We start from the raw sequence: 72,089 nt of genomic DNA on the forward strand, positions 1-72,089 counted from the left end.
TTTTATTTTCATCCCCCTTTAATGTAATTTGGAATGAAACGTATTCCATCTAGGTTGCAACATACAAGATATCATTGTATCACATCATGCTCATACGAGTTTTTTGGGGTTAATTTTAGGGCCTTATTGTGGCCATCATAAGGACAATCATTCATGTGGATAGGAAATTAGTCTTTGATATAAATTAATATGTGAAAAACTAACTCAATCATGTTAACTTTATGACTTAATGATAGGATCACATATTTTACTTGCTGGAACAGTTTCTGCACTCATGGAACAAGACTAGAAACATGTGCGAAATTGCAGTATCTGTATACCCTTTCAGAATAGATAGTTGAATTAGACAGTTTCCATGCAGTCAGCTAGAGAGATCTTGCAATACATGTCATGGTCTAAGGAATCAAATTGTTTGCTAATTTGTAGAATGTCTATCTTAGTAATCTTTCATTATGCTTACATTGAAGTGTTCTCTCTTTGTGTTTTCATATGAAAAAAATGAAGAAATCATGCGCAGAATGTCTATCTTAGTAATCTTTCATTATGCTTACATTGAAGTGTTCTCTCTTTGTGTTTTCATATGAAAAAAATGAAGAAATCATGCGCAGCTAGATAAGAAAATTTCTTTATCAACCCCCATGTCTTTTTGGTCACCTCTGGTGAAAAACCCAAACTACCTCTAACTTCGGAAATGCATTTCCGAAATGCAAGAAAAAGGTGTTTTCGGAGATGCATCTCTGAAAGCGCCTTTTTTTTTGAAAAAATTGTCTTATTTCGGAAGTTCATTTCCGAAAACAGTATTTCGGAAGTTCATTTCCAAAATACTGCGAGTTCTGCAGATTTATCAAAACACTCCCCCTCCCCCATTCATTTCAAATCAAACACAACCAAAGGCGAAATTTTTGTGCAAACACACTTCCAAGGCTGCATCAAAGCTCCAAACACATTGCTATACAACATTCAAAAGCCCTCAAATCACTCAATTTGTAAGTTTTGAATTTGTTAGATTCATTATTCAAATGCATGTTATTTAGGGTTTCAATTGCATAAATGATATATGGTTAGGTTGTTAGTAGTATTTAGGTTGTTTATAAGCATTTTGAATTGGTTTTATGTCTGGTTTTGGGGTCTGCCATGGAAGTTGCAGAAAACTTCATCGAAGGGGTGTTTCGGAAGTTCATTTCCGAAAACACCTCCATCCCAGTTTTCGGAAATGAACTTCCGAATTGTATCAGAAGTTCAAATTTTTTAGTTTTTTCTTTTGTCTCGCATATTAATCGATTTCAATTGTTTACAGGAACATGTCAGGCAACCAACCAGCACGCATCAGACAGGGTAGGGAGACCCAGACTGCGTCGGCTAGACGCGAGCGGGCGGCGGCGCAGCTGGCGTCGACACAGGGACGGGGGCGGGGTCGGGGACGACGTGTGCGAGTTCCCGAGGACGTGGGAGAGGGTACCTCTTCATTTGGATCTATGAGTTGGCTGGCTCGGGTATCTTCTTCCCGCCAGCGAGAGGAGGATGAGGAGGAGCAGGAGGAGGAGGTGCCAGTGCCATACCACGAGCCGGAGGGGGTACCGGATGTTGACCCTCCAGCCGGGGAGGCGGATGAGGAGGGGGACAACTATCCGGGAGGGCCCTTTGACACTTTCGTGCTGATTCACTACCACGATCACGTCGCTCGGCGGATCTGGGAGGGAGATGTATTTTTTATAATTTAACCGTTTATTTGTCACAATTTTTTTATAATTTAACCGTTTATTTGTCGCTTATTTAATATATGTCGCTTATTTAATATATGTCGCTTATTTGTTTTTTTTGTAACAGGAGAGAGAGTCGTTGAAAATGGTGAACCACGCCCGCAAGATTTTCAGTCTGTTTAAACCAGCAGCTGAGTGGTTTAACGACCATGTGCGAGGTTCAGGGCTTAGCGGGCTATGCATGACGGGGTACACCACCATCAGCACCGGCATGCAGGGGGAATTTGTGGAGCGCTGGCACAAGGAGACGTCTTCTTTCCACTTGCCGGTGGGGGAGATGACGATCACCTTGCATGATGTGCAGTGTCTTCTCCACCTGCCCATCAGGGGGCCGCTGTTGACACACTCCCGGATCCAGAGGGTCGAGGCCAGCCAGTGGATGGCGCTCTATTTGGGCATGGAGCCCGAAGTTGCTGACTTCGAGTGCATCACGACAAATGGGCCTCATGTCCGGTTCACCACACTGAGCTGCTATTTTGAGCACCACCTGGACGCGGCGGCCGATGCCGAGCAGGCGGGTGACGAGCTATTCACACAGTACCACCGCGGCTGCGCTCTCCGGTGCTGGTACATGCATGTGGTAGGCGCTGCATGCTTTGTGGACAAGAGTGCAAGGTACGCCGACGTGACCTACCTCCGCTACTTCATGGACCTGGATACCGTTCACCAGTGGAACTGGGGGGCAGCTACTCTGGAATATCTCTACCAGAAGCTGAATGAGGCCTCCAACTGGAGGACGAGGCAGTTGGTCGGATCCTGCACACTGCTTACGGTACGTGTCATTTTAATTGTTTCGTATTTATTTATGTTTCGTATTTATTTTTAATTTTAATACATTATCATGTTTCTGTTTCAGAGCTGGATCATCTCCTACTTCTCCCGCATCCACGGCTTTCACATCGATCCTGCGTACGTGGACGCCATGCCCAGGGCCGCCAGATACGTTCTCCAGAGGGGGAACGATGCGGTGGGACCATACCGTTTGTACTTGGACCGCACGATGCACGACGACGTCACCTGGAGGCCGTTCAGCGACTACGCTCAGATTGTCCCCTTTGACGATATTGCTCTATATTCAGGCTGGCTGGCATGCGGGACCGGCATCATGGTCCGGTATCTCCCTGAGCGGTGCATGCGTCAGTTCGGATTCGTGCAGCGGATACCCAGGTCACCGTTTGAGGCTGCTCCCAACACAGTGACCCGAGTGTAGCTCACTGCCATATGGGAGGCCTGGCAGCATCATGTGGTACCGGAGGAGTATCGTCTCACTCGGGTCACCCAGGACTGGCACAGTGAGGAGGGATATGTCACTTGGTTCTACCGGGTGTCACATCCTCTGCTGAGACCCGACGTTACCGGTGCTCCTAGGCCAGCACACGAGGAGATCCTGGAGAACCAGCAGGCCGAGGATGACCACGCCATTGATCTCATGCCGATCTGCCAGCGGATAGAGATGCTTGGGCGGGACGCGTTGGATCGAGGTGTCGTTCAGCAGGGCGGTCCTGAGGCAGTCGCCGTGATGTAGATGATCGTCACTGATGCGGGCCGTGCGGCGACATACAGGCGGCAGAGGAGGTCCCAGGGAGAGAGGGTTAGGCACACCCAGTAGTGGTCGGGTTTATTTATTTTTTGTTTTCGGATTGTATCTTCAGCACATTATTATTATTATTTGGATTTGGTTGAGCTTGTATATATTTCTTTTTTTTTATCATATTAGTATTTTCACCTTTATATGTCGTTTATTTTATTTTCCGGTTTCTTTTAATTAAAAATACGAGACTGTTTCCAAAAACATAAAAAAAACCAGTTTCTGCATAATTCGGAAGTGCATTTCCGAAACCCCTCAAAATCTGAACAAAGGCTTATTTCAGAAGTTCATCTCCGAACACACCCCCCATGAGGTGTTTTCGGAAGTTCATCTCCGAACACACCCCCCCCCCCCCCCATGAGGTGTTTTCGGAGATGCACTTCCGAATTGTGGAAATTTTTTTAAAAAAATCAACGGTTCGGAAGTTCATTTCCGAAGCAAGGGTATTTTGGATTTTTCGCTGGGGGTGACCCCCATAGGGAGGTTACTAAAGAAATTTTCCTAGATAAAGGTAGAAATCATGATAATGTTACTATGTTTTGTTTTATTTTGTATTTTGTTATGTTCTTTGCTTTTTATTTAATACTACTATACTATGCTAGATAAAATTTAAAGACTTGATTGTAAATGATGATAGTATTGAGTTTATAAAATAAAATTATTTTTAATTTAATTTAAAAAACCATTTCTTGCGACGGTTATAAAATGTTGTAATATGGAAAGTGTTTACGTAGCTTTCGTAGAAGAAATTAAAATATGCATCTATTATAACGGTTTAAAATCTACTACGGCTAAACTCTGTTGCTATATTCCATAAAATTACCATTCTTTAAAAAACGACAATGGCAACTGTTTTGAATTGAAAACGGAGTCTAATAGTTGTTATTGAGACAGTTCACTAAAGAAAACTACAACAACGACTCTGAACAAGGTGTTGCCATTGGGTAAAAAATCGTTTCTAAAGACTAGGGCAACGCCTCAATTTGGCAGGGCCTGCAAATTGTTCCTATAAGTTAAGGCAAAGGTTTTTTTTATTTATTTTGCAACGGTATTTTCGAATTGTCGTATAGTTAAAATGTTGTGGTGATTTATATCTTTCTATATTGTTTTCATCCCTTTTATCTTCAAATTAAAAAAAAAGAAAATCTATTTCTTCACTCACTTCAAATTTCACTATACCAAATTATCATTATTGTCCTTCTCCTTCAAATTAATTACGCTACAAAAAGGATATAAATGGATAATAATTAAATATATTCAAATTATTCACTCTATTCCAATGAGTTTGTTATATATGTCCTCCTTTTTATAAAATATGGTTTCTCCTTTGATTTCTCTCCAATTTTCTCCCTTTATTTTTCTCATTTTTTCCGAAAATGTTCTCCATTTCTATTTTCAAATCTCTTCTTAAAATATGTCTCCATTTTTATTTCCAAACATTTTCTTCTTCTTCTAATAAAATGTCTTCATCTACCTTCCTCTTCTTTGTACCTTTTTCTTCCTCGTCTATAATAATATGTTATTTTCAACACTGTTTATTTGATCTTCACCAAATATACTGTTTGTTTGATCAAATATGGATTGAATATGTAACATGTCTTTATAATTTTTTTTTACCTCTTTTCATTTTTTACAACTCCATCATCATCATCATATATCTAACATTCACTCTTTCCATTTTATCTCTTAATTTACACTTTCATTAAAGAGATAACAACAAACACAATATTGAAGTTAATTATAAAAGTCAATTGTCTAGTACCCATAAATATTAAACAACATTGTTGTTTTATTCGTAAACTCTCAGATGGTTGATGAATAATATAAACGATGAATTAATATATAAATAAGATAACAAAATGCTCTATGTCATAAGCCACTATCAGCACAATGTCTATTTATTTTAATAAAAAAAATCACCTTTATATGAAAGACAAAGTTCTTTTTTATATAGTTATTTAAGACGATTGAGTTTATGTCATCATTATTCATTTTACAATTAAATAATTCATTTCAAAATTACATGTGCATCTAAATATATTTATATTCTATCAAATAAATTTACTCGTAAAAATGCTCGGGTGTCTTATTAATCTACTTTTAAAAATTATTTTAATGAAATCAACTTTGTTACAAAAATTTCAAACACGTTTTGATAAAGAGTTTTAATGAACAGAAATAATATTTTGAGAAAATTTAAAATAATTTATCTAAATTTTATTGTTTTGATTAAAAAAAACTATAATTCGTTAAAATGATGAAAATTTAAAGAATATTTTGTTCAATTAAATGTGAGTAAATTTAAATGACACAATCAAAAACTTTAAAATCTTTTTTTTACTGTATTCTTTATAGATGTTAAATTGATTATTAATCTTTTAAATTTTTCTATTTGATCTTCATATTTAAAATAAAAAATCAAATTGATCCCCCATAATTTAAAAAATTTACAAATTAATAAATGTATTTTAATTTTTAATTTTTTTAATTTCAATTATTGCATTTAAACGTATCATAAAATATTTTATTTGATGTCTTCCCTCTTATTTTTTATTCCTCACATCTTATATACTAGTGATTTAATAAGAAATAAAATTATAATTAATTAATGTACATACCATATACTTTTATTTATTGTTGATAACAACGTACACTGCACGATGGATATGGATATGAAATTGCAGACATTTTTTTACAATAATGTCAAGCTAGTACTTGTATTGAATATATATTCTCAAATAATTCTGTCAAATATAGCTTTTCTTTATACACTTTTTATCTCTTGTAAAAGTTTATAAAAGTCCACAAACAACCATGCATTCACAATCAAAGAATATGAGTTTCAATTAAGGATAGATTTCTTAGGATGCAAATAAGAAGGAACGTCTATTCATATCATGTGACCTACTATAGTAGTTGAGGGGGTAAAGTTATTTTCAATTGTTGGTTTTATATTTTCATTTATCATATATATAATAAAAGCATGTGAAGTGGGGATTGAAGCTTTCAACTTTGGGGTACATCTATTCATTTCATGTGCTTTTCTAATTCGTACAAGTTTGGATTGTTTTGAAAAATTACACTGAATGTGGTCATCACTTGATCCCTGTGACTGTGACTCTTGACTGTGAGTGGCAATGGGTTTCATTGGACAAATTAAGGCTTAGTTCAAAGTTCAGAGCAAAGGTACTGTTATGGTGTGCTGGTCTCATACATTATTAGTAATTGACATGGGGTTCTAGTAGAGAAGGAAGGTTAAACCAAAAAAATTAAGATAGTAAAATTAGAAGGTAATAAAATAATAATCACATTTTTTAATATAACATTTAAGAAATGTGGTTGGGTCTAACTCATCCTTATAAAACCAGTTGATAGGATGAAAATTGCCCCCACTTATAAGCACGTGTTCATGCCATATATATTATTCGATGTGAGACTCATAACAATGTTTTGCAGGTACAACTCCTTTTTATCTCACCCAAAATTTAATACTTTTGTTGTACCTCTTTGTTCCTTCACTTTGGCATCGGAGTGTCTTGCAGGTACAATCCATTTTTTCTCTCAACCATTACCGAAGATCAAATCTACCGTTACTGCCCACCTGTTCAACCGGAAAGAACAAGAATATTTGTTTATAATAACGGCCAGGAAGAGTATTGATGAGATTTGTCAAGTTTTCTGTAAGGGGTGTTTGGATACCTTTGAGGAGCACACAATTCATTGTAAAGAGCTTTTAAACTTCAAATATCAGCATGATTTTGCGACATTATTTTTTATATATTTAGGTCAGAGTATTTTGAAAAAAAGACACTTGTGAACTTCTTAATCAACCCACAGTGAAAAAATTAATTCTTAGATAAACATGTGTTTTGTTGTAAGAGTAGATAGGAGGAAAACATCTATGGATGAAATTAATTTGTATTTTCTTACTTGTGAGATTGAGAAGTATGGATTTTATTGTGAAATAAGCAGTCTTTAAAGATACTTCGTTTAAAATGATTAAACATGAGATCTTACTATTAACCATTACGTCAAATCTAGCCTTTACGAGTGCTCTAAAGTGCTCTTAAAATTCTTAGCAAACGAGAGTGACAGAGAATAGAATTTAGTATTTAAGTTTATTTTGAATTTATATAAATAGTAGTTTTATTTGTATTGTTATTTATTTGGGCCTTTATTAATATTTGGGCTTTTTAGTTTGTTATCCACTAGTAACATTATATATTGTAGTCTCATTGAGACATTAGGGTATCAAGGAAATGAAAATGAAGTTTAATTTTTATAGTTTAGTTTTATCCTTCTCTTAGTTTTACAGCTTTTCTCTAGTTTTGTTAGGGTTTAGAATTAGCTTTCTAACATTGGTGCTTTCATTCTTGCACTCAACCTCTTCTATGGCATATTCTTGCTACATTCCATACCAACAACAACACAACACCTTCATTCCTCCATTTGAAAACCAATATCCTACATGTTATTACCCATCCATAAATCCTCCATTTTCAACCTTTATTCCATACCAACAACACCACATCATTTCTGATCCACATCAACAACCACCCTTCACCTTCTCTTATCCTTATGAGTCCATTGTCACACACACAACACCTTCATCACCTAACCATATTTCAACATCTTCGTCTCAAGATTTCTATTCACAAGTAGAAACTCTAAAACAATATATAACCGAAACTCATGAAATCTCTAATAGATCTAGAGAGGAGTTGAAAGAACAAATTCAGAATCTTTCAGATTCATTCAAAAAGACACAAGAAAAACTCAAAGAAAAATATATGTTCAAGAAATATGCAGAAAAACTCAAAGAAATAGAAGAAAAATCAAAGGTTGAAGAAAGAGTTTCAAAACAAAAATCTAATTTCTTAGTGTCACCAACAAAGATAAAATCGCCGGAAAAGACAACATTATTGTTGCTAAGCACAACATTTTCCCCACAAAAGACAGCATCACTGCCGGCAAAAACAACAGCGCTACCAGCACTTTCTAAGCAACTGAGTCCAATGTTGAATCCTTTGGACATGATCTTATATCAATATCATTCATTGCTAGTGAAATCACGGTATAATATTTTTTTCATTCTGTCAAAACCATTGTATAGTGTTTTCTGTGCAATTCCATTAAAACCACCTTGGGTTTCCATTCTAAAAGTTACTTTATCCTCACCATTAGATCAACATCTATCTCACAAGAATAAATCTCAACCGCCCAAAATTAACACAATCCATGTGACCCCTTACCATCCAACCATTGTGTGCCACGTATTTTACTTTAAATATCTCATTTCACCTCACATTCAATCTAATCAGTAAAATGTTTGGAATATATGGTCTCCTCACATGACAATCACGTTACACACCCTCAACGTGGGCCACACCCACTCATTAGTTCTTTTGTTTTATTCAAGCTCCCCACATGACCACAAGATATGTTCATTCCATTCAACACTTTTCTATACCATTTGCCTAGGGGAACCGATTCTCTTTCTTTCATTCAAGTCACTAATTCATCACCATCCTTTCACATATTTTGCAAGTTTTATTTATGAGTTTTTAGAACCTTGAGGACAAGGTTCAAGTGGACCCCGCGGCAATGATAGAGAATAGAATTTAGTATTTAAGTTTATTTTGAATTTATATAAATAGTAGTTTTATTTGTATTGTTATTTATTTGGGCCTTTATTAATATTTGGGCTTTTTAGTTTGTTATCCACTAGTAACATTATATATTATAGTCTCATTGAGACATTAGGGTATCAAGGAAATGAAAATGAAGTTTAATTTTTATAGTTTAGTTTTATCCTTCTCTTAGTTTTACAGCTTTTCTCTAGTTTTGTTAGGGTTTAGAATTAACTTCCTAACAGAGAGTGTTTTAAATAAAAAAATGCTCTCATTTTCTATTATATGATTATGTGTATCAAAATATTTTTTAGATGCATTATTATTTTTTGAGATTAAAAAAACTCTCATTTTCCTATGTATGACAATGCTCTTTTAATAAAGTGTTGTCCTTTTTAAACCAATAAAAAAACAATTACTACTTTATATAAATACACTATCATTCTCCTATTTATTAGAGTGTTTAAAAGATACTCTCCTATGTTGAGATCACTTTAAAGCACTCTTAAAGGATAGATCAAGTGTAATGTTAATTGTAAGAGTGTGTTTTTTTATATTTAATCATTTTATTTGAAACGGCTTGGAAGACCGTTTGTCCTACGATAAAACTCTCTGTCCTCAATCTTTCAAGTGAAGAGATATTAGACAACTTTATAAATACATATTTTTCTCCTATCTAGTCATATAATAAAACATTTACGTTGGCCTAAGTGTTACTGTTCCCTACTGTGAATTGATCAAAAAGTTCACAAACGCCTTTTTCTTCATAAATACTCTCACCTAAATATATCAAAAAGAATATGCCTAACAAATGCATGCTGATATTTGAAGGCTGGAAACTCCTTGCATTGAGTTGTGTGCTCCCCAGGGGTATCCAAGCACTCAAGAAATTTCTAATTGGAAAGCAACGTGTTTACCCGAATTCTGGGTCTTCTCTATTTGATCATTATGCACAACACCATATATTTATTGAGAAATTTTGAGTCTTTCAAATTATTGTCTTCAACTTCATTCAACATATTTAGTGATTCGTTTAGTTATTGAACTCAAATTCCATGTTTTGTTAAATACTCATGTTGCTTTTCAATTTCAATTCTTCCGTCTCAAATGACTTTAAGACTCCTTACTACTGTAAGTACTCGAACTAGGGAATGAGACAGATATTCTAGCTAGTGTTGGTTGAACACTTGAGTGTCCGACTATGAGGGTGCAATGATACCGCTTGAGAAAGGTTTAGATTAACTCCAAAACACCGGGTAATAAGATGTTATCTTTGAAATACACCCTTTAATAAAACAAAAACAAAAAGCATGTACATGTTTTCTTGAAACTTATGGAATAAAGCTTATCCTTCATTATATTTAAGGGTGTTCAAAACCGAACTAGCCCAGTAGAAAAGCGATAATCGAACCAAATCAAACTAAAATCGCAAAAAAAAAAAAACATTTGGTTCGAATGTGTTTGAGTCATTTTTTTAACAAAACAGTGCGGTTCAGTTTGGTTTGTGGTTTGTATTTTACAAAGCGAACCCGCATTACGTTACAACCCAAACTTCACTTAATTCACATTCAACTCAAACTCAAACCTATTATGTCTTAACTTTACAATTACGAATGATTTTCTCTTCCTCAAATTTATGGTTTAAGTTGAAGTCTTCTCAAGTCTCTCCTAACGGTATCGTGCATTCTTCTCATCTTCTTTTCCATATACATCTCGCTTCTTCTCTAGTATCCCATGTCTTATGTTTTTTCCTTTTCATCTTCTTATTTTTATTCTACTATTCTCTCTTCCAATTATATTTTTAATGCGACCGTTCTTCTATAATCTCTCCTTTCTTCTGCTCGTTCTTTTTCATTTTCTCAAATTTTTCATCTCCTCTGCTTTTTCGGTTTCATTATAATGTTTCTAATGTTATTTTATGCTACTATTTAATGTTTTTTATTACACTTTTCTCTAATTTTATTTTTGTATATTAAATGGAAGGTTGTTGTTATTTGATAACGTATAAATGACTAGTGGAAAGTTATCTTGTCATCTATATGTGTATGTATGACTCAATAATTTTTTGGTTTGTTTTATTTTGTTTTATTTTTAAAAATTTATCGAATCAAACCGAACCTGACACTTTTTTCTTTTTCAATTTGAATGATTTTTACGTCGAAACCGCTCAAACTGTATTGCAAAGACCGTTAATTATATTTGTTGTAGTACTACTTGAACCTTTATGAGTGTTGGGACTGACGATGAGATAGACAAAAAGATTGCCTCTTCCTCATAGTATTTTTTTAGGGGTGGAAAAACGAGTCCGACACGTAGGGCATGCTCATTTTGCCCGCACTTTTGTGCGGGGCAGGCCAAGATTTTAGGCCCTCACCCTTTAGTATGACTGTCCCGCTCCGCCCCATTTTTTATGCGGGCACGGAAAATTAACATAAATTTTGTATTTTTAGGCATAAAAAATACAGTGCCCGCGGACTTAGCCCGCCCCGCCCTCACTTTTTTGTGGAGCGGACCAATGTTTTAGACTTGCACCCTTAACATTGACCGCCCCGTCCCGCCCCGTTTTCTTACGGGTTTCTGCGGGACAGACCTAAATGGAACAAGCAAGCCCATTTGCCACCCCTGGTACTTTTTTCCATTTGCTTCAATTAAGGTTTGTAGAAATTTTCAAAACTAAAACCTTGTTATTTAGAGGTTTGTTTCTATGGTTTTGGAATTCAGATTGTTAGAACCAACAAAGCTTTTAAGCTTTTAAGATTGATGAAACAATTCAGAAAACTTAGTGAAACAACATAGATGGGTGAGTGGAGCAACGAGGAAGATGTAATGGAAAACAATTTGTTTATTAAAGTTGATGAGACCCAAAAATCTCCTTAGAATCGTGAGTGAATGTGGCGTGGCACCCACCAATCTATAACTTTTTTAATTAGAATCAATGGTAGCGCTATTAAATAAAATAACATTGCCTAAATAATCAACATCTACAAATACACATTTAGATCATTTGGCCACAAATTAATCTAAAATAAATAAATTTAAAATCAATTGTAAATGACGTAAGTGATCAATTAATCAACAATTCTAGATTAAGATATCATTAAAGAAAAGTAAAAACGAATTTCCGTGGGTTTAGTGTAGCAAGTCATTCATCATTAATAGAAAATTATTATAATTGAGAAAAGTATTATAATTGTTATAGTTAGGCCAAACTGCGTTATCAAAAATTCACAATGTTTGTCAAAATTTCTGAAAGTTGTTTTATTTCAAATAGTATTGTCAATCAAGTTGTTTTGACATTTATTGATCATTAATTAGTCTTGATTAATAAATTTATAGCCTTTTAGTTTAGCTTATTTATATCTTAGTTTAGTTTAGTTTATCAAATTATCATACAAGTAGAGCATATTTAATTTTTTTTTTGAGAAATAAGATATATATATATATATATATATATATATATATATATATATATTCAAAAAAATAATTCAATACAAAGCAATCCTAGGGTTTAGCTACAAACCACAAACTGTACAATTTAAAGTGGCTATCAATAACAACTAGACAAATCAATTTTATTGTTAGTAAAGTAACTATTATTTACAAATAGACAAATCAATTTCTATTGTAGTAAATTGACTGTCATTTAATCTAAAGGGACTTGAGTTCGAGATCCTATTGTGGTTTAAAGGGTTTGAGTTCAACTCCTTATAAGAAATAATTTTGGCTTTTTTATATTATCAATTCATAATTGCTTAAAAATTTTATATTATTAATTTATAATTGTTTAAAAATAAAATAAAAAATAAAAATCAATTTAGTATTTAAAAAAAGAAAAAGAGATAAAATCAAACGTGACAATCCAGTTAAATTTTATAAGGAATTAAATCGGATCTATTTTATTTTGAAGGGATAGTTTGGATTGTATAATTTTTGTGAAGAACCAAAATGGATCTTCATTTTAAATATTAAATAAAATTGATTACAATAATTTATTAAATAATTTTACATTTAAAAAAGCATGAAAGATAAATTTTAAATAATTATTTTTTTTAGTTTTTAAAAATTTTCATTTTATAGTTTCACTTTACGCCTCTAAAAATCTGAGAGGATTGCCCCAACAGAAGGGGGTTTGGGTCCTAAGGATTTGTTCCCCTTAGATTCTCGAGTTCAATGGTGCTCGAAATCAAAAAATCTCAAATCCTCAAGAACTATGCGGAGTGAAAGTCCTCAACATAGATTATCTCATGGTTGGATATCACATATATTAATTATAAAAAAAAAACTTTACACCTCTAAAAGTGTTGAGTCGGCATTAGGTGAGATATTACTTTTTGTTTTTTTTTTGTTTTTAATTCTGTTATTCTAGTTGATCACTTGTGTATTAATTATGAGGTGAAGAAGCAACTTACAATTGAGTTGAAAATGAAGGGTTTAATTTTAAGTCATTTCCACAAGACACTCATGTCATGCTTGATGTTTGAACGCGTTAGATTTGATATTTTGACTTTATAATTAGACTTATCTTTGTTATAGATTAAATGCATTTGTCATTAATGTATTTGTCATTGCTATTATGTAGTTTTTTATTATATATTATTTCAAAAAATCCTTATATTAAATTATAACAGAGACCCGTGATCTAGTCTTTACATATGTTTGATCAAATTTTTATAAAATAAAAAATATTTAAATTTTTTATAAATTTATTTAGTTAAAAAAGTTATGCCAAAAACTTTTAAAAATATTTTAAATTTATCTGATCAATTTTTTAAAATAAATATTAATAATTGTATTGTTATTATTATATTTATATTTTAATTAAAATATAAAAAATAAAGTTTAGTTATTTGAAAAACTTGTGAAATAAGCGGAAAAGAATTCATAAATAATGTCATAAATTCTCTAAAATAAATACAAATATACGCTATTAGGTAAACTCGAATAACTCAATTCATCGATATTAGAATTTCTCAGTTTATTTAAATATTAGTTGAATTTTTTATTTATAAATGTTTAAATGAAATAGAGTTTTAAATAGGTTAATAGGACAATCAGACTTTTAGAAAAGTCAGGTTTATGTATGACAACATAACCCGTATCCTCCAAACCCGTCTAAGATTTGACGGAGAAACCCCACTTTGACTGTGTTTAGACTTGGGATTGGGTTTTTTCGATTACAAAATATGGGAATGAGTCGGGGAATTAGAACACTAGTGCCCACCTCCGAATCCGCCTCGCTCATTATATTACATGTTTGGTTCTTTAGTTTTTGATAATTTAGAATATTAAATATATGGTTAACATTTTGATATTTTGATTTGTATTTGTTATTTAAAATATTTGAAATGTATGTATGAAATGTTTAGAGATTGCTTTATTTTATTATTTGTAATATAATTCTATTTTGGGAAAAATAAATATTTTAATTTTAAAAAAATGATTTTATTAAATGGATGATGGTAAGATGGGAATACTTGGACCCGTTTGGGACGAGTTTGAGTTTTAATTCTCCATCTCTATTGAGGAATCGGGCGGAGAACAAAGATTATTTGAGAATTCAGGCTTGAGTTTGAGAGAGGTAAAAATCGTCTTCGATCTGATCCGTTGACATGCCTAGTCTGGCATATGCCTAAAAATAAGTCTATGATAAACTAAATGACATACTTAAACTTTAATTTTTTTTAACAAATTAGACTCAGACTTGAAAAAGATTAATTCGACAAAACTTATTTCCATCCATAGTCCCAAGTCGCATAACCCGACACAAATACCAACTAATACTAACTTGTTATGATTTTAATAGTTATGAATTCAATAAACTCCCTAGGAAACCTAAATAATTTAGCACTACATATTGATATTTTTTGATTGAATTGTTATTGTTTAAAAAAGTACAAGTGTGAGTAGTGTGGGAAAGTTCACATTGGTAGAAATATGGAGACTTGAGCATTTATAAGTGGGAGAACCTACTCAAATATCACCTTAAAGTTTTGGGTGAATATGTGAATATGTGATGTGTCTCTCACAACAAATATGTGTTGCTCAAAAGGAAAGTCCACAAATAAAAAATGCTTCTCGCTTGATACCCCTCCCCCAATTGCGCCAATACAATGTTGTCAAATCTTGCCGTCAAAAAACGCAAGATCTTCGACACAACATTCTCCTCAGAAACATTTTCTTCGCGCCCCTTGATTTGGTTCACCAATTGAGTAATTCGCGTCACGTAATCGTTGGTTGTCTCATTCTCCTCCATTTGAATCAGTTCAAACTGACGTTTATGAGTTTGTAACCTCGCCACCTTTGCGTTATCAGCTCCAGCATATATATTTTCCAAGATTTCCCTTGCTTACTTCGACGATTCACAATCACCAAGAACAGCACCTTGAAGTTTTTCTTCTTCTCTTCCTTGTGTGTTGCTTTTTGTGCATCCATTGCACCTTTAACGAGGGGATTCACCCCATTATTGTTCACTTCAGCAACATCTTGGTAGCCAAATAACACCTCCATTTTCTTGCACCATTTGTTGAAATTCTTCAAATCAAGGGTTGGTAGGTTTGTATGGACTCTATCATTGGAGACAAAATTCTTGCTCACACTAGGTGTTTGTGGATCAGAAATAGGCTTTTGATGTCAAATGTCCCAACATTTGGTATCTGAACCAGACTCTGATACCATTTATTGGCGCAATTTGGGGGGTCAAACAATGAGCATTTTTACACTTTGTGTCTCTCACAAAGGTGTGTTGTCAAAAAGAAAAGTCCCCAAGTAAAAAATGTTTCACGCTTGACCCTCTAAATTACGCCAATAAATAATATCATGAGCCTTTGGTTTGAGAGAATGGACCGACTTACTTGTATCGATATTCCTTACTGCGTAGGAGGTGACCCGTTGAGAAAACGGCGGTACAAGTGTATGTAGAAGAAAGAGCTTACACTTAGGGGATCATAATATACAGACTCACATTTGAGGAGTAATGTTTAAAAAAAAAGAATTACAAGTGTGAATAGTGTGGGGAAGTCTCACAATAGTTAGAAATGTAGAGACTTGAATATTTATAAGTGAGAGAATTCACTCACCTATCACCTTAAAATTTTAGATGAATATGTGATACGTCTCTCACAAAAATATATTGTTCAAAAATAAAGTCTCCAAATAAAAAAAGTGTTCCTTGATTGACCTGGAATTGCATCACCAGCTGTTGAACATGTTGAATATATAGGTTTTATCGATTAGATCTCCTATCTAATTTTAAAACATTGTATTAAACTTAAAGTTTTTTATCAACCAACGATACATATCAAAGTCTAAGTACTTAATTTTTAAATTCTCTAAAGATATGATTGATTATAAATAAAATTTAGACATATATTTTACAAGATACTATTTTAAAGAGACACTAATTACTTTTGTTGTTTACTTTGGTAGAAACATAAAGATGATAAGAAAAACAAAACTAAAATTTAAATTATTTATAAAAAAAGTTGTGAATGAATTATACTTATGCAAAATTTTCTAGTGAAGGTACATGAAAAATAATACCTTAAATTTTCAAAATGTTTAACGTTCAATGTTTAAAAAAATTCAAAATAAATATGTAAAAATATAAAGAAGAAAAATAAATAATCAGTAAATAGTAAATTACAGAAAATATGTTTAAGATAACTATGATGATTCAAAACAAATATTCAACATCTTAATTACTTTAAATATGTAAGTCTTTAAAAAATTGAAAACTATTTTAATTTTACCATTACAATGAGCAAGTTAGAGAATATTCTAACTGCAGACAAATCTCAAAAAAGTTCATTTTTTGTATAGTTTTTCCCTCTTTCAAATTACATCAATATTTATATGGTGTTGAAAATTGAAATAGATGTCAAATTTTAAATAATTAAATAAAACCACTCTTACTTTTCTAATTCTAATGTTGGTTCATTTTCATTGATCAAAACAATCATCGTGAGATTAAAGCAACTCATCTGAATCATTTAATTGAAATAATAATTGCACGATAGCATGTTGGAAATTCATGACATGCATATTTTATTTTTCTTGGTTGAAATTAGGGTGAGTACATGTAACTATCATTATTAATTTCTTTTAGATATACAGAATATAGCTTTTTTTTCTCTTTTCCTATATTTAGTGAGGTAGAGTCGCACAGGCCCACCAGCTAGCCTTACTATTTAATGAAAATCTTCTTTAGAGTTGAAAATGATCTATCATATGTCTATATGGTTTAATTCTAACTATCCACAAAAGATGTCACATCAATATTTATTATAGTGGAGCCCAAAAATAAATAAATTATAACATCATCTTGTTAGCCTATACCTATAGTCACAATTATTATTTTGACAAGAGAAATGTCGACTTTATAACCTCTATTATTTATTTCCATAAACTATTCTTAAGTTTGTAGTTGTTTCCACACTCTTGGATAAGATTAAATTAATTTGTGTAGAATTGACTTTGATATAGTTAGATACAGTACTATTTTTATTCTTTATTATAGGGTTCAATAAGTTTCATGTCTCTTAAATATTCAATTTTTTAGTTTTAATTTTTCAAAATATTTCTTGTAAATAATCATTTTCTTAAAAAAAATTTCACACACCTATGATACTAAACTTTTATCGGGGGTTTTGACTTTTTAGAAGTTATAGACAAATAATAAAAATTGAACTTTAAAAATTGACGACGGCGTAGTACGATGGCTAGCGCGTGGGAGAAAAAAATTTGACGACGGCCTAGTGTGTGGGAGAAAAAAGTTCGACAATGAAGTGCAAAAAAGAATATAGATACGTGAAAATGTAAAAACGTATTGAAAAAAAAATGTGAATTTTATATTAGTTTCGATCTAATTAATTCAAATCAATATACTGAGTTACAGAGTGTTATATCATATGATTTTGCCATATAAATTTTTTATTGGCATTATGAATTTCAAAAAAATTATATAAAAAATTATTTGTAATTGAAGATATAAAATTTCTCGAGTCTTTAAGACATAGCATACAGAACTTCTCAATTTTGTTAGAATTGATAGCTAAACTAGTTTAAAAACTTATAAAATCTTATAAATACATCGTCAAATTAATTAGGTTTTTTCTTTACCCATCTCCCTATGGGGGTCACCCCCAGCGAAAAACCCAATTTACCCATGCTTCGGAAATGAACTTCCGAAGTAATTTTTTTTCAAAATTTTCTCAGACTTCGGAAGTTCATCTCCAAAAACACCAAATGGGGGGTGTTTTCGGAGATGAACTTCCGAAAACACCTTTTTTCAGATTTTGGGGGGTTTCGAAAATGAACTTCCGAATTATGCAGAAACTGTGTTTTTTTTTTTATGATTTTGGAATTAAAGATAGACGGCAAATAAAATAATCGATATATAAACAGAAAATACTAATATACTAATATGATAAGAAAAGTGATATATACAAACCGATCCGATCCAAATCCAAATAATAATAGTGTACGAAAGATACAATCCGAAAACAAAAAAAAAATAAACCCGACCACTACTGGGTATGCCTAACCCTCTCACCCTGGGCCCTCCTCTGCTGCTTGTATGCCGCCGCACGGCCCGCATCAGTGACGATCATCTCCATCACGGCGACTGCCTCTGGACCACCCTGATGAACGACACCTTGATCCAACGCGTCCGGCCCAAGCATCTCTATCCGCTGGCAGATCGGCAGGAGATCAATGGCGTGGTCATCCTCGGCCTGCTGGTTCTCCAGGATCTCCTCGTGTGCTGGCCTCGGAGCGTAGGGAGCGTCGGGTGTCAGCAGAGGATGTGACACTCGATAGAACCATGTGATGTACCCCTCCACACTGTGCCAGTCCTGGGTGACCCGCATGCGACGGTACTCCTCCGGTACCACATGATGCTCCCAATCGTCAAATATGGCAGTGAGCTGCACTCTGGTCACTGTGTCGGGAGCAGCCTCAAAGGGTGACCTGGGTTTCATCTGCACAAATTCGAACTGCCGCATGCACCGCTCAGGGAGATACCGGACCATGATGGTAGTCCCGCATGCCAACCAGCCAGAATATAGAGATATGTCGTCAAAGGGGACAATCTGAGTGTAGTCGCTGAACGGCCTCCAAGTGACGTCGTCGTGCATCGTGCGGTCCAAGTACCCACGGTATGGTCCCACCGTATTGTTCCCCCTCTGGAGAACGTATATGGCGGCCCTGGGCATGGCGTCAACGTACGCAGGATCGATGTGGAAGCCGTGGATGCGGGAGAAGTAGGAGATGATCCAGCTCTGAAATATAATTAAATACGAAACATAAGTAAATACGAAACATAAATAAATACGGAACAATTAAAATGAAACGTACCGTGAGTAGTGTGCAGGATCCGGTCAACTGCCTCGTCCTCCAGTTGGAGGCCTCATTCGGCTTCTGGTATAGGTATGCCAGAGTAGCTGCCCCCCAGTTCCACTGGTGAACGGTGGTCAGGTCCATGAAGTAGCGGAGGTAGGTCACGTCGACGTACCTTGCACTCTTGTCCACAAAGACTGCAGCGCCTACCACATGCATGTACCAGCACCGGAGAGCGCAGCCACGGTGATAGTGTGTAAAAAGCTCGTCACCCGCCTCCTCAACCTCGGCCGCCGCGTCCAGGTGGTGCTCGAAATAGCAGCTCAGTGTGGTGAACCGGATATGAGGCCCAGATGTCGTGATGCACTCGTAGTCAGCAGCTTCGGGCTCCATGCCCAAATAGAGTGCCATCCACTGACTGGCTTCGACCCTCTGGATCCGGGTGTGGGCCAACAGCGGACCCCTGATCGGCAGGTGGAGAAGACACTGCACGTCATGCAAGGTGATCGTCATCTCCCCAACCGGCAAGTGGAAAGAAGACGTCTCCTTGTGTCAGCACTCCACAAAAGCCCCCTGCATGCCGTGGATGATGGTGGTGTACCCAGTCATGCAGAGCCCACTGAGCCCTGAACCTCTCACAGCGTCGTTAAACCACTCGGCAGTCGGTTTAAACAGACTGAAAATATTTCGGGCATGGTTCACCATTTTCAACAGATCTCTCTCCTGTTACAAAAAAACAAATAAAAAAGTATGTTACAAGTTAAATAGACGGTTAATAAATTATTGAATAAACGTCTAAATTATAAACGGTTAAATAATGTAGTCGGGCAAATTATAAAAAATACCTCTCCCTCCCAGATCCGCCGAGCGACGTGGTCGCGGTAGGATATCAGCACGGAAATGTCAATGGGCCCTCCCAGGTAGTTGTCCTCCTGCTCATCCTCCTCCTCCCCGGGTGGAGGGTCAACATCCGGTACCCCCTCCGCCTCGTGGTATGGCACTGCCACCTCCTCCTCCTCCTCCTCTCGCTGGCGGGAAGAAGATACCCGAGCCAGCCTACTCCTAGATCCAGATGAGGAGGTACCCTCACCCATCTCCACGGGAACTCGCACACGTCATCCCCGGCCCTGCCCTCGTCCCTGTGTCGACGCCACCTGCGCCGCCGCCCGCTCGCGTCTAGCCGACGCAGTCTGGGTCTCTCTACCCTGTCTGATGCGTGCTGGTTGGTTGTCTGACATGTTCCTGTAAACAGTTGAAATCGATTAATATGCGAGACAACAGAAAAAACTAAAAAAAATTGCACTTCTGATACAGTTCGGAAGTTCATTTCCGAAACTGGGAATGGAGGTGTTTTCGGAAATGAACTTCCGAAACACCCCTGCGCAGAAGTTCTCTGCAACCTCCAATGACAGACCCCAAAATCCTAAATCAAACCTATGTCTACACATTCTAAACATCCTAAATATCAGTACAAACCTAACCTAATACATTTTTTGCTATTTGTAAACACCCTAATATAAATTTTAATCATAGATCTTAAAATCAAAATGCTTACCGATTGAATAGATTGGAGGACTTTTGAGTGTAGTAGAGCAAGTAGATGGAGCCTTTAATGTAGCTTGGAAGTGGTTTGCAGAAAAATCCCTTTGGGGTTGAGTTTGCAGAAGATTAGGGTAAATGAATTGGGGGAGGGGGCTGTTTTGCTTAATCTGCAAAACGTGCAGTATTTCGGAAATGAACTTCCGAAATGCTGTTTTCGGAAATGAACTTCCGAAATAAGACAATTTTTTCAAAAAAAAAAGGCGCTTTCGGAGATGCATCTCCGAAAACACCTTTTTCTTGCATTTCGGAAATGCATTTCCGAAGCCAGGGGTAGTTTGGGTTTTTCACCAGAGGTGGACTAGAAGGTTGGGAGGTAGCCAAAGAAATTTTCATTAATTAACTATAATCAAATTGTTCAAAATAATTTTAATTTTAATAATTTAATTTATTATCTATTCAATTATGTTGATTTAATTAAAATAAAATTTATTAGCTTTTAATATAGAAAATAAAATTTAATAGTATATTTTTATAAAATAAAATAAAAATTATTAAAACTAGACACAAATAATAATAGATCGTATTTTATCATATAAATTTAATAATAAATGAATTTTTTATATGATGCATGTATGAATTTTTCATGTTTATATTAATTTTTTTTAATCAAAAAGGAATTATATTAATAATCAAAAGAAAAGGAGAACAAGAAAAACAAGAGGGGGGCAAGCCAAAACCTCTTAAGAACAAAGCCTACGCCTAGAGGTTCCTTTCTTGTCTAACAAGTAATCCTTAGTAATATCTTTATGTACAAAATTAAACCAAGTGATATTTTTACTCTTTAAGCCGATATTGGCCAGAAAATCCGCACAAAAATTGGCTTCACAGAAAATATGTGTGATCCTAAAATCAATAATAAGAGTGTGTGCCCAACACGTAAGCCAACGAGATCTGATTTTCCAAGGCACCAGATTAAAATTCGAAAAAACCTTCACAACCAAAATACAGTATGTTTCGAGCCATAGGTTTGTCCACTGCATGCATCTGCTTGACTTTCTCAATCGCAATAATTGCAGCCAAGAATTCAGCCATAACTAGGGATCCAGCATCTAAAAAAGCACTGAAACTAAGCAGATGGTTTGCTTGATCGTCACGAAAGATACCTCCACAGGCTGCCAGGAGAACCGGTTGCCACCCCGTCAATATTGCACTTAATCCAACCTCTAGCCGGAGGACACCAAATGACATCAATCGTGGCTGAAGCCAAACGAGGGTGGAGATTAATGTCAAATAAGGAAGGAAATGCTATGAAGTGAACCATCGGCCTTCTTTTTAGTAATATTTCCCACCATCTTTTCTCTTGCCATAATGTTGGAGATTCAAGTCTTCCAATGAATTTTTTTGTTTTCAAACCTATGCAAGTTGCGCGCCTGCCAGATTTGATAGAGAATAAAAACCAAACTAGCTTTGATCATAGCCAAAGCTTGAGGATTCCAAGGTCTCTTGAGCACTTGGATACAATCAGCCAACGATTGATAGGAAAAGGGATAGAAAGGAGAGCACTAACCATTTCCAAAGGCTTGCAGCAAAATGGCAATCAAAGAACAGATGGGCTGAAGATTCGCTGGAGCCAACACAGAGGGAGCATTTCGAAGGAAAAGAGAAACCCCTCAGGTTTATGTTTTCAACCGTAGGAATTCTGTTGTGTAAGAGCCTCCAGACTATCATAGAATGAGCTGGTGCAAAATCTTTATCCCAAGGGAAGGAAGCCCATTTATCGGGACAAGAAGGTTTCTTGAGCATATTATAAGCATGTTTAATTGTAAGCATCCCATTTTCCACATTCTTCCAAGCCAAGTAATCCTCCATGTCCAATTATGAAATGGAGAAGGAAGAGATTGTTGCAAGAATGCTAGGCCTAGCAAGAATGATATTGTCATGTAGAGACCAATTATTGTTTTTCCACTAGTCTGCCACCTTTGTAGTAAGAGTAGCATGAATATCTCTGGAATTTTGAACTTAAAATCCATAGATTCCCCTGTCTAATTATCCAACCAAAAATTGATTTTCTTGCTATTGCCAATAATCCAACCACTATTTTCCATCACTATTTTGATCAGAAGAACTCTTCCTTCCATGGATAAGAGATTAGCTTTCCAAGTTGCTAATTTAAGTTTGATATTACCTGCAAGGGAAAGAAAGTGAATTGCTTTAGGTTTTCCTATAAAAATGTGGACTCCTAGATAAACAAAGGGAGGAGATGCCTCAGTAAAACCAATAATCCCAGCTAGTCTGCAATGTCTAACCAAGGATAGGCCACCAGCATAAATAATGGATTTAGAACCATTACAAATCTGGCCACAGTCATTAGCATACTCCTTAAGGAGTTTAGAAATGGAAGAAAGGGATTTAATGTCACCCCTGCAGAATATCATTATATCATCAGCAAATAAAATGTGGGAAGGAACATGACAAGACCTATTAGCTTGTATGAGATTCAGCTTATTAGAAGAAACCAGATCTGATATACCTCTGTTGAGGACATCCTCGGCAAGACAGAACATGAGAGGTGAGATAGTATCTCCTTGTCTCACCCCATTTGAACAATTTAAAAAGCCAACTAATTTACCATTCAGTCCTATTGAAAGAGAAGCAGAATTTAGGATAGTATGAATCCAATTACAAAACTTATTACTGAAACCAAAACAAGCCATAGTTTATAAGATGAAATCCCAACTTAAAGTATCAAAAGCTTTAGCAATGTCAATCTTAAGAGGCACATTACCACAGTAACTTTTATTACCAAAGATGTTAATGGCCTCAGAAGTGAGACAAATGTCATCTTTGATGCTTCTACCAGCAATAAAGCCTTTTTGCTCACAAGAAATAAGAGAGTGAAGGATAGTAGCTAACCTGTCTGCTAGAATTTTGGAAATGATTTTATACTTAAAGTTAGCCATAGCAATTGGCCTAAATTGATCAATGCTATTTGCCTCCTTACTTTTAGGAATCAAAACAACAGTGCTAGCATTGAAATTAGGATACCTAAGATGTTAATGGCCTTAGAAGTGAGACAAATGCCATCTTTGATGCTTCTACCAGCAATAAAGCCTTTTTGCTCACAAGAAATAAGAGAGTGAAGGATAGTAGCTAACCTGTCTGCTAGAATTTTGGAAATGATTTTATACTTAAAGTTAGCCATAGCAATTGGCCTAAATTGATCAATGCTATTTGCCTCCTTACTTTTAGGAATCAAAACAACAATGCTAGAATTGAAATTAGGAAGGATCCATCCCTGTAAGAAAAACTGGGTAATAGCATTGACAACATCTACTTTAATAATATCCCAATAGTGCACAAAGAAAATAGCCCCAAAACCATCAGGTCCAGGAGCAGACTCAACATTTAGATTAGGCACAGTATTATGAATTTCATCAGTATTAGGAGTTCTAGTAAGCATATCATTGGTTGTATCATTCACTAGTTTATAAAAATTATAAAATCTTATATATATTTCATCAAATTAGATTAATTCCAATCAAACTGTTCAAAATAATATTAAGTTTAATAATTTAATTTATTATTTATTTAATTATGTTAACTTAATTAAAAATAATACTGAATTTTTTATGTTTTAATTTATTATTATCAAATTAATCTTAATAATATATTTTTTATGAAATAAAATAAAAAGTAATAGAACTAAACATAAATAACAATGTGTTCTATTTTATCATATAAATTTAATAATAAATAAATTTGTTATATGATATATATATATATATATATATATATATATATATATATATATATATATATATATATATATATATATATATATATATATATATATATATATATACACTTATATTAATACAAGTTGCCTTTTTAGTAAAATAAAAATATAAATTTGTAAAAACAAGGTATGACAGACTCAACCTACAACCATCATGTTCTAAAACACACCTATTATCGCTAGGCTACAACTTCATAATAATATATATTTGCAAAGGTGATATATTTTATTTATTATTCAATATAACTTTTTAACTATTTTTCCGATTTTGAGGCATTGGGTCGTGGGTCAGGTTGCCCTTGCCCAAAATCGGCCCTGAATTTCATTAACTAAAACCAGTGTGAAGGGACATGTATCATTTTGTCATGCTAGACGCCGACTAGGTAGACACGTAGATGTCAACTCAACTCTAAATTAATTAATTTTAACATGAATTTTATTATTTTAATTAAAATGTGGAAATGGAAAGATAAAATATTTTAGTTTAAGAGACTTCTCCCGCCAAATTTTTTTCAACAATAACCCTAATTTCTATTTCTCTTAAAGCTTAAAGCGATTGTCAACATAAACACTCAAATTTGTTCCTAGCTAGAAACCTCAATGCATTGAACGCTAAAATCTTAATTTCTGTTGAAAGTTATTGACGTTAGAAGCATTGAAATATGCAGTTTGTGGTGGTCCCTAAAGTTGTTGAGAGCGATGAAAGTTATGGTTTGTAGTTCCATTAAAGCATTATGGACATAAAATACTCTTTTTGTAGTTCATGTTGGTCTCTCATGTCCTTAGTTTTGTTTTACATGTTAAGTCATAGTGTATTGTAGGTTTCATGTATTTGTTGTATTTGATTGTATTTTGATATGTATTGTCTTTTTCATGAAATGTTAGTACTTATTTGATTAGGTGCCTAACATGAGGGTTGTTTGATAGTACATTATACTTTGTTTATTAAATTGTATTGTATTGGCCTTTTATAGATTATTTAAATTGTATCCTTTGATTTGTTTACAAGACATTGATATATTTAAGGTTGTATTCTACACTAAGGGTTGTTTTATCAAAGACCCTGAGTTAAGGTACGGAGGTGGTAAGGTATGCATGTAATGGTCAGGATTCTGACTTCTGGTCCCATTATGAAGTTTGTGACCTAATTAAGGGGATGTACTCCAATTTTTGAAGATGTTGTGAAACTTTGGTGGAAACATGAGTGGTAGTTTGGAAGAAGACCTAAAGTCATTCATAAATGATGGAGATGCCTGTGAAATATCTAAATTTGTTGAAGATAACAAGTATGATGTGGACATCTACGGTGAACCCAAACACTCTGCAAGGTAATTCACCACTTATGGCTAAGGGAGAAGAATAAGGAAAATGTGTTGTTATTAATGATGTTAATCACATGAGTGATGGTACAAGAGATTAATCAAGTGATAAATATGTCATAGATATTTACTTTGATGATTGTGAGGAATAAATGATGAATGGATTTGAAGAAAGGCTTGAGGATGTTTTCACATTTCGCGTAAATGTAGGGGGAACTAGTAAGACAACTAATTTTGATGATTATACCTCCGTCAGTGAACCGTCACCCTGTAGCTTTACTACACCAAAGATGGAAAAAAACATGTTATAGAAGATGAGTACATCAGTGATGAACTTGACATTGATTCAGATGGTGATAGTATATAAGATAGACCTAATGTAATTAGGTTCAGTGAAGATGAATTCATGACTATGAATTTTAATTCCAAGGTTGAAATAAAATTTCCTTCATGTTGTGAAAAACGATACCAATAACAAAGTATAATAGGGAATTAGGGAAGAGAATAAGAACACAATAATTGGTTATAACTGCTATTCTTTTACTTTCTCTTAAAACAAGATTACAAGTTTACAAGAATAACAAATAACCTCTCTCACCCTTAATTAGGATTTGCAGCTTAGCAATGATGAGAGACTAGTATGCTATTTATAATAAAACCTAACATACTAACTAATGGGCTTTTTTCAGCAAGGCCCATTACACAAGCCAACTTAATAAACAAGCTAACTTAACAAATTAGGGTTTAAACACTAAAACCTAATTTAACATGCTAACAACCCTAGCATCTTCGACATCTGCATGCTAGACCCATCTTCGACTACAGCATGCACACTTCGACACCAGCATGTGAACAATCCTTCGACTTCATGCTTAACTCTGTCGAACTGTCGAACCAAGAAGCTACCCTTCGACAATACTAGAGTTCGATCCAATATCTCACAAATCTCCACCTTGGACCTAACTCTACAACGTCAAGGAACAGACTAGCTTTCTTCATGCAGCTTTATCAACTGCATACAGTGGAAAAACTTGCAACTCGGCAATGTCTTGGTGATCATATCAGCAGCATTGTCTTCAGTCGAAACCTTCAGCACTTGGACTTCTCCATGCTCGATTACTCCTCTGACGAAATGCAGCCTCACATCAATGTGCTTAGTGCGCTCATGATAGGCTGAATTCTTCGACAGGTGTATTGCACTTTGACTATCACATTTAACAGTGATACCTCGACCTTGAAGTTTCAGCTCCTTCGCAAAACCTTCAAGCCACAATGCTTCTTTCACAGCTTCAGTTAGGGCAATATACTCCGCTTCAGTGGTTGATAGAGCAACAACCTTCTGAAGTGTTGCTTTCCAACTAATTGCAGTGCCAAACATAGTGAAAACATATCCAGAAATAAATTTTCTGGAATCCATACAACCTGCATAATCAGAGTCGACATATCCTTCTATTACTGCTTTACTATTTTCACCCAAGGCTCCACCATAAATTAGGACTCTATTCAGAGACCCATTTATGTACCTTAAAATCCACTTCAATGCTTGCCAGTGAGCCTTTCCAGGATTCGCCATGTACCTGCTTACAAGACTGACTGCGTAAGCTATGTCGGGTCTAGTACAGACCATAGCATACATCAAAGAACCAACTATATTAGCATATGGGATGCTATTCATATAGGCTCTTTCGACATCAGTACTGGGACACTGATCAATACTCAGCTTGAATTGAGGGTTTGTTGGAGTCACAACTGATTTCGAATTCGACATACCAAACTTTTCAAGAATCTTCCGTAGGTATGCCTCTTGAGATAAACATAACTTAGACTTCTTTCTATCTCTTCGAATGTCAATTCCAAGAATCCTGGAAGCAGCTCCCAGATCCTTCATATCGAACTCCTTATTGAGTTCAGCCTTCACCCTCGTCACATCTTCAACATTGTTGCTTGCTATGAGAATATCATCCACATAAAGCAACAAAATAACAAATGAATTACCAGGTCGAAATCTGAAGTAAACGCAGTGGTCGAACTGACTTCTAATGAAACTTATGCGTGCCATGAACTTGTCGAATCTCCTATTCCACTGTCGAGGAGATTGTTTCAGCCCATACAAAGATCTCTTTAACTTGCACACATAATCTTCCTTCCCCTTTTCGACATACCCTTCAGGTTGCCTCATCAGGATCGTTTCATCTAGATCACCATACAAGAACGCAGTCTTCACATCCATCTGTTCCAGTTCAAGATCGAACTGTGCCACCATGGCAAGCAACATTCGAATGGACATATGCTTCACAACAAGAGAAAACACATCATTGAAGTCGACACCTTCTTTCTGAGTGAAACCCCTTGAAACTAACCTTGCCTTTTATCTTTTCGACGTCACTCCTTCAATTCCTTCCTTAACTTTGAAAATCCATTTACAGCTGACTAACCTTGCCCCATCAGGTTTCTTGATCAGTTCCCAAGTATGATTATCATGAAGAGATTTCATCTCATCATCCATGGCCTTCAGCCATTCAGTCTTATTTCGACTCCTCATAACTTCCTTATAGTCTCTAGGTTCTTCGTCTAGAACCTCACTTGCAGAGATTAAGGCATAAGCTATAAGATCTGCATATCCAAGTCTTTGAGGTGGCTTGATGACTCTTCTCGACCTATCTCTCGACAATAGGTAGTCATCGTCAGTTTCCTCAACTTCAGCATCTTCTGCTTCTTCTTCGACTTCATTTGGGATATGCAATTCAGCATCAACATGCTCCACCTCAACAGGAATCTCTACCTGTTCCAGCTCTTCGTCAGATGTTTCTGTACTTCGACCAACATCATCAGTTTTCTTAAAAGCCATTTCAGCTTCATTGAAAACTACATCTCGACTGGTGATACACCTCCTGTGACCTGGCTCTAGGCACCATAGCCTATAAGCTTTGACTCCTTCAGGGTATCCCATGAACATGCATTTCAGAGCTCTAGGTTCGACCTTGTCTTGCCTAATGTGAGCATAGGCTACGCAGCCAAATACTCTCAGTTTGTCGAGATCTGGTGGATGTCCCGACCAAACTTCTTCAGGTGTCTTCATATCTAACGCTGTCGAAGGACATCTGTTTATCAGATATGTTGCTGTCGAAACAGCCTCAGCCCAGAACACCTTTGTTAACCCCGCACTAGTCAACATGCATCTAACTCTCTCCAAAATAGTTCGATTAAACCTTTCAGCCAAACCATTTTGCTGTGGAGTACCTGCAGTAGTTCTATGCCTTGCAATACCAGAGGCAGCACAAAAACTGTCGAATGCCTCATTGCAAAATTCAAGGCCATTGTCGGTTCTCAACCTCTTGACCTTTCTGCCAGTCTGATTTTCAACCAGAGTCTTCCAACTTTTGAAATTCTCAAAAGTTTCATCCTTAGTCTTCTGGATGAATACCCATAATTTTCTGGAATAATCATCTACTATGGATAGAAAATACCTTGCTCCTGAATGTGATGGACACCTTGCAGGCCCCCAAAGATCAGCATGGATGTAATCAAGGGATCCATGTGTTCTTTGTTTGCCTTTGTTGAACTTCACTCTGCAAGATTTTCCAAGTACACAGGGTTCACAAAACTTCAGCTTTTCGATTTTGTCTCCACCAAGCAGATTTTGTTTCCCTAATTCGACCAGGCCCCTTTCACTGACATGACCCAATCTCATGTGCCAGATTTCTGTTTTCGACAAAGGTTTCGTGGATGCAACATTTGTCGAACCACTTACAACTTCAGCCTCAAGGGTATACAAGCCTTGTTTCTTCACGCCTCTCAAAACTTCCTTCGAACCCTTCATGACTCTTAGGATACTTTTCTCTCCTTGGAAAACATATCCTTTCTTGTCGAATTCACCAAGAGAAAGCAGATTTCTCTTCAAATCAGGAACATACCTGACTTCAGTCAACAACCTTATTGACTCATCATGGAGCTTGAATCTCACAGATCCAACACCTGCAATCTTGCAAGCCTTGTTGTTTCCCAGCAATACTGATCCACCATCTTGATCACATAATTCCTCGAACAAGTCTTTGTTTGGAGTCATGTGCCAAGTGCAACCTGAATCCATAATCCACTCCTTCTTAGAGTCACTGCTTGAAACCACAAGAACATCAGATGATTCGAAATCATCTTGAACAATGGCAGCGTTGCCATTATCCTTACCTCCATGATATTTCAAGCGTTCAGGGCACACCTTTCTTGTGTGACCCTCATTCTTACAATGGTAGCATCGAATGCCAGATGCTTCGCCACTGTAAGTCTTCGACTGGCTTTTGCCTTTCTTCTTGTCGAACTTACCATCCTTTCGTAAGAGTTTTCCTTTAACGGCCAAACCTTCGCCAACAGTCGAAGGTTTATGCTCCTTTCGTTCATTCAAGTCCTTAGAGTACAAGGCTGATTGAACTTCTTCAAACGTCAGGGACTCCCTTCCATACAAGAGAGTTTCTTTGAAGTGAGCATGTGATCGAGGCAAAGAACACAATAGTAACAGCGCTTGATCTTCATCATCGATCTTCACATTAATATTTTCAAGATCAAGAATCAGCTTGTTGAACATATCCAACTGCTCAGCCAATACTTTGTCTTCAATCATCTTGAATGAATACAAAGCTTGCTTCAGGTAGAGTCGATTTACCAGCGATTTGGTCATATACAAACTTTCAAGTTTCACCCATAACCCTGATGCCGTCGTCTCCTTTGATACCTGCCGGAGAACCTTATCACCAAGGCTCAACAAAATTGCGCTGTGTGCTTTCTCGATCATATTTGTCTTCTCCGCTGCCGTCAATTCTGCATTCATGGCTGCCTCTCCCTTCAACGCTTCCAAACAACCCTGCTGAACCAGTAGGGCTTTCATCTTCAAGCGCCACAGACCGAAATCATTCACTCCGGTGAACTTTTCAATCTCATACTTTGTTGAAGGCATCTTCTCCATGCTCACCACACCAATTTGTTGTGAAAAACGATACCAATAACAAAGTATAATAGGGAATTAGGGAAGAGAATAAGAACACAATAATTGGTTATAATTGCTATTCTTTTACTTTCTCTTAAAACAAGATTACAAGTTTACAAGAATAACAAATAACCTCTCTCACCCTTAATTAGGATTTGCAGCTTAGCAATGATGAGAGACTAGTATGCTATTTATAATAAAACCTAACATACTAACTAATGGGCTTTTTTCAGCAAGGCCCATTACACAAGCCAACTTAATAAACAAGCTAACTTAACAAATTAGGGTTTAAACACTAAAACCTAATTTAACATGCTAACAACCCTAGCATCTTCGACATCTGCATGCTAGACCCATCTTCGACTACAGCATGCACACTTCGACACCAGCATGTGAACAATCCTTCGACTTCATGCTTAACTCTGTCGAACTGTCGAACCAAGAAGCTACCCTTCGACAATACTAGAGTTCGATCCAATATCTCACACTTCACTAAGGCAGTTCAAGGATCTGATACTTAAGCATAACATGTTGAACGGTAAGGAAGTTATATTTACAAAAAAAATGATGCAAATAGGTGTAGGGTAGTATGTAAGCATAGGAAGAAGTGTGATTACACTATCTTGTGTAGTAAAGTAGTAAAAACCAAAACATTTAGGGTTAACACATTGTTTTCTAAGCACAAATGTGGAAGAAAAATCATCAAAAAAAAAGTCAAGGAAGATAAGGTTACAAAAGTAATTATTGACAATAGAAAGAATAATACCAAGGTGAAGTTATCAGAGTTAGTGGCAGGTGTGAGACTCATGTATGCAACTGAAATTCCTGGTTGTAGGGAATTTACGACTAGGCATCTTGCTAGAAAACTTGTCGAAGGGGACTCTACTAATAAATATAGTTTAATATGGTCATATGATGGTGAAATAAGGAAAGTTTCATTTGTAACTACTTCCAAGTAAAACATTGAATGTGATGGGTTAGGTTTACAACCAAGGTTTGAAAGGTGTTATATTTGTTTTGATTTATGTAAAAAGGTTTTTATGAGGCCATGTAGACAATTTATAGGATTATATGGATGTCATCTTGAGAACAAATATGGTGAAATACTATTGATTGTTGTTGGAAGGGATCCAAGTGGTTCCATTGGTTTTGATGAAAACAATTGAGTAAGAAAAAATATATCTAAAGTCTCATTGGTAAAAAATTGTCTGAAGTTCAATTTTAAAGTGGTGGAAAATTTTAAATCAAGTGTTACACAAAGTTCAATCAAGTAAAAGAACTTGAAGTTGTGAAGATGGGAACTTGAAGCTATGAATATGTGAACTTGATGTTGTGAAGATGTGAACTTGAAGTTATAAAACTGTGATATTGAACTTGTGAAGTTGTGAAATCTTGCATGATCTTGTGTTTAGTGTTATATCTATTTTTTAATCATTAATTGTAAATGAAGTAATAGTAGGTCTTTAGGTTTTAAGGCAACACATACACAGTCACGCACACAAAAGTATTTCAAACCTATCATTTTTTTTATAAAAATTCTTAAAACTAATATGGACAAGCTCTTAAACAATTAAGAAGTTTGTTTGGTTAATTAGGAATGAAGAATAAATTGGTTAATCGATTAAGTCTTGCCTCTAATTGATTAAACAATGTGAAACATCTCCTAATTGGTTAAGGAGGTTGTTATTCGATTAAGTGACGTCAAAATTCAAAATTTTCTATTTGCTTAAATTAATCGATTAATGCATGGATTTAATTGGTTAAAAGATTAAAAAATCCATGAATTATTTTAGTTTTTAGCCATATTTTTTCACACATATAAAGGAGGACTATCGTTATTTCAAAATACACTAGTTTTATGAATATAAACTCTTTACTATATTTCTCTCTTTCATTCTTTTATAAAGTTCTTTTTCACGAAAGTTGTCTTAGGATCAAGAGAGTGAAAAGTTTTATCTAAGAGTTGCGTTCAAATCTTTTATTCAAGAGCATGATTCTCTTATGATTTTTTGTAATAGATTTAAAGATTGCAATGAAAAAAACTTCAGTTATGGTTATTAAGTTGAGTATGTGTAAAAAACTTTAGTTGTTTGTGGTAGGTTATTGAGCTCGTGTAAAGATCTAGGTTGGTTGTGAAAGGTTTTTGTTGATCTTGTACAAAAGTTTAAGTTGTTTTGTAAGGTTAGTTATGACGTTCTTATGTAAAAGCTCAAGATGCTTTTATTGGAAATTTCAAAGGGAAGCTCATGTGAAATGGAGCAAACCAAGTGGTACAGGCCGAATCAGAATAAATATTTCTTTTATTTATTTTTATTCCGCTAATTATTTCTATGTCTCTTCTTTTTTCTATTATTTCTCTACTTCACCTCTATTTATTTCTATCTTCTAACATGTATCATTTAAAATCAAAGCATTTTTATAAACTAAGTTTTGAAATCTGGATATCACAATTCAACACCCCCCCCCCCTCCCTCCGTGTTTGTGTTTGGAGTCACCTGGTCAACAACTCTAATGATCAATTCTTACATTTTGGTGTTGTTGAGATTGAAATCAAAGACTCGTGGAGTTGGTTTATCATTCTACTTCTTGAAGACATTAATAGATAGTTATATATGGGAGATAATGCATAAACTCCTAAGGAGGATTGATAAAGAAATAGAAAAGAGTTTCATGCACACTGCAACATATGCATGAAGATTATCATTTCAAGTTACACATGTTTTATTCAGTTATAGCTTTGTTGTTAACTTAACAACTCACACAAGTTCTTGCAACTTTTGGAAGTTGGTTAGAATTCCTTGCAGACATGGAGTATTTGCAATCAATAAAAAGGTTGATGACTCCATTAGGTATTTCCTTAGGTATTATCATAGGGAAACATATGTCCAATGTTATGATGAAGGAGTCACATTTATAACTGATCAAAATAAATGACCCAGGACCATTGATTCGGCCATAAGTATATATATAATTCAAAATTGAATGTGATCCAAACACTTTCATAAAAGAATATTCATACACACATAATAATATTTAATTCTATATTCATTCTTTCATTAATTTGTGATTTTAATTTATAGAGTCATTCTAACGTCTTAATATTGAAAAAAAAAATTAAAAAATAATTATTTTCATTTTCAATCTATTGAATACAAATTTTTCAAAAAAAAATATATTTTTTTACTTGTTTATAAAAAATAAGTATTTTAAAATAAAACATATATATTTTAATTCTTAAAGACTGCCCCTAAAACACTCATCGTTAGTATTTCCTTAATTTATATTAGTTTAAATTTGAACATTAATTGAAGGTATGCTAGTGATTCCTTTTTACTTCTATTCTAAAATCTGTTCCTATTCTCTATTCCTATTCACCTTCTAACATACATCGACTTTCGCATAAAAATAGTTGCACATATTACCCTATTTTTGAGGTAACAAAATGATGCCATTCTAAATCTTACTAGTAGTCGGGTCATCATTTTCCTTCAACTCCGTAACAGAAGTCATTAATTATCAATAGTTTATTGACTTTAACTTTTTTCATGTACTCATAGTTGATTTTGTCATAGAATATAACTTAAAGTTTTTGTCTACAATTAATTTATTATCTTGAATTTATTGTTAAATTGAAATTTGATGTGAGTGTATCCAAGTAGTACAAGTGTATGTTTGGTTGATTTTTTCCTTTTCTTTTCTTGCATACCAAGGCAAGGCAGTGAAATTAAAAAATAAATAAAAGTAGGAAATGTTGTGTTTATCAGACGATGTTTGTTTTGGATGTGGAAAAAACCAAACATTTTAAATATACACTAAATAATCTTACATATAATTCACTTTTATTTATGATAAATTTTTCAAATCTCAAATAATCAAAGACCACAAGTTTATATTTGGCAAATGAATTAAAAATCCAATTTGGTATATTGTTATTAATATCCAAATCATGCTGTCATGGTTTCAAATTCCAAAGTGTCTTCATCTGCATACCATATGTTTTTTAGCATATGGTAACGATCAAAGTCTTCATAATCATCTTATGATCTCTCATTATCATAACTTTCAAATCTTGTTATTGGACTAAAACATACAGTTAGGTGAAATTCATCAAATCAAAGTGGGCTCATTCTTTATATAATACAATCTAGATTTGAGCAATAATTTATTTATTTTTAAATGAAGATACAAGATGCAGTGAACTTGTGGCCATTAATGCCAGCTAGATATATCCATTTAGAAATAAAATTTCATAGAATAATTGAATTAAATAAATTAATGACAAATGAAACTTTTCTAGTCATTGAGTAAAAAAATGTCGTGGATTTAAAATCGCGCATCTGCATCTGATGTTTTTAGACAGCTACCAGCGGTTTAATAGAACATTAGTTTTGTGTTTTTATTAAGAAGATATTTACACTCATCTATATTTGTGTAATTTCTAATCAAGTGATGCAAAAGTGATATTTAACAGAAATCTTGAAAATGATAATTACATTTATTTGATCAAGTGCATGTATTAAACCAATTATAGTAAGAAGGTAAGGAAACATGTGAGTCATTAACTCTAGATCCAGTAAAGTTTTGAATTATGACGAAAATTAAACCAAGAAAAAGATAGAAGGTGGAAGTTGTAGACATGCCAAGTTACCTAATAATAGTCTTGAAGAATATTTCTTTAGAAATAAAATTCAAATCAAATCTCAACCATAAAAAACTTTTGTAGCCCACATGGTCAAAAAAAAAATCAAAATCACTCTCCATAAATAAATCTTATATCCAACAAGACACTGACCACCCTGATAATGATACATCGATATCGATAATAATTTAAAAATAAAATAATTAATATAATTACGTCACATATATCAGCGTCCTCTATGTTAGATATTAAATACGTCTTCAATATAAATTCAGACAACGTACACACAAAGGCATCTTAATTTTCAAAGACCTTGTGTATATTAAGCACAGTTGAAGTGTGGCAAATCAAATAGGTATTCTATTTTTTATGACTTATCCGTAACAACTATTATATGAGATCTTTTTTTAGCAACGGTTTAAATGTGTCAAACTTTAGATCATGTATAGCATTTTATCTTGCACACTCTCAAAGACGTCTTTAGATACAGACGACGACGTAGACATACACACGTCTATATAGGTAATTTAATGGACAAATAAAAGCACAAGAGTTATAAGTGTCAGACTTTGTAGTTTTAAGTCTCATTTTCATTTCATTTCTTGATCTTAGATCTCTCTGACACTACTCTAAAGATCTTCTGTCAAAAAATCCAAAACCCTTTTCTTATCATTGTTTCATTTACATAACTAAAATCTCAGACCAACTCTGCCATATTGAGTCCATATGTGCTTTTCCAGCTAAGTCTGTTCCTGTAACATGACACACCTCTGAGTTTTAAATCCACATGCACGTTTCAAATTAATGCTCAAGGTACAAAGAACCAAAACACGCTTGCGTATTCTCTGAACTATTGCATGAAAGCTACTGGTTTCTCATCCCAAGGTAACTTTCTCTATTACTCCACCCCATACCAGCTTGTTTTTTAGCTCAAATTTGTTCATATCTAATCATGTCTATTATTTCTTATAGGTATATATAGATTCAGCATATAAGATGAGATCATCTGAAGAGTAACCAAGAACAACAAAAACAACATATTGGTAATAGTATTTCATTAGCGAAAGGTTCTATTATGACTATATCGTGTTGGAAACCAAGTGTGGAGCGTGATGATGGATTGCTATGGTATAAGGATTTGGGGAATCATCTTTATGGTGAGTTTTCAATGGCTGTAATTCAAGCTAATAGCTCTTTGGAGGATCATAGTCAGCTTGAATCTGGACCGTTGAGTTCGGATTATTTGGGTCCTCAAGGAACCTTTGTTGGTGTTTATGATGGTCATGGTGGACCTGCAGCATCCAAGTTTGTCAATGATAATCTTTTCTCCAATTTCAAGAGTATGCTCTCTAAACTTTTTATATGATATATTCCAAATATAGTTTTTCCGTTTTGCTGTATGCTGTTTTTCTGATAAACTATATTAAATTTGTCTAACTCTTATGAAATCGGCTGTAAGGTAAGGGTTGTCACTCAGGCCGTGACTATTTTGGACTTATGCATAGCTCGAGTTGATAAACTAATTGTTACAAAACCGATCTATAAGATGAAAGATGCGAATCTTTATAAACTATTTTCGGGTTTCATTTATCTTTTAGATGTGAGACTTGCGTTTTTCTCAATATACTGATGGTCTGTTTGTTTTTGCCTCAAAGAGGAAAAAATCGTGCGGTTTGGCCTAATGCTCCAAGTTGGAGCTTCTATTTTTTTCAGTTTATTGAACCTTGAGGCGCTAGAAATAGCATGGATACGTTGTTCGAAACACATGCTGAATAAGTTTTTTTTGTGTGAATCAGGTTTTGCAGCGGAAGAACAAGGCGTATCGGAAAAGGTAATAAAGAGGGCATTTTCTGCAACAGAAGACGATTTTCTGGCTCTTGTGAAGAAGCAATGGCTAACGAAACCACAGATAGCATCTTCAGGCACATGTTGTTTGGCCGGGATAATTTGCAATGGCATGCTGTATGTTGCAAATGCAGGAGATTCACGAGCTGTGTTAGGAAGAGTGAAGAAGGGAACAAAGGAAACATTAGCTGTTCAGTTATCTGCAGAACATAATGTCAACATAGAAACTGAGAGAAATGATGTTAGGTTAAAGCATCCTTATGATCCACAGATTGTGGTTATGAAACACTCGGTTTGGCGCGTGAAAGGCATCATACAGGTAGAAGCTTCAGAGATTCATATTGTTTTAATTCCTTAACAGAAAAGTTTTAGAACCATTTATTACTCCAATTCTTTCTTAACAGAACTTGTTATTACAGGTTTCAAGATCCATAGGTGATGCATATCTAAAGAAAGCCGAATTTAACACGGAGCCTCTGCCACAAAAGTTTAGACTAGCCGAAACCTTTTTCAAGCCGATTCTTAGTAGTGAACCATCGGTATCGATTCATAAAATCCAACCGGAAGATCAATTTCTCATCTTTGCTTCTGATGGTTTATGGGAGCATCTTAGCAACCAAGCAGCTGTCAATATAGTTAGCAACAATCCACGCAACGTAAGTTTCCTTCCGAATATCTCAACCGTGTTTTCCTATTCACGAGTTCTTTTCTTTCTCACTAAGATTGATTTATGTAACAGGGAATAGCACGGAGACTTGTGAAAGCAGCGCTTAAAGAAGCAGCTAAGAAAAGAGAGATAAGATTGTCAGATCTTCAGAAGATCGAACAAGGAGTTAGGAGACATTTTCATGACGATATTACAGTAATCGTTGTATATCTAAATCGTAAACTGATCGATAACAGCTCTCTATGTAGTTCTCCTCTTTCAATCAAAGGTGGTAGGCATGTCAATTTTTAGTGCAAAGAATGAAAGAACTCTCTAAGCATCTTCCATTCAGTACCTGTTTTTAGAATTGTTGTATAAAGAAGATAGGTAGATAACTTGACATGGTGTGGTTGAATTGAAACTTGAGGATTATCATGGAAACTATTTCTCTTTAAAACTTCGCCTGATTGACTCACAACCCCCGTCATCACACATTTCGTTTATAGATGAAATTAAGAGAATTGTAACTAAGCAGACTATGAATGCACACGATTCGGTTTGTATGGATCTTGTAATTTCTGCCAATATGGCCTCAACTTCACCTGATTTTAGAACAATGATTCTCTGTAATTTTTATGACAGTAACAAGATTGAACATTTATGTATGTTTCTATGTTTGAATTATCCAAGGTCACTTTAGATTAATGCAATGCAGTAACCTCATTAATCTGTGCTAACAAGTACTCCTTATTGGATCACTATTAAATTCTCTTTAAATTTATTAAATTATTTATGTATATGATTTATTTGAATAACACATTTAACAACACCTTCAAAAAGAATTTGAGAGAAGAAGCATGTATAGAAGTTGCTTCCTTCTTCTACAATAATTCATTGCTTTTAATGTGGCACAAAATAGACGAATTTCAAAGAATATTGGAGATGGTTTTTAGGCATGATCTTAGATTTAAGCCATCTTTCTATAATGAAATCAAAACCAAGTACTTGAAAAAAAATGGAGGAGATAATATATGTCATTGAAGAACACAAATTCATTTGGGAAAAAAACATGATGCATTATTATGAGTGACAAATTGACCGATAAAAGGAGAACAATCTTTAACGGTTTAGTAAAAATCATTGAAAGTAATATTGCTTTGAAGTCGATAGATGTCTCTCACATATCAAAAACAACTGTTAAATATTTGAGATGATTGATTAGATTGTGAAAGAAGTAGGGAAAAAATGTGGTTCAGTTCGTGATAAAAAATGCAATAAATTGCAAAACTATTGGAGCTATGTTAATAGATAAATGAAAGAAGTTCGTCATTAAACAATTGCAAATGGTAATAAGATAATTCAATATATTGACTTTGGGTTGTCTCATGAAGAACAACTGAGCATGATAAGAATGTTTATCTCTAATAATGAGGGAAGCAGAAGAATAAATATATTTTGCTGCTCTTTACATTTTGCTGAACATTCTGCAACTTATTCTCTGCATTGATCTTAATATATTGCACCCTTCATTTTTCATTGCCGTTTACATTTTGCAACCTACATTATGCACTACTCTTTACATTATACTCTACTCTATATTATGTTGTACATTCTGCTTTACATTTTGTAGCCTACAACTAATTCATTATTTTTCTTTATAATTTAGTCTCAAGCCTTTGTGGGATATTATTGATGATAGGATATTATCGTTGCAGGCTGTTATCTCAATCCTCAACCACATTTACAGAATTACAGTGAAGCGGGAATTGTATGATTGCTTGCAGAGAATGATTGAGATGTTGACGAAATTAACAAAATTGATGCACGAGTTGAATATTTTAAGACAATAGAAAAAAAAAAAAAAGGTAGTCTAATTATAATGGGTATCCTTAAAACTAAACTCCAGTATAATGGTGGGAGTCATATAGAGACAATCATCCAGAACTTCAAACTTTTACAATTCAAGTGTTTGATAGAATTAGAATTTGTCTAAACTCACCGTGCATATAATTTTGTCAATTTATTGAGATCTTAAAACCCATGTTAAGATCCTACAATTTTTTATACCCTAAAATGGCAATCTCAACTAGATTTCTTAGCAAATATCCATGCTAAGCAAATATCCATGCTAAGATCTTCAAAAACTTTTAAACTAAACAACAAAACTACTTGGGAAATTCCAACTTCAAAACATATCCATCTATCATTTCTAGCATGCAACACAATGCTAGAAATGATAGATGGATATGTTTCATAACATATTCATCTATCATTTAGATTCCAGAAGACCATATAAGTATTCCAGACAATAACTAAAAAAAACAATAATAAACTGAGCCAACTCCAACATAGTTCAAACTTGAGTACTTGACTCAACAATTAATCTGTTAGACTTAGTTCATGAATCAAATTGGCGGATATTATATTGAAAATTAATTTTCTTAGCTATAAAAGCTGCCACATAAGCTTTTTAACAGAATTAAACAGATATTAAAAAAAAATCAATTAACATTGGATTAAAAAATCTATCTAAAGAAACAACTTAAAATCTAATTCAGCATGATAAAATAATTTAAACAGCGGTAGCAACTATGCCAAAGAAAATCATAGCAAGTCAGGGTGTAAATCAATTGATAATTTTCCTAACACATAATGTATTGTATGAAATAATGGTCCTTCCATTCATTTGTACAGCCAAGAAAGAAATGTCAACCCCAGAAACAGAATACTATATTCTCCAAGCTTTGGTCCATACGAAATAGATTACAAGTTACTATTTCAGCAACAACAAAAAATTACAGAGTTTTCTCCACATCCAGCACTACAGATATACAATTTTCTATGTTGGCAACTTCAGATATAAAACTTCAAAGCGTTCACTTATCTTTAAAATAACAGCAAAGGTAATAGAAATTAGAAGCTACAGCCTTAATTAAAAAAAAAAAGTCAAGTTTAAGCACCTACATAAAAAAGCATCAGGATTCAGCCACATAGTATATTGATCCTTTTTCAAAGGGCATGCTTCAGATTCATGTAATGTACTGTGAACACTTTTTTTCATATGATTCAAACATGATACAACCGTAGAAGTGAAATAGTGGGCATAAACACAGCAACAAAAAACTCAGAACATCAAAGGGATGGAGGAAAGCATTTCAGATGCAAAAGTACAAATGCAGCCATTATCAGTAGTTCCATGCTTGCACTCCCCCTTTAAAATTTGTTAGAAAGAAACTAGGCCTAGAACTATTAAAATAGATAACCTGAGTGAGCCTGATTACTCATAGAAGATGAAGAAATCTAACTTTACCCACCTCTCCCCCCAAAATACATGTCATGCACTTACCAGAAAAAAGTTCATCTTGCATTATGCACGCTGCTATTATATAATAGAAGGGCCTATTTCACAGTTATTCATTGCCCTTCAAAGACACACTAAACAACAAAACCTATGCTGCTAACATTACCAAATTCTGGATCAGCGTTACATTGGACCTGTAAAACCAATCTAGCACTACCTTTTGGCACAGTGATAATGAGCATTTAACAAACAGAAGATAACTTTAAACAGATAAGTTCCTATAGAAAAAACATTCAATTCATCTAAATTTTTTAAGGCTGTAGATTCTAATATTAAAACCTTTGCTGATTTTAAGATAAGTAACACTATGAAGACAGCCAATATTTATCCAGAGGTGTCACCTAGAGAGCCAATACTGAGACGAAACAAAAGCAGGCAACCTCTGAACACTTGAATCTATCTACGGCTTGGAGGAAGGTAGATGCATCTGGAGATTAATAGTTCAAAGAGTAGATACGGTGTGCGGAAGCCATTCTGAATATTGAAGTGCTAAAAACTATAACTGCAGAAAATTTCAAAAAAAAAAAGCGCGTATGAAAAACAATATCATAATCATAAATCAGGTCAAATTAAATGTATGTAATTTACAAAAGCAAAGAGTAACATGAAAGAGCAGAAGACTTACAAGAAAGAAAAAAAATCCTACAATAAAAGAAGCAGGCTGATAAATCAGGTCCCTCCTCCAGCATTACCCGTAATAGCAGCCTTATAGTATGAAGAAAAGAACAAACATAAATTTCAAACAAACAAAAACAAAAAGTTTTGGAAATCACCAAAGGGCCTTGTAGTTTGAACCACAGAACAAACATAAATGTCAAACAAACAAAAGCAATTTTTTCATCTTTATATAAACAAAAAAAGTATTAGATGTCACCAAAGGGGCCTTACAGGCTCAATGTTCGCTTCAGCATTGACTTGTTGAGACAGAGGGGTTGATGATGCCTTTGAAAACCTGGAAACAAAGAACATAGTGACATAATAAGATGGATAACATGGGAAATGGCATATGATAGAAATGTTTCTATGAAATGCGAGAAACAAAATATGACAAGAAACACACACCTGAGTGCTCTTGCTTTCTTTTTATCTTCCTCGGCAGGATCAGTCTTGGAACCAGGTGCAAACCTAGCAAGACGAGCTTTCTTCTTTGCATCCTCGTCAACAGCTGTAGAAGGAGTAGGAATCCCAAACCTGTGAAGAATCAGAATAAGCAACAATGTTCACTTGAATTTCAAATTAAACTAGTCATGAGTTAGGGTTTAGGGTTAGAAAGGGGAAAATTGAATACCTCTCTGCCCTAGCTTTCCTTTTCAGATCTTCCGCTTTTGATCCCTCAGGTCCCTGTAATACAGAAGCAGAACCAAATCTGCAATCGCAACAAACCCTAAATTCAGTTGTTTGTTCGAAAGAAATCAAGAAATGTCGGTGGAAGATGAAACAATATATACCTTTCGGCTCGTGAATTGCGCTTCTCTTTCTCGGACAACTGGACGGAAATACCGAATCGCTCTGCGCGGCGCATCTTCTTCTGAACATCGGAAAGTGGAGCGTCGCCTTCGGTTTCAGTCGGTGTTTCTTTGGTTTTGCTGTCGTTTGCATCTTTGTCGTCGGGGATTGAATCTGAGAGGGGTTTGGGGGAGGTGGAGTCTAGGGTTTCGAGAGGGTTTTCCTCGGTTGGTTTGGTGGTGGTGGGGGTCGTGGCGGCGGCGGTTGTAGCAGGGGTTGCCATCGGAAGTGGAAGTTCGATTGGAGAGATAAACAGCGGTGGAGGTGATGAGAGAAACGTCGCAGAAGTACAAGGGATGGTTCTGATATTCTTCTAGTTCTGAAAATTGTGTTGTCTCGGTTTTGTAATTAACTTATTATTCTTTCCACTACCTTTCCCTCTTCCTTTTCTAACTATTATTATTTGACCATAAAAATAATTACTTAAAATTAAATAAAATTATTTTATTTCATTCATGATTAGATATCGGTTGAAAATTTTAAGATTACATTCTATTCTATTTAATAGTGGAGCACCCCGGAAAATCATAGGATGTATAACATCTCCATGAGGGGAGAATTAGTGTGGTTATTGAGACACGTAATTAGTTATAGGGTGCTAGAAATGCATTTGAAACATATCTCACTCAAGAAAAGGTGTAATCAGTATCATTGATCTGACTAATAATTACTACGTTGTTGTCTATATGCATGAAGATGATAAGAATGTAATCTTCTAACTGAGTGTCTTTGGTTCATATATGATCATTTTTGAATGGCGAAGGAATGAAGCCCCAACTTTCATCCACTTATTGATATTATTGAGAATGTGGTTGTCTGGATTCGTATCTCTAGATTGCCTATTCAATATTATGATACAAAGGTTTTATTATTTGGTTGTAATCGAGTAGGAAAAACGGTGAAAGTTGATAAGAATATGTTACAGCAAAAGCGTGGGACATATGCAAGATTATGTGTTAAAGTCAATCTCTCTAAACCACTCATAGCAATGTTCACTATAAAAAGGAAAGAAATACAATATTGAATATGAAGCTTGCATTTGTTGTGCGACAAGTGTGGCAAGTTTGACCACTATATGGAAGGATGTCCTAATAAACTAAGAAACCAAATTCAAATATAGGAAAGCAACCAATGAATCAAGAACAAGGAGGAGTTGAAAGAGGTGTATGAGGGAATTATGCTGAAATTGGAAATGATAATCCTTCTAGCGTAGTACAAAAAGTCCGAAGAGGACAAAGGGCGGATGACGGCCAGAGAAATAATGCTCTAACAAGAGTTAATAAGGCCACAACATTAAAGGGGTCGAGATTTATTACTTTGAATGAGGAGATATTGAAAATAAATAATGATTTTGTTGTTAATGTTAAAAAGAAAGAGGGCAACGTGGCATTAAATGACAATGATAGGGGCGTTGTAAAGATATGTAATGTTATTATTAGTCTTCCTAAATTCAGAAATGGAAAATGTAAGTAAGAAAGAAAGTAGTGGAAAGAATTTTTCAAATGGGGCAATTATTGAGAAGAATGCAGTTAAAGATTTGAAATTGGCTACACGTGTATCACATGTTTTTAAAGGAAAACCAATGATGTTAGTAGAAAAGAATTAGAACATATGGTGGATAAATTGAAAATTAATAGTGTGGATAAAGATATTGAGACCCAGTTCAAAAGGTCCAATATTGGTAAGTTGGGTGAAAGGGAAAGAGGAAATAATGGAGGACATATATTAAAGAATCAACAAGAAGTAGGGTTGTAGAAATGAGTGGTTACGAATCATCTTTATTAAGCTCTATTTAACAGGAATTGAATGGGGGTAGTTACTCTTAACCCACCCATACCATCATATGTTAACATTACACGTCCTCGAGCTAATGCTATTGAGGAAGGCGAGAAAATAGTGAAAATTGAGTGTTTATGGATGCAAATGATCAAGTACCAATTATGGAAAATGAATAATATATGGATGGGTGACATAAACACATAAGAATAACAAATTAATTGGTTGGTGGATGATTTTTATTTTAGGAATATATTCTTTATGATTGATACAAAATGCAAGATTGTTTGTGGAATTGTAGAGGTGAAACCAACAAGCTTTTTTATCGTTATTGTAAGCAATATGTTATGATGCATAAGTCACTCATGCTTGTCATTATGGAGACTCGGTGAAATCCTAGTAACTTATATATTACTTTCCAGCGACTAGGTAATGATGGAGTATTATATATGAGTAGCCAAGGCTATGCTGAAGGTACGATGGTTGCTTGAAGAAGAGAACAAATTTGTTTTGAACTATGTAGTATAAAGTTGCATTTTATCCAAATAAGGGCACAACAACCTTAACATAGTATATTGTTATTAACAACACTCTATGATAGCCCCTATGTGGAGAATAAATGTTTGTTATGGGAAGATGTGGCAGCGATTTCTCAAAATATGAATGAACCTTGGTTGTGACCCGAAATTTTAATGATATTACTCGTGCAGCTGAGAAGAAAGGTGAAGTGTTTATGTCCGTTAAGAGGTGAGGTATTTTTAGAGGAAGAATCAATGAATGCAAGCTTTTGGATATAGGGTTTGTAGAGCCAAAATATACTTGGATATGACACATGTTGCATGGTGGTCAACGTATTTATGAAAGTCTTCATAGGGCTTTGAGAAATAAGCAATGGAGGTTGAATTTTTTGAATCCTTGTGTCAAAATTTTGACTAGGGTGGATTTTTCTGATCATCATCCTATTTTCATTACTCTAGTTGATGTTTCCCATCTGGTGGCCCCCAGAAAATTTAAGTTTGAGAGTGTATGGATTGTTGATAACTCGTATTATGAGATGGTTCAAAAGGCTGGGGAAAAAGATATCAACATGACATATAATTTTATACAGTTGCAGAAAGCAATCAAAGGATATAAGTAATCTGTTGTACACCAAATTGTGAATAAGAATGAGTTTATGGCTTGAATTAATGGTATCCATAAGAGCTTGCTCAATGGTGTGAACGTGGTAGGTTTAAAAATACTATATAAGAACTTATAGTTGGAACTTCATAATACTCTAAAGGAAGAAAAGTTAATTTTGTACCAACAATCGCGTGCGAAATGGTTAATGGATAGTGATCAGAATATGCGGTATTACCATATTAAAATATTTAGTAGAAGGCGACGAAATAATATTATTATGATAAAGGATGATCATGGTCATTAGATAGAAGATATAGAGACCAACTATTTGCATTGGTTAACAACTTCTGCAGGAATTTGTTTGCTCTTAGTGCCATTAGAACTCAGTGGTTTCAGACTCCCCTCACCTTTCCAGCTTTAGAAAAGGATGTGCAATAGAGATTAGATGCTTGGACTAGTGATGAAGAATTCTATAATGTTGTGTTTGCTATGAAACCTTGGAGAATGTTTGGGCCTGATGGATTTCCAATAGGTTTCTATCAAAAACCTCGGGAAGTAGTTGGAAGCAAAGTTTGCAATTTTTTTTTGCGAAGTGTGCGATAATCCTAGGTGAGATTTCCTTGGTAAATCAAACTGATATTTGCTTGATTCCTAAGGTTAACCAACTGCAATATGTTTCTCAATTTCGTCCCATATCATTGCGCAATACAAATTATAAGAAATATGTACCTATTTTGGTTTCATCTTTTCAAATTGGTTTTGTGTCGAGGAGAAACATCCATGATAATCTTATTGTTGCAAGGGAAATGGTGCATAGTATGGACAAGATGAAAGGAAATAAATGTTACTTTTCTATAAAAGTGGATTTATCTAAAGCGTACGATGAATTGAGTTGGGAATTAATTTGGAGGATTTTATCTAAGATTGAGCTCCTGTATAATATGATTAATAGGATTATGCATGAAATTCAAGCGTATAAACCAAAAGTGAATTGGAATTGTGCTAGAAATGAGTATTTTTTACCACAACGAGGTATCCGAAAATGAGATCCAATCTCCCCATATATGTTTGTATTATGCATGGATAAACCATCTCATTTTATTTATTATTCTATTGAAAAGTGTAAGTGAAAAAACTTTCGTGCGGGGAGAAACATCCCTATTATTTCTCCTTTGATGTTTGTGGATGATTGTTACTGTCTAAAATGTATCGCATGCAAGTATACGTGTATGTTTGAAAGTAATGAAAGAGTAACTTCAGGCTCTTTAAGAGAAATTCACATGGAATATTGTCTACTGTCCTCCAAATGTCAAATCCATTGGCTGCAAATGCGTGTATTATGTGAAATTGAATTCTGATGGATCCTTCAACCGTTACAAGGCTCGCTTGGTTGTTTTAAGAAACAAACAAAAATATAGAATTGATTATGATGAGATATTTGTACCGGTGGCCATAATGACAATTATTCGCTTTGTAACATTTATATTTGCTTCTAATGGATGGTCTCTTCATCAAATGGATATGAAGCATGCTTTTACTCATGATGACCTGGCTGAAGACATTTATATGACATCCCCTCAAGGCTTGCTCTCTTCATTCAAGGGTGTTTGCAAGCTTAAACACTTCTTATATGGTTTGAAACAAACACATAGAGCATTGATATGAAAAATATTGCTCCACTATACTTGGGTTATCCTTCACTAAGAGTCGGTATTATTCCTCTCTATTTATTCATAACATATATAAGGGAATTGTCTTACTTCTTTTGTATGTTCATGATATGGTTATTACTGGTTTTGATCATGCTTTTATTCAGAGACTTAAACAACAATTACAGGCTTCATTTCATAAGAAATATCTTGGTGAACTACATTATTCCCTTGGTCTTTATGTTAATTCTACATCTAAGCGTATCTTTCTCCATCAACACAAGTATGCTATAAATTTGCTTTCTATGACGGGTCTTCAATCGCCTAATCTGGTTGGTACTCCCTTTGAGGTTAATGTTAAATATCACCGTGATGATAAAGATCCTTTGTCTGATCCCTTATTGTATCCACAACTTGTGGGTGGCCTTAGTTACTTAACTATTACTCGCCCTGAAATATATTTTGTTGTTCAGCGAGTAAGTCAATTCATAAATTCTCATATCCATCTTCACTTGGTTGGAGTTTGTGGTATAATTCACTACTTGAAGGGAACCATTCACCATGGTTTATTTTTCTCGCTGGAATTTTTCTTTAATTGAGTGCTTACAATGATGTTGATTGGTGCTGTTTTTTAGTTCTTCATTTATCTCTTGGTAAATTAAGAAGCAAGAAAGATTTTCTAAATCTTCTAATGAATTTGAGTATTGTGCCATGTCTGCCGCTTACTCAAAAATACTTTGGCTATAGGTCTTTTGGGTGAACTTATATTTCCCCAAATAGGGTTTATTTCACTTTATGCTGACAATACAAGAGTCATTTAAATTGTTACAAATCCTAATTTTTATGAATGTATTATAGAAGTTGATTGTCATGACGCCTATGATGATCGATTGATATCACTTCCTCATGTAAGTACTCAGTTGCAGGCCATATATATTCTTACCAAGGTTATTCCACGCCCACGACATCAGTTTCTTATTAGTAAATTGACGCTCTTTGACTAAACCCGACAATTTGAGGGAGATGCTAATCACGAATTAATCTTTGTCTTTATTGTGAGTAATTTACTATCCTAGATTAAAATAATTATTCATTTTGAATTATAATTAGTAATTATGATTTGTAATCAATCATTATGAATTGTAATTACCTGTAACTATTGACATTATTATAAATAGTGTGAAATACAATAGAGAAAGACATCAAGACAATTTTCATAACAATTTCCACCTACCTACTTATAAGGAGAGGTTGGCGCATCACAAACTACCACTCATGCAACTACAACAACTAACTTTGAAACAAACACACTACAAAGAGACATGTTGATGATGGTCCAAAGAGTCAACAATGCTAGTGCACCAGAATGAACGACTCCAAGGAATCAAAATAATCAATCTTAGCCATCTTCTACTACGTAGAAGGCTAAATGATCGACCCGGGTCCATGACGACATAATGGCAAACTACAATGAAGATCATGCAGAATCACCTAGGTATCACTGACCACACGAGGTTGTGGAGGCATAAAATATGTTCCTTGGTTCCGTGAAGACACTCCCCCTTAAGATCTGAGTCTGAGGGCTGTTGTCTCAGGCACCGCAACCGTCGTCGCATACACGCCTCATCTTCCTTAGCATCTGATGTTTTCAAAAGGGATAGAGACATCTCCTACAAAAATGTTTTAGTAGATGAATCAATGAATATTATATACGCTGAAATTTAGGTGGACATTGATGAGTTCCAAGTGTTCACCGGTGTCAGTTGTTCTGTCGTATATTCCATTCCTGGTGGTTTGTAAGTTATTCACTCATTTTGAATATTAGTACCATGGATTAATGATTGTGAAACATATTAATTAGCTCGTGGGAAGAGCTCCAAATTTTTCTTTATCCATTTCACAACATTTCGAAGAAAATCAAAGTCGGTGAAAATCTTGGGTTCAATTTCGGTCTTACATTGAGAGGTTTAACAAAGAGTTAAATATAATAGATGAAAGAAGGATATATGAATCTTAAATTTTAGAGTACATGAAGAGTCTTTTATTAATATACCTCGTTACATACTAGTCATCATATCATATCATATCATCATACTAAATTATAATCCTGCAACTTCTTCCCTCCAAAAGTTTCTCGCCAAATTTTCCACCATACTAAATTATAATCCTGCAACTTCTTCCCTCCAAAAGTTTCTCGCCAAATTTTCCACCAATAACAAATTATCGTATAAATAATAATAATAATAATAATAATAATAATAATAATAGTAATAATAATAATAAACCATTATTATATTCCCACATTCTTTTATTAAATTTTCAAATGATAAAAAAATCTCTAATAACTATTTTATATTAAATAAATGACAATGATTAAACATATCATCGTACTAAATTATATTCCTACAACTTATAATCCTACAACTTCTTTCCTCCAAAAGTTTTCCGCCAAATTTTTCACCAATAACAAATTATCATATAAATAATAATAATAATAATAATAATAATAATAATAAAATAACTATTTTCCCACGATCTTTTATTAAATTTTCAAAAGATAAAAAAATCTCTAGTAACTATTTTATATTAAATAAGTGGCAATAATTAAATAAAATAAATATAATAAAATGATAAAAAAACACAGGTTATATGTAACCCCCCACTAACCTTACCCACCTCATCTTTTATGTAACCCCACTAACCTCACCCACACTCTTTATTTCTCTCACAATTTTATTAATTATTATTATTTTAATTATTAATAATTAATCATTATTATATATTATTTCACTGAAGAATTCTTCTGTATTCATTCTTAAATTTTTTGGATGATTTGGGATGACATGTACAAATTTCTTCTCTAATTTTAGTTCCATTTGATCTACGAGAAAACCAACAAAAAAAAGATAGGTTGCTATTTATATTTTTCTATTAACTATTTAATTAATGAGTAATGCTATTTAGTACGAAGGAAATTGGAGAAGAAATGCAAGAATGAACACATGTCACTATAATATAGGGAAATTTTTTAATTTATTTTTAATTTAATTTTTTTTAATAGGAATCATGGAGTGGTGGTAGTAATGAATGGTTGAGATTTATTCTTGTCTTTCTTGTTTTTATGTTTTCTTAACAATTAACATTTTCCTTTAATTAATTAATTAATTAATTAATGTATACTAAATTATAATCTTATAATGTCTTATAAAAAATTTCGTCAAATATTTTTCTATTAATTAATTAATTAATTTTATTGCTTTTATTATTCTTATTGTTGCTAATTCTTCTAATGAAAATATTTATATTTATATATATTAAAAAATTATCAATACATATACTAATTATTATTTTTTTCAGATAAGAGACATTGAAACCTCATAAAATATTTTTTATGTTTCCTATTTAAAAAATATTTAGAAAAAAGTGTATTAAATTCATTATTATTATTTCAATCTTTATTATTTTGATTCCTATTTTTTATTTTTTATGTTATTATTCTTTGTTAACTTTTAGTTATGTTTATTTTATAGGTACAAATTTTGAAGGATTAATTATGATAAAATATTTTAAGAAATTTGGGTTATGGAAATGCTAGATTATAATATTTATATGTTTTATTGTTTTTTTTATTATTTTTATTTTTTATTATTCAATATTGTATTATTTTAGTTTCAAACATTAATAGATATTGGACCATTACACAAGAATTGTTATAAAAAAATATAGTCATGTACCAAATTGTCTTTATTTGATTTATATAATTTTTTTAATTATATTAATTATGTTACATGATTTGTATGAGATTACAAATTAAACATTAAACTTTAAACTAATTTTTTTTCTAATCTAAATATTTCTAATAAAAAAATTAGTTAATAACAAAAACTATAACGTAGTTGTAATGCTCATTCATTGATTCTGTATTTATTTATTTATTATTTCTACCACTACATACATACAAGGATATTATTTTTCGCATTTTATAAATTTATTATTATTCTACTTTTTATTATTGTTAAGAATATGATTATTTTTTTAATAAAATTTAACTATTAAATTAATATTTATCGATAATACTTATCCGTGCATCTCACAGGTAGACGGCTAGTTATCTATAATTTTAATTAAGTGATTTAACATTATTATGAACGTTGAATCACATACATGTGCACATTGGTGAGAGATTAAATAAATGAGTAATACTCGTTGTTTTGTTATTCAATGATTGTGTTCCTCCGACACACCAACCTATTCCAATCACACTAAGACCATCTACAATGATGCAATCCATTTTTGAGTTTTTTATGAGTCCCATTAGCCATATCATCTCAAAATAATTTATTTAATTTTTATTTTATTGGTGTAACTCTAATGGGTCACACAACTTTACCTCATAAATTAATTTGATTGGGTACCACACATTTTTATTAGTTGCATTGCAATGCAACTCTACTATGACATGACAAATTATTTCAATATTTAATTATTATATCATTAACTTAAGTGATTTTACAAATAGAAATTGTATGTTAAGGATTCAATTACTTAAAAACAAAACCCTAGTTGCACTAAAAAGTTGTGAGCGTATCCAACAGCATTGCTCTTTCAACTAACACGGTAGACAGAAGCTTCCTTTGATCAAATTCTATGCATGGAGAGACTAGGTAGAGGTGTGTCTCATAATCCAGAAATTGAACTTTTTATATTCAAAAGGAAATGAGAATGGACTTAAATATATGTCATTCATGCTAGTATATTAGATTAATCCAAAGAGATAAGAATGTCATTATAGACTGAACTTAATAAACTAGCAACGTATATGAGATAAGAGTATCATGTGACAAATACACATCACAGTATCATTGCTTTATTAAGCCAGCAACATCATGTCATAAACATGGTTTTAATTTTATCAATTTTATCATAAACACAATAATTAAAATGCCACAATGGAAAACAGTAGAAAGTTACTTCAACTGAAACATAATTTTCAAATAACTTGAAGTTAAAGGATGTCAAGTTAGTAAAAATATCTTATTATCATATACTATAATTTAAGCAACAAAAAAAATCAGCTTATAACCTTGAAACATGAATAGGTCAACCTTTTTCGAAGCATAAAGTGAGCAACCGGATTAAAACCTGCACTAAAATCACCAAAAAAAACTAATGGAAAAGAAAAGAGTATCGCGGCATTACTCTATCACACTAAAGCAGTCTCAGTAAAATCACCAAAAAAAACTAATGGAAAAGCAAAAGAAGCAAAACTCACAATCAGAACAGTTAGATAGAACATAAATGAACAGAATGAGAATTCTATTAGCAGCTCTAACAATCTCTTAATTGTAATAGGAGCTGAGTCATGTAAGAAAACAGTAGAACAAGCCGTAACTAGCATCTAAAAGAAAAGCTAGATCATAGTTTAAAATTTAAATATTCAAGATGAATCATCCAAATAATCTCTCAAATACTACAATATAGCCTAAAAGAGAACTGAGCTAAAAGTAAAATACAAGAGAACCTAAAAATATAATGGGTACAACCACATGAAATCTAGATTTCCATCACAGCATGAAATCTAGATTTCCATTTTCACAAGTGCAGTAGAAGATTCAGGTGCTCCATACTGCATCCAATCCTTGGCACAAATAAGTGCTTCCACTGTCTCTGGACGCAAGGAACTTCGATACTGATCCATTTCTTTATTCGTTTTATCAAAGACGGAGTCATGAGGAACAGTAGAAACAGGAATAGACAATATGTCTCGAGCCATCCTAGACAGTGTGGGGTACTTGAGTTTATTTAGCTTCCACCAACCTAATACATCAAAGTCTGGCACTCGCGGCAATAGTGATTCTTCCATATACTGATCCAATTCAGACTTCGTCTGATGGGTAGAAGTTTCCATGATGTAGACATCAAAGTCTGTAAGACCATTATCTGACAACAAAGTTCCTCCAGGGGATCCTTCCATCTTCATGTTACTTCCAGCATTTCCTTCTTCCGTGTATGCCGGTGGCAGAGGAAGGGTTGCATACTCATGAAACAGCTCATGAATTCCGTCATCAACAATCTTGACATACACATGAGCATCCTCACCATATATTTTTGTGAAACTGAACTCAACAAGCTTCATCTTGAAACGAGGATCCATAACTACAGCAATCACCAAAGCCAGACTACAATCTCTCCAGTACTTCTCGATCTTTTCATGCATGGATTTAGTAAGGTTGCTAATGAAGGGATCCTCATTCATAACAGCACGGGCAAGATCCAAATGTAATTTCCAAATTTCATGAAAGAATGTAATAGCAGTGGGATAAGTTGGTGTCATAAGAATGTTTGCTGCATCATAAAGGGGTTTCAAGTATGCGCAAAGGATCTCAACAAGCTTCCAATCTTGAACAGACGGGGTTCCTTTGTAATCAGGATCAGAAGTGTCTAAACAAGAAAAGACTTCCTTCAGTTCAGAAGCTGCAACCAACATTTGATATGTTGTATTCCATTTGGTTTGGTCATCAATAAAAAGGCTCCTTTCACTAGGTACCTGAAGGTGCTGCTTAAGATCCATGAATTTTTCCTCATGAGATTCTGAAGTCTTCACATATTTCACACTTTCCCGAATTTTATTGACAATGTCTTGTGCTGAGCCCAACAAATCATATGCAACATTGCTTAAAGTACGGGCAATGCAACTTCCAATTAGCAACTGGCCATTGAAGATAAGTGGATTCTTTACAGAGAGTAGAGGTCTGAGATTCTCAATGGTGCCTTCAGTCAGTGGCTGATTACATGTAACAGTAAATAATCTTCCCTCCAAGTTCCAATCAGAAATGCAGACAGATACAGCATGGCTGAGCGCAGAATCGGAATCAGGGTATGGTTCCATCACAACATTGAGAATTCTCCTCTGCAACTTCCAATCACTATCAACAAAATGTCCTGTGATAAACACATACCCTACAGATTGACTTGAGGTCCACGTGTCCAGGGTCAGACCAATGCGTCCTGGTATTTCATCAAAATACTTCATAAGGTTTTGCTTTTCCATCAGGTAAGTTGCGACACAGTCTCCTTGAATAGTATTAAAGGTCACCATGTTGAACTGGGGTTGCAGATTTTGAACAAATGCAACAAATCCTGGATGCTCAACCATGTGAAGGGGGTAATCATGCATAATGATCATCCTAGCAATCTCTTGACGACAACGATCTTGATCAAAAATCGTGTAAGGTGTGCTAGCAGTTCTATAACGCCGTTTTGGTGTATTGCTGCTAGCATTGCCAGCACCACTTCCCCTTGAACGCGGGGTATACGGGGCATACTGATTTGGATCTAAACTACGCAGAAGAGCTGGGCATGCCCCTTTGGCAATGTGCCGTTTAAGGTGGCTGGTACCAGCAACTTTAGGTCCAGTACTGTAGGCAAAAGTTTGCTTACATTCCTTGCAACATGCCCTTCTACAGTCAGCACTAACTGTTTCTATGGTGAAGTGTTCCCAGACTATAGACTTTTTTTTCCTCCTCTTATTTGGCTGTGTCTCTGGGGTATGTTCTTCATGGTTTAGTGGAGTTTCAGCATTTACTATTTCATAGCTGGGAAAATCGTTAGCATTGACTATCTCATAGTGTGCTTGAGAATTGATCTGATTGCTGTGAAATGTTTCACTATTTGCCAGGTCGTAGTGAGTCATCATCTGGGAATTGGCTAGCTGATCATGGGGCAGTGTTTCAGAGTTAGCCAACTGATGATGGTTGGCCAGTGCCTCATGATGGTCCAGATGGTTGTTCGGCATTGTATCATACTCTTGCAAATGATTATGGGATACTGGTTTGACATCTGTGTTGTGACTGTCTGCCCCTGGTTCAGAGCTATGCGGCGATTCAGCATTAGGCAGTGATTCAGGTTGAGGCAGTTGATCTTCAGGAATCATATGGAGATTAGAAAACTGATGACTATCAAGAAGAATTTCTTGATTGGAGATCTGATTGTTGGGATACATTGTTGAATTGCTTAACTCATTCTCAGGCTGAGCTTCAGATACAACCACATCATTGCTGATTTGTGCCTCGTGCATTACAGTCTCATTACTGATTTGTTCTTCATACACGACAGTCTCATTGTTGGGTTGTGTCTCAGACATGACTACCTCATTGTTAGGCTGTGTGCCAGACACAGCTGCATCATGGATGATCCCTGCTTCGTGCATGACACTCTCATTGTTGGGCTGCGTGTCAGACATGTCTACATCATTGTTGGGCTGTGTGTCATACATAACTGCATCATTGCAAACCCCTACTTCATGACTGACAGTCTCATTGTTGGGCTCTGTGTCAAACACAACCACGTCATGAGTAATTTGTGATTCATGTATGACGGTATCATTGCTGGGCTGTGTGTCAGAAAAAACACCCTCACTGTTCGGCTGTGAGTCAGATATGACCACCTCATTGCTCGGCTGTGAGTCAGATATGACCACCTCATTGCTCAGATGTGAGTCCGACAATACCACTTCACTACTGGGCTGTGCTTCAGACATGACCACTTCATCATTGCCATGTGTTTCCGATACAACCACGTCAGTGTTGTGTTGTGCTTCACAAACAATAATCTCATCAATGTGCTGTGTTTCAGATACAAGCACCCTCTCGTTGTTGTGCTGTTTTTCAGATTCAACCAATTCATCTCTATTGTGTGTTTCAGATGCAACCGCCTCATCACTGTGAGGTGCTTCATTACTTGTCTGCATTTCAGAATTAACCACAGCATTGTTTGGCAATGCTTGAGAATCAACCACTTGGTTGCTGGGCTGTGCCCCTGAGGAAGCCTTCTTGTCGGTAGTAGCTTCAGAACCAACAAGTAGATCACCAGGAGCAGCTTCAGAGTTGTCCAGCGGCGTATCAAGTGTTGCCTCCAAATCAATTGGTTGGTTGTCTTCTGCAGCCCCAGCATTGCCAACCTGGTTGTTGTGCAGTGATTCAGAATTCTCCAGCTCATTTTTCTGACATTCTTTTGTGTTGTCCAACTCATCTGCAACACCATCGGTAGGCAGGGATTCAGATGCAGAAAGTCCTTCACTAGGGTGTGCTTCGGAATCGCAGAGATCCTTGATGGGCTGTGACTTCAAATTTTCCACATTATTGTTAGACAGAATTTCAGAATTTTCAAGATCGTTGCCAGGTTGAGAGCCAGGACTGTTTGGCTCTTGTTTTACAACAGGGGTCGCCACTAATTTGTCTTCTTCAATAACATCCATCTTGTCGGTATTGATCGATTCATCTTTTACATCAGGGGTCGCCACCACTTCACCTTCTTCAAGAGTAGCCATCCTATTAGTATGTCCTCCTGCCTTACCCGGAAGAAATAAATAATTAAGTCATCAACTACAATTAACAATTACAAACACACAGATATATGTGTGTGTGAAGAGATAACATGACATCAGCCGAGCATAAGGTATCAAAATATAAACCATCACAAGAAAAATGTACAAACTTTAAATTAACATAAACATTTAAACATATATTGCATTTCTCTATGATGAATATGTAGAAAGCATAGAAATCAAAAATTACATGAAAAGAAATAATGAAAAGTAATACAGAATATCCAAAGCAACAAATCTATTAATTTAAATAAACCATGCAATTTAAGCAGCGCAGTTATGGAAAAGCATAAAGTGAGGGTTAAATTCCCATCAGTAGAAACTGTAGGGAGGAAATCACATATTAACCTAAGTGCCATGCATAAGCATAACACAAAATTTATTCAATGAGTGAGAACCCACTCTAAATTCTAATACATATTTCCTGTCATCTGGAAAAAGTCCAAAGAAAGCATGATTAGATATTGATGAATGAACAACATAAAAATGTTGTCATCATTTATCCCTAACATGAATCACATTTGATCTTCAGAGAAAGAAACAAAATTCCATCTTGAATTTGCTAACAAAATGATAAGGCCCAACCCAAGGACACGATAGTAGCAATACCCACAATCCTTAAATTTGTGATTATTTATCCAAGTGTGTATTTAGTTTAATTCTACGACATAATTAGAGTCACAAACAAACGTAACACATTGGAATTGGAATTCAAGTAATTAAGCCCTAATAAACACAACGCTGAACCAAAAGGATAATTGGGCCCATTGATGGGTCGTATAGGCCCATCTCAATAAGAACAAACCAACAGAAATATATAGATCACAATCACTTCCCAGTATCCAGAGTCCACATGATGTAATAAATCAAGCTTAAACTCAAAACTAGTTTCAACCAATCAGTACTATATATATAAATATCACACTACAATTGGATAGACAAAAAGAGAGGCAATCCATGATCGATCTTACTAGTTTCAAATTAAGAACTACCCAAACACAATATCGAGAAAGCAAAGCTGAAAAAAACTAATAACGACTTGCAACAAAAGCGATTATCGAGAAACTCAGTAAAAGTGAAAAAGGATTCAGATGAAGAGAATTCTTAAAAATAATTGACAAATCAGAATATTTGAGTTTGAGATCTACCAGCTGTGTTGACGGAATCTGACTGGAACGCGGCACGGCGGCGCCGAATGCGGAAGCTAGGGCTTCCGGCGTGACGGAAGCGAGATCTAGGGTTTAGAAAGAGATTGGGCTTGGAAAGGAACCCGATGCTAATTGGACCTAAAGTTAGAGAGGGGATAGAATGGCTCGTTGTGTTTTGATAAGGTCCTGTAAAGATATAAAATAGAACAAGGTCCAATATTTTTTTATTTTATTCAATTTCTTTATTTTTGGGAAAATAAATTCAGATTTATTGGATCCATATTTTATTTTGTTTGCTTTTTACTTTATTAATATTAAGTCTCCGTATTCAATTTTCAAAAAATTCTTTTAGTTTCTGGATATATATCTTCGAACGTATATTTTGTTAGTGAATTTAAGTTTATTTCAGAGATGCATATTCGTAAATGTTTCGGAGATGCATGAAATATATGTAGACAGTACCATAATTTATTTTTCAATGATTCCCATAAGAAAATTACAAAATGTAAAACGTCAGAACAGTTTCTCATATTCGACTATGATGACCATATGAAAACAACGACTATGAATCGGCCCCATGTTCTCCCCGCGTTCCTGTGCTGCCTTCTGTATTGCATAGCCCCTCGAGCCTCTGCTATTATAGTATCTATAACACATCTCGCCTTAGAGCCATCAGGAAAAAGTCCTCTATTAATATCCGTCTGCCCGATCTCTATGATACGTCGACACCTAGGCAAGACATCATGAGCATGATTAGTCCTAGCCTGCCTCCTCTAGAATCTCCTAATGAAATGGTCTAGGAGGGTGTCCTAAAACATCTTGTATCAAATATGAATGAGACACCTGAAAGAACCATTAGATGTAATCGTCCATGTAGCTTCAGTCATTCAGTGCTATGGTACTTTGTGCCTCATTTGGTACCAAATGATTTTTATAATCATCAAACATGGCATCCACATTCATGTGTTTCACCAGGGGGCAGACACAGCAGAATGCTTGGGAGTGTATTGCAAGTAGTCGAACTAGCGCATGACACGCTCAGGCAGATGAGAAGTTTTCTTGCGCGACCTGCAAGCCAACCATGTTGAATATAATACAATGTCGTCAAATGGAATCGTCACACGGTGGTCGACGTAAGAATGAAATTGCATATCATGAAATACCGAGCGGTCAATATACACCATGAATGGCTATGTCGCCTGGTTTTCTCTGAGCAAGTTGAATGCAGAAGCACGCGACTTATTCTCAGTATAAGCAGGATAAAGTGACCAACCAGGGATGCATGTAAAATGTTGTAGGATCCGTGCCTGAAAAAACAAGAATCATTAGTTAGTAACGGTGTTGCGATAATTAACAAAATCAATATAAGACCAAGAAATGTTACCGTTAAAAGTGTGATGTTGTCGCTCATCCGCTTCGCCTTCCACCTACAACCTTCAGATAATTTACAGCACAAGTAGACTAAACAAGCGGTCCCCAATTCTACTCATGGATCCGCTCAAAGTCCTCAAAGTATCAGAAATATACGACATCCACATAAGTTGTAGTCGTGTTGACGAAAATGACAGTGTCAAGCAAATACAACAAGTATGCTCTCGTAGCATACGCTCTGGGTTGCTCTACCTGTTCAACATCACCCTCAACATGTTGTACTTTCGCTATATCATCCTTAAACACCTTCTACAAATAGTTAAACTTAACATGAGCCCCACGGGGCTTGTCAAGCTCTTTCATGGAGCTCTCTCGTTCAACTCTTAAGTATTATACCATCAACTCCAGTTCCTCTTCTTTGTCATACTTCCCATGATTTATAACTCTCCCCTTAACCAAAAGACATGCGACATCGTCTAGTGTGATAGTCATCTCACCATGTGGTAGATAGAACGAAGACGTCTCTGCATGCCATCTCTAAACAAAAGCGTTGATCATACCATGATTAACTGTAGTATAACCAGTCAGGGTCAAATCTCGCAACCTTGATAGCTGTAACACTTCCTAGAACCATGGCTCATTTGGCTCTACCAAGCAACTGATCTTCCGCATATGATTGATGATTTTTAGCGGATTATGTTCTTGCATACATGGTTTAACAAGAATGATTTAAACAAACAAAAATTAATAATAAAAAATCATTTTTCAAATTAATAGTTTCAACCATTTTTTACCTCTCCATCCCATATATGTTTGACAACATGGTCCGGGTAAAGAGGTAGCAATGATAAGTCAGAAGGCCCCTCCTCGAAAACTCGTAGGTGTGGCCTCGTCTGCTTGGGACTAGGACTGAGATTGGGAATGAGATGCCTGTGATGCCTCAGGTGCTGCCTGGGACTGGGGCTAGGATGCATCAAGTACTGCCAATGTGGCATGGAATTGGGGCAGGGATGCATCATGTACATCGGGTGTGGCCTGGGATTGTGATGCCTCTCCTGCCTCAGGTACCTACATAGGTGAGTTCATGCGTCTACGTGAAGATGAAGGCGGGGAGGGATGAGCGATGAGCATAAGAACCTCGCCGGCTACGAAAGGACGAAGAAAAATACAGAAACACATGAACCTTAGAGCCTGATGCCACCTCTGCCACAAGTTGTCTAAAGGTAGAAGGAGCATGGGATGCTTGACTCTTTTCCCTTTGAATTTAAGCATGATGTGCAACCCTGCCATGTCTCAACCTGGATTGTCTGTCATCCATAACTCATCTAAAAGGACAAAATAAACGTTACAAAATGATGTTCAAATAAAGGAAAATAATATAGGCAGACTTATTTCGGATATGCATCTTTGGTTTGTATGTAAACGTTGAAAATTTCCATAGATGCATTTCAAGAAATTCAGCAACCTCATTCAACGTCAATGGCGGGGTTCTAGACTTGCCCGACACTAAGAAAAGACCCATTTCACATCCACCTTTGACGTAGCCCAAATGACCTAGGCCCAATCACTCGCGGGAAAGGAAAACGCTCTTCCCCATGCCCGACATCGAGCACGACGCCACCCAGTCGACTAGATAGGATCCCGCGTCCCTAGGTGGTTATTCAGCTACCCATGTCTCACTTCGTGTCGACCAGGATCGCCCTTTGCTTGCCTAACGACTAGTGTCGAGTAGTCCCCCAGGATTCCTAGGTTTACTCCTATAATCCTGGAAGTCACGAGTTTTGGGCCTAATTCCATTACCTATCCCAAAACTCAGACCGCTAGCCACGCGTTGGGGGTATTATATAAACTCTCTCGCTTGAGAGGGTCAGGTAACACAATTTTCATAAACCTAAACACTTACTCGTACCTGTGATTGTACTAACTTGATCGTCGAAGTACTTTGCAGGTAAACCTCTCTTTTTCCTCGACATCGTACAAAATGTTCGTGGCCCTTTCTGGTTCTGATATCTAGGTCAGCACAGGCGGCTTGTAGGGTCTAAGAACCTTAAAAAAATGTCATTGTTCCTCAAAACAACCTGATTAAAACGTATCGTCGTAGTTCTAAGCTAGTAAACACTTAAAATCTTTTAATTTTTAACCTGGAATTGAAATTTTAAACTATTTTACATTAACTAAAAAAGTTTAAAAAGAACTTGCAAATTCTCTCTAAAACTTGATTCTTAATGCATGATGAAGCTTGAATACTGATGTTTGGTGATGGTTGATTTATTTTTGATGATTTTTGATTAAGTTTAGTACAATTGGGTTGGGAGTGTTTTAAAAAAATTGGGTTTTGAAATGAGTATCAGAAAGTGAGGGAGGGGAAGGGATGATGACACATATTTAAAACAAAACCGTCCAGAGATACATCTACGAAAGGATGTCGGAGATGTATCTCCGAAATATTTATGTGTGACATCTGGTCTTAAGGAAACACATGCACAGAAGTTAGGTTGCATCCAAAGATGCAACTATGAAAATATTAATTTCTTTTATTAATTTAGGATCTTGTTCAGCAATGTGTATACTTTTGGTGCGTCCGAAGATACATCTCTTGAATCTGGGGATATTTTGGTGCGTCCGAAGATACATCTCTGAAATCTGGGGACGTTTGGGTATTTTTGCGTTGTGTGCTAGAAAGTTATAGGGTGCATTAAGAAATTCCCTTATTTTATTCGTATTATGGGGTGATGGTAAACAAATTGAAAATTTGGGTTTACTCTTTTATTTTTTTAAGATGCATCTCCAAACGCGTTCAATATGTTTATACCAAAAAATAATTTGGAGACGCATCTCTGAAATCTCTGTTGAATGGTGTTTTTGATACACATTAAGAGAACCACACTTAATTAAATCAAAGACAATTTCGTAAATACATATCTGAAAATCTCAAGCAGGGAAATTAATAATTCCAACCTCCTAAGCGGATTATCATGATTATTATAATTCCAACCTCCTAAGTGAATTATTTATTCCTATTTAATTATAAAACTCACAGACAAACGCAACTGGTTTTATATGATATAAGTTTCTATTATCCGAATTAAGCAAACAGATTTAAGCTCTCGCGAATTAAGCAAACACGACTCTATTAAACATGGTAACAAATAAACTACGCAAACGTGATTACGGTTAAGAAATATACAACAATTGAATTAAATCAACATAAGCATATGATAATCAAATTAAGCAAACAATGATCACATAACACCATTGAAAGGAATAGAATTTAGATTGAAATTATTATAACCTTAAAGTATGATGGAACCTCTAATCAGTAAATTTTGCCTTGTGATTAGTTCTCCATGAATCGTACAACACAAAGAATAGTTTTATGAATAGAGAATTTCAGCCCTCGTGAACAGTAGTCCCGACTACTAGGTATAGGAAAAATTAGGGGTCAGAAAACATAAAAAATCTAGCCCAAAAACGGCTTAAAACTAAATATTTCTAAAGTCTGGAACTTCAATTAATTATTTGATAATCTATCACTTTGAATCAACTTTTGGCTTCAACACAAAATTTGTAGCTCTTTCTCTTAACTTTTCTACGCATGTCAAAACACGTCAATCTGATTCCCGTATATCAAGTTATGGTCTGCACAATGAAAATGTATCAAATAACAGTTAATGCTGAAAATAAAATACGAAAATAAAATAAAGGCAAAAATGAACTAAAATATAAAAACACAATAAAATAGTAAAAAATAGTGAAACAAACTAAAGAAATGCCTAAATCAAAAGTAGAAGAATGTGCATCAAATGCAAATAAAATGGAAGCCCATTATTTACAGGCTAATAAATAGGTAAAATAAACGGCTTAGTCGATTAGCTAATTAGTTATGTACTTGCAATAATCGATTGTTCTTGCTTAGATTGAAAGGTTTTGATATAGAGAAGTTACACATTATCATAATCGATTATGGACTTAAATCTCCTTCATTTTTGTTTGTTCTAATGGAGTAGACAGTGCAAAAGTTTGTGTTAGATTAAGATTTGTTCTGATCAATATTCTTAGTTTTGATGATAACAAGGATATGAATTTTGTGTGAGATAATGTGGTACTCTAATACATTGCAATTTCCTTTTCAGGAAATATATAAAGAGTATGCACAAATCAACGCTCAGAAGCTTTGACTCAGAAGGTTCAGCATGCAACATCAGAACATGGTCTGGCAAGACATCAGAAGATGGTCGAAGCAGAATCAGAACATGGGTCTATGGAAGCATCAGAAGAACTTGATATCAGAAGCAGAAGCACTGAAGTTCTCATGGTATCACGCTCAGAAGCACTTCAAGGTCAGAAGACAAGAAGATGCTATGCACCAAGCTGTTTGACTCTGATGATATTCAAACGTTGTATACACAAACATCAGATCAGAAGAAAGTACAGGTGGCAGGCTACGCTGACTGACAAAAGGAACGTTGGAAGCTATTAAAGGCAACGTCAGTAGACACAGCGTGAACAAGGCTCGAGGTAGTTGACAAAAGCGTGAAACATTAAATGCAATGCTGTACGGAATACGCAAAGCATTAAATGCTCCCAACGGTCATCTTCTTAAGTGCCTATAAATATGAAGTTCTGATGAGAAGCAAGGTTAACGATTCTGAAAGAACTTATTCTGAAAAACTTGCTGAAACGCTGTTCAACTCAAAGCTCAGAAACTTCATCTTCATCAAAGCTCACTACATTGCTGTTGTAATATATTAGTGAGATTAAGCTTAAACGTTAAGAGAAATATCACTGTTGTGATTATAGCTTTTCAGAAGCAATTGTAATACTCTTAGAATTGATTACATTAATTTGTAAGTAACTAGAGTGATCAAGTGTTGATCAGGATACTCTAGGAAGTCTTAGCTTGTGTCTAAGCAGTTGTAATTAGAGTGATCACGTGGTGGTCAGGATACTCTAAGAAAGTCTTAGCTTGTGTCTAAGCATTTGTTCCTGGAGTGATCAGGTTGTGATCAGGATACTCTAGAAGACTTAGTCGTGGGCTAAGTGGAAAACCATTGTAATCTGTTGCGATTAGTGGATTAAATCCTCAGGTGAGGTAAATCACTCCGTGGGGGTGGACTAGAGTAGTTTAGTTAACAATGAACCAGGATAAAAATAACTGTGCAATTTGTTTTTATCGTTTAAGTTTTTAAGACTACACTTATTCAAACCCCCCTTTCTAAGTGTTTTTCTATCCTTCAATTGGTATCAGAGCGCCGGTTCTAAGGTGCAAGCACTTAACCGTGTTTAGAAAAGATTCAGGAAGAGAAAAACGCTTCAGTAAAAGATGCCTGGTGAAATTCCAACAGATCCACCTGCATCTACATCTGGCTCTGCTGAGCAATACAATGGTAACCATGGTTATACTAGACCACCAGTATTTGATGGTGAAAACTTTGAATACTGGAAAGATAAACTGGAAAGTTACTTTCTTGGTCTAGATGGTGAATTATGGGATCTTCTGATGGATGGTTACAAACATCCAGTGAAAGCCAGTGGCGTAAGGCTTACAAGGCAAGAAATGGATGATGATCAGAAGAAGCTTTTCAAGGATCATCATAAATGTAGGACTGTTTTGCTGAATGCTATCTCTCATGCTGAGTATGAGAAGATATCTAACAGGGAAACTGCCCATGATATATATGAGTCATTGAAAATGACCCATGAGGGAAATGCTCAAGTCAAGGAGACTAAAGCTCTTGCTCTAATCCAGAAATATGAAGCCTTCAAGATGGAGGATGATGAAGATATTGAGAAGATGTTCTCAAAATTTCAAACTCTAACTGCTGGATTGAGAGTTCTGGATAAAGGCTACACCAAGGCTGATCATGTAAAGAAGATTATCAGAAGCTTACCCAGAAGATGGGGTCCAATGGTGACTGCATTCAAGATTGCCAAGAATCTGAATGAAGTTTCTTTGGAAGAGCTTATCAGTGCCTTGAGAAGCCATGAAATAGAGCTGGATACTAACGAGCCTCAGAAGAAAGGTAAGTCTATTGCATTAAAATCTAATGTTAAAAAATGCACTAACGCTTTTCAGGCTAGAGAAGAAGATCCTGAAGAATCAGAATCTGAAGAAGAAGATGAACTGTCCATGATCTCCAGAAGGGTAAACCAACTCTGGAAGAGCAAACAAAGGAAGTTTAGAGGCTTCAGAAGTTCAAAGAGATTTGAACGAGGAGAATTTCCCGGTGATAGAAGATCTGACAAGAAGAAGGCTGTCTGCTATGAGTGCAATGAGCCTGGACATTACAAAAACGAGTGTCCAAAACTTCAGAAGGAGAATCCCAAGAAGAAGTTTCATAAGAAGAAAGGTCTTATGGCAACATGGGATGATTCTGAATCGGAATCAGAATCAGACTCTGAAGAAGAGCAAGCCAACTTCGCGCTGATGGCTACAGAAGATGATGGATCAGAATCTACATCAGAATCAGATTCTGAAGAGGTATTTGCTGAACTATCTAGAGAAGAGTTAGTTTCCAGTTTAACAGAACTTCTGGAACTCAAGGCTCATCTTAGTATCAAATACAAAAAGCTGAAAAAGCAGTTTGAATTTGAAACTAAGAAGCTGGAATTGGAAAATTCTGAACTGAAGGAAAAAGTTTTAAATCTATCCAAAGATAGTGGATCTCCTTCTGAAACAGAAAAATCCATTCCTAGCATGAATCATATTCTGAAAGAATATGACTCGAGCTTCAGAAAGTTCTTATCTAGAAGTATTGGCAGAAGTCATCTTGCTTCTATGATATATGGTGTTTCTGGAAACAGAAGGTTTGGTTTTGTCTATGAGGGTGATACCTCACATAAATTTGAACCTGTTGATGATCTGAAGATCACATACAAGCCATTGTATGATCAGTTCAAATATGGCCATGCACATGATATTAGGCTCACTTCACATGCACAGAAGTTTAACACTGTTCACACCAAGAAGCTTGTGACACATCCTAAGAAATATCATGCTGACAAACCTAAAGAATATCATGTTGTTCCTCCTGTTAAATATTCTGCTAAACCCAAGTTCAATCAGAACTTGAGGAGAACTAACAAGAAAGGACCCAAGAAATTGTGGGTACCTAAGGAGAAGATAATTTCTATTGCAGATATCCTTGGCGGCAAAGAGGACAAAAAGCAAAATGTCATGGTACCTGGACTCTGGGTGCTCGCGACACATGACGGGAAGAAGGTCTACATTCCAAGACCTGGTGCTTAAACCAGGTGGAGAAGTCAAGTTTGGAGGAGATCAGAAGGGCAAAATCATTGGCTCTGGAACCATAAGTCTTGGTAACTCTCCTTCCATAACTAATGTACTTCTTGTAGAAGGATTAACGCATAACTTATTGTCCATAAGTCAATTAAGTGACAATGGTTATGATATAATCTTCAATCAAAAGTCTTGCAAGGCTGTAAGTCAGAAGGATGGCTCAATCCTATTTACAGGCAAGAGAAAGAACAACATTTATAAGATTGATCTTTCAGATCTTGAGAAGCAGAAGGTGACTTGCCTTATGTCTGTTTCTGAAGAGCAATGGGTCTAGCACAGAAGATTAGGTCATGCTAGTTTGAGAAAGATTTCTTAGATTAACAAACTAAATCTGGTCAGAGGACTCCCAAATCTGAAATACAAATCAGATGCTCTTTGTGAAGCATGTCAGAAGGGTAAGTTCTCCAGACCTGCATTCAAGTCTAAGAATGTTGTTTCTTCCTCAAGGCCGTTAGAACTCTTGCACATTGATCTGTTTGGCCCAGTCAAAACAGCATCTGTCAGAGGGAAGAAATATGGATTAGTCATCGTAGATGATTATAGCCGCTGGACATGGGTAAAGTTCTTGAAACACAAGGATGAGTCTCATTCAGTGTTCTTTGAATTCTGCACTCAGATCCAATCTGAGAAAGAATGCAAAATCATAAAGGTCAGAAGTGATCATGGTGGCGAATTTGAGAACAAATTCTTTGAGGAGTTCTTCAAAGAAAATGGTATTGCCCATGATTTCTCTTGTCCTAGAACTCCACAGCAAAATGGAGTTGTAGAGCGAAAGAATAGGACTCTACAAGAAATGGCCAGAACCATGATCAATGAAACCAATATGGCTAAGCATTTCTGGGCAGAATCAAACACTGTGTGTTATATTCAGAATAGAATCTCTATCAGACCTATTCTAAATAAGACTCCTTATGAATTGTGGAAGAACAGAAAGCCCAACATTTCATATTTTCATCCTTTTGGATGTGTATGTTTTATTCTGAATACTAAAGATCATCTTGGTAAGTTTGATTCTAAAGCACAAAAGTGTTTCCTTCTTGGATATTCTGAACGCTCTAAAGGCTACAGAGTATACAATACTGAAACATTGATTGTAGAAGAATCAATCAATATCAGGTTTGATGATAAGCTTGGTCTTGAAAAACCAAAGCAGTTTGAGAATTTTGCAGATTTTGATATTGATATATCAGAAGCAGTATAACCAAGAAGCAAAGCTGCAGAAGCTGGTAATCTCAGAAGCAATGGTTCAGAAGATCAAGTTGCTGCATCTTTAGAGAATCTCAGGATTTCTGAAGAGCCAACAGTCAGAAGATCACCTAGACTTGCCTCAGCTCATTCAGAAGATGTGATCCTTGGAAAGAAAGATGATCCTATCAGAACAAGAGCATTCCTCAAGAACAATGCTGAATGTCAATTAGGTCTGGTTTCTCTGATCGAGCCAACTTCTGTTGATCAAGCTCTAGAAGATACAGACTGGATAATTGCCATGCAAGAAGAGTTAAATCAGTTTACAAGGAATGATGTTTGGGATCTTGTTCCAAGACCTAAAGGATTCAATATTATAGGAACAAAATGGGTTTTCAGAAACAAGCTGAGTGAGAAAGGTGAAGTGGTAAGAAACAAAGCCAGACTGGTGGCTCAGGGTTATAGTCAGCAAGAAGGAATTGACTATACAGAAACCTTTGCACTAGTGGCCAGGTTAGAATCTATTCGTCTATTAATTTCTTTTGCCACTCAACACAACATCACTCTTTATCAGATGAATGTTAAGAGTGCCTTCTTAAATGGTTACATAGATGAAGAAGTTTATGTCCATCAACCTCCTGGTTTTGAAGACTCCATGTCTCCAAATCATGTTTTTAAATTAAAGAATTCATTATACGGATTGAAATAAGCTCCTAGAGCTTGGTATGAACGTTTGAGTTCTTTCCTTCTGGAAAATGGTTTCACTAGAGGAAAAGTGGACACTACTCTCTTCTGTAAAACATTTAAAAAGGATATTTTAATTTGTCAAATATATGTTGATGATATTATCTTTGGAACATCTAATGCTACACTTGGAAAGGAGTTTGCTGAGTCTATGCAGGCTGAGTTTGAAATGAGCATGATGGGAGAACTCAAGTATTTCCTTGGGATTCAAATCAACCAAACTTCTGATGGAACCTATGTTCATCAAACGAAGTATGTGAAAGAACTTCTGAAGAAGTTTAATCTTTCTGAAAGTAAAGAAGCCAAAACTCCTATGCATCCAACATGTGTCCTAGGTAAGGACGAGGTAAGTAAGAAGGTAGATCAGAAGTTGTACAGAGGTATGATTGGATCTCTTCTATACCTAACTGCTTCTAGACCTGACATTCTCTTCAGTGTTTGCTTGTGTGCTAGATTCCAATCAGATCCAAGAGAATCTCATTTAACTGCGGTTAAGAGAATTCTGAGGTATCTGAAAGGTACTACTAATGTTGGTTTAGTTTACAGAAGATCCAAAGATTACAACTTAGTAGGATTCTGTGATGCTGACTATGCTGGAGATAGAATAGAAAGGAAGAGCACTTCTGGAAGTTGTCAATTTCTTGGAAGTCATCTGATCTCATGGTACAGCAAGAAGCAAGCTACAATTGCCCTCTCAACAACAGAAGCAGAATATGTTGCTGCTGCTGGTTGTAGCACACAAATGCTCTGGATGAGAAGTCAGCTAGAAGATTATCAGATATATGAGAGTAACATTCCTATCTTCTGTGATAATACTTCTGCTATATGTTTATCTAAGAATCCTATCTTACATTCAAAAGCTAAACATATTGAGATTAAACATCATTTCATAAGGGACTATGTTCAGAAGGGTGTTATATCTTTAAACTTTGTGGATACAGACCATCAATGGGCTGATATCTTTACAAAACCCCTTGCTGAAGATAGGTTTAAGTTCATTCTGAAGAATATCAGTTTGGATTTATGCCCAGAATGAGAAGATGAGAAGATCTTATGTATAAGTATCTTCTGAAATGAGATTGGAGTAGTCTTTTATAAGAAGTTCTGATTGTGATCAATTAGAAGTAGTGATTCTGTTATTACTAACGTTTCATTGTCTAAGTTGACTCAGAATCTCTTTAAAAGTAAAACAGCTGTAACTGGCTATCTAGATGGTAAACACGTGTTCACTATTTCTGGACAAGCGTGCGTGCAGTTGAGGGGACGCCTACTTAGGTAACTGTGCTAATCACTTCTTTTGTCATTATTATCTCTCCTCACGTCATGTAACATTAAATGCTATCCATCATTTCCTTTTATTTCTTTTTCTTTTAATACTCTTCAAATGTTTCTTTTCCCTCTTATATTTCTCTCTCTTGCATTCAGTTTCTTTTTCGCTCTCTCTCTCTCTCTCTCTTTGCATTCATATCATAAACCCTAGCAGTTTTCACTATCTGCAACTTCATCATGAATCCCTCGTCAAGTTCTGCAAATCAAGAAACTGATCGTAAACAAAAGAGAAAGGCAACTGATGAACCAGAAAACAAACCAAAAAGAGTAAGGATCACCTATGACCCTCTCAAGGTGAATCCCTTTGAAGCTATGATGTCTAGAAACTACTCTAGACGTGTGTATCAACCCCTTGATGGTATCCCTCAATCACCTCCCTCTTCACAGACTTCCACCACCTCTTCCTCTTCTTTCACCTCTCTGGAACCACCATCATCACCATCTGATATCCTTTCTCCTGCAACCCATCCCACAGATATCTCCTCATCTCTCTCACACCCTTTTCCCACCAGAACACCTAACCCCTACAGTTTTGTGTTTCCTGACTCCAGATTCACTGTCAACCCTCTAACACCTACCACTCATTCCTTTCTAGAGCTTTTACACTCAGATGTAAATAGCTGGTTGGAGATTCTGGGTGCTGCTCACCTTAATCATCTGGATGAGTATGCTACCTGCAACCTCTGGGAAGCCTTTCGCCAGGATTTTCTGGTTAGGGCTACGGATGTCCAGAGAATGATCATGACTGAAGCACCTGGGGCTCGTGGTCGTCTCTTGGAAGTTGGTGAAAGCAGCTATCACCATCTCATCAGGAACAGAAGAGTTCTTGAAGAGAGGATACTTGCAGATGAGATGGTAGAAGAAAATCCCTGCAGAGACATCGTGGTATGGAGACCAAGGTATCTTGTGCTGACTAGAGATTTTCAATGGTTGTTTGATTGGTTCAGAACGAACCCTTCTGAAAGTGCTCCTCACATGGTCTTTCCAGAAGTGGTTTATCCTGCTGAAGTTGCTGGTCCTACTCCTCCAACAAACCTAGCAGCTATTCTTCAGGCGTTGGAAGTTGGAGCTTCTGAGTTGCCTGAACCAGAATATGCTGAGGCTGGTCCTGAGTCAGACTCAGATGTTGAGATGGAAGGTACAGAAGCTGAAGACCTTCCAGAAGATCGTCCTGCTGAGATTGCTGTCCCTGTTGGTAGAAGTTCTGGTGTTTCTTCTTCTGGTGAACCCTCAGCTCTGATGAAGACCTTGGAAGCTCTGCATCAGAATCAAGCTATGCTGGCTTCTCGCTTGGACGCGCAAGAAGCAGCCAATGCTGAGTTTCGCTCCTTCATGGCAAGGCAAACTGCAAGCACTGACGGGGTTCATGACATTCTGGCGCAGATTTTGTCTAAGCTAGGGTCTTAGTCTTTGGTCTTTGTAGTTTTCTTTCCTTGTTGCACCTTTTTTCTGCATACATCTTTTGTAATTCTGTTTGCTCAATCAATGAAAAGTTTGATTCTGTTTCTTTCCTTTGTCGTTTTATACATCTGAATCTTTTATATTCTTTTTGATGTTATGACAAAAAGGGGGAGAAAATATATGATAAATGATTTGATTAAATATTAACAGTTACCGGGTAAAAAGGCCCCACATTACTAACAGAACTTGCAAAGTTCTATGCTTTAAGTTGTGTTGTTGCAGGAATTGAAGATTCAAGATCAACATGAGAAGCAACAAGATGAATCAAGTTCTTGGATTCTTGAAGCGAGCTGAGTGCTATGAAGCTTCAGAATCAGAATCAGAAGCAAGAAGGAAGAATGTTCAGATATTCTGATGATAGAATATGATCTGAAACATTATGTCTATTTGTTCTGACACATTCTATATGGCTCTGATACATATTATGTGTTCTGAAACATATTCTATGTTTTGACTCATTCATGCTGACTTTTGTCGTTTAGTTTTGTTCTGTAACATTTCAGGATGTAGAGATGCTCTGATGAAGCTCTGGTACATTCAACAATGTTCTGATACAATCTAGCATGAAGTGATGTAGGAAGAAATTCAAGCTCTGAAGCTGTCCCAATGGAAGCAAGAATCAGAAGCTGTGGATGTTCTGAAGATCTAAATAAATTCAAGTTCTGAAGCTGTCC

At 35.3% G+C, this 72,089-nt stretch overlaps 4 protein-coding genes across 5 annotated transcripts; 2 read left to right on the top strand and 2 right to left on the bottom strand.

Annotated features, from left to right (window-relative positions):
- The first annotated feature begins 36,115 nt into the window (after positions 1-36,115).
- LOC131610294 (probable protein phosphatase 2C 38) lies at positions 36,116-38,762 on the top strand. The gene is made up of 5 exons (XM_058882198.1): positions 36,116-36,472; positions 36,560-36,927; positions 37,384-37,751; positions 37,852-38,088; positions 38,172-38,762. The coding sequence occupies exons 2-5, from the start codon at positions 36,663-36,665 to the stop codon at positions 38,388-38,390; spliced, it is 1,089 nt and encodes a 362-aa protein (XP_058738181.1). The 5' UTR covers positions 36,116-36,472; positions 36,560-36,662; the 3' UTR covers positions 38,391-38,762.
- Positions 38,763-40,735: 1,973 nt separating this feature from the next.
- Positions 40,736-43,310, bottom strand: LOC131610295 (protein MODIFIER OF SNC1 11-like). Its single transcript, XM_058882199.1, has 6 exons — positions 42,888-43,310; positions 42,728-42,805; positions 42,502-42,630; positions 42,328-42,391; positions 42,065-42,144; positions 40,736-41,941 (listed from the first exon to the last, which is right to left on the bottom strand). The coding sequence occupies exons 1-5, from the start codon at positions 43,166-43,168 to the stop codon at positions 42,109-42,111; spliced, it is 588 nt and encodes a 195-aa protein (XP_058738182.1). The 5' UTR covers positions 43,169-43,310; the 3' UTR covers positions 40,736-41,941; positions 42,065-42,108.
- Positions 43,311-47,623: 4,313 nt separating this feature from the next.
- LOC131614860 (uncharacterized mitochondrial protein AtMg00810-like) lies at positions 47,624-49,292 on the top strand. Its single transcript, XM_058886399.1, has 2 exons — positions 47,624-47,968; positions 49,218-49,292. Exons 1-2 carry the CDS (start codon positions 47,624-47,626, stop codon positions 49,290-49,292), a joined length of 420 nt encoding a protein of 139 aa, XP_058742382.1.
- A 3,597-nt stretch (positions 49,293-52,889) lies between these two features.
- Positions 52,890-58,215, bottom strand: LOC131610296 (zinc finger BED domain-containing protein RICESLEEPER 3-like). 2 transcript variants are annotated; one of them, XM_058882202.1, is made up of 2 exons: positions 58,026-58,215; positions 52,890-56,837 (listed from the first exon to the last, which is right to left on the bottom strand). In XM_058882202.1, the coding sequence occupies exon 2, from the start codon at positions 56,818-56,820 to the stop codon at positions 53,071-53,073; it is 3,750 nt and encodes a 1,249-aa protein (XP_058738185.1). In that variant the 5' UTR covers positions 56,821-56,837; positions 58,026-58,215; the 3' UTR covers positions 52,890-53,070. The 2 variants fall into 2 exon arrangements, with proteins under 2 accessions (XP_058738185.1, XP_058738183.1); XM_058882200.1 differs by having other exon boundaries at positions 52,890-56,841.
- Between the last annotated feature and the right edge of the window lie 13,874 nt (positions 58,216-72,089).

Source organism: Vicia villosa, linkage group LG6 (genome assembly GCF_029867415.1).
Source record: "Vicia villosa cultivar HV-30 ecotype Madison, WI linkage group LG6, Vvil1.0, whole genome shotgun sequence".
NCBI lineage: Eukaryota > Viridiplantae > Streptophyta > Magnoliopsida > Fabales > Fabaceae > Vicia > Vicia villosa.

Excerpts from the sequence above, each read along its gene's own strand:
- LOC131610294 (XM_058882198.1), top strand. The coding sequence starts at position 36,663 with ATGACTATATCGTGTTGGAAACCAAGTGTGGAGCGTGATGATGGATTG. Across the intron at positions 37,752-37,851 it reads GCGTGAAAGGCATCATACAG|GTTTCAAGATCCATAGGTGA; the intron begins GTAGAAGCTTCA and ends TTGTTATTACAG. Across the intron at positions 38,089-38,171 it reads TTAGCAACAATCCACGCAAC|GGAATAGCACGGAGACTTGT; the intron begins GTAAGTTTCCTT and ends TTTATGTAACAG.
- LOC131610295 (XM_058882199.1), bottom strand. The coding sequence starts at position 43,168 with ATGGCAACCCCTGCTACAACCGCCGCCGCCACGACCCCCACCACCACC. Across the intron at positions 42,806-42,887 it reads CGCAATTCACGAGCCGAAAG|ATTTGGTTCTGCTTCTGTAT; the intron begins GTATATATTGTT and ends TTGCGATTGCAG. Across the intron at positions 42,392-42,501 it reads AAGAAAGCAAGAGCACTCAG|GTTTTCAAAGGCATCATCAA; the intron begins GTGTGTGTTTCT and ends CTTTGTTTCCAG.
- LOC131614860 (XM_058886399.1), top strand. The coding sequence starts at position 47,624 with ATGGTTATTACTGGTTTTGATCATGCTTTTATTCAGAGACTTAAACAA. Across the intron at positions 47,969-49,217 it reads TATATTTTGTTGTTCAGCGA|GTGGACATTGATGAGTTCCA; the intron begins GTAAGTCAATTC and ends GCTGAAATTTAG.
- LOC131610296 (XM_058882202.1), bottom strand. The coding sequence starts at position 56,820 with ATGGCTACTCTTGAAGAAGGTGAAGTGGTGGCGACCCCTGATGTAAAA.